Here is a 72,089-nt window from a genome sequence, read left to right on the forward strand (position 1 = left end):
ATTGCAAATGAGGTGCAAAGAACTCCAACCTATATGAGAAGAAATAGAAAGAAGGATAAAAATGTGAGTCTAACTTCAAATTAATGATGGAAAAAGTATATACATACATCTTCAATGAAGAATGACAAATCCCTTGTCCTGTCCATGTAGTATATCTTGAATACTTTGGATATTCCCAGACATGTGGTGGATCTATATGATTCGAGTAACCCTTATTTGCCACATAAGCCTTGATCCAAGATAGGCAACCCATGAACATAATTGAATTCTATAACGATTATTTCCCGGCCATGAACGCGATCCAAGATACGCAGCCATGTGAGGGATCTATATGACTCAAGTAACCCTTATTTGCCACATGGGATGCAGGTAATATGAGTCACAATCCAAGATAGGAAACCCATGAACGTAAATAAATTCTATAACAATTATTACCCACATAGGATGCAAGGTAACATGTTTCAAGAGATATTGCATGCATCAGAATACATAGGTACCAAGAACTACAACATGCCACAAATTGCTAGTGCACTCTTTTGAGCCCTTTTTAAAACCTTCAAGAGATCAAACAAGACAACAATAGTAAGGAAACAATAATAATTCCTAGATGCAAAGACACACATCAGGTTACGTATGTACCAAGGATATTGCATGCATCAGGCTCATATGTATGATAGGACTACGTCATGCTTGGAAAGGTTAGTACATTCTATGGAGCCTTTGTAAGGCTTCTAGAATCATACAAGAGAAAGACGGTCAGGAGCAATAATAATTTCTAGATGCAATGGAAATTTTAGTTGATGAATCATGAGCATCATCAATATTTGACATAGAAGAACGGGTAAATAGCTATCACATTGTATCATCTACGTACGAGCTAAGATGAAAAGCTTTCTGCACATAGCACACATTGACAAAACAGATGAGGGAAAAGGGTGATGATGTAAATTACTGAGTCTGATGTTCAACCCTACTAATTAATAAACATTACTATAATTATAGAATAGCACAATTATATTCTGATTGCAACACCTACATAAGAGCCAAAATAGGATGAACTTATCCTGAAATCATTAAAAAAGAAGCAATCATACCTTCCCAAGGGCTGTCTTCTGGGCCAAAAACCGTGGCACTCCACACAAACAGGTTTTCATCACCATATGGACTCGCACTGCATCCCTGGAGTAGAGAGATGAAGGATCCAAAATGAAAGACAAGGTGTGCAATTAGCTAGAGTGGGAATGAAACAAAGGATTTGTGAAAATCTAGTTATGAAATAAGCCTTGACCTAAAAGATCAATCAACAACTGACAAAATACCTATAAAAGGACGAATAGTTGACAAAGGTTGCCTTTTAGAGAGGAAAGAGGAAAAAAGAAACAAGGTATCCTCACATAGATGAAAAAGGTAGCAATAAAATAGATGAAATACAAAGAGAGTCTGAGGAAAACGAAATGAAACAAAATATTCATGACAATCTAGATATCCCTGAACAAACAGGTGGCAACAGACAAGAAGATTGGTTTATAATGCGACAAATGATCAAAATCAATGACAAACTTGCAGTTTCAATGAGAAAGCGGATAAAAGGGATTCATGAAAAACTAGCTATGAAATAGCCCCAAAGGAAACAAGTAGTTCAAAATTAGACAACAAGAGCTGAAATATGGAGCGAATGTTGAAATGAAACAAAATGGAAACCAGTGAAATGAGCCAAGTATCAGCGAAAAAGTAGTGAAATAGCTGCCAATCAAAAAGGTTGCACAAATATGGAAGAAAATATCCATAAATAGATGTAAGGATCTAGAACGATGGCAAAGCTTGCAGTTTGCAAAGGGAAAATAGGGAAGAGAGGGAATATAAGCACAGGATCATAAAAACTAGCTGATAAATAGCTACGTTAAAATGAAAAAGGTGATGCAAAAGTACCAGTGATATGGAAAGAGAAACTATAGACATTCTATAGTTTACGAAGAAACAAAGAAATAGTGAAAATCTACATGTGTTATAGATTTTGAATGAAACAAAGCAAGGCAGAATCAGAAGAAAGCACTGTGGGAATGAAGCTGTGAGACAATATAAACGGGTGAATTGCCAAAAACAAAAACAAGGTTTGCATTTTTCAAAGCAGAAAGCGGAGGATTCACAAAAATCTATCAGCCAAATAGCCTGAAATGGAAAAAACAGAATAAAATAACAAATATAGGAATAAAAGATCACAAACAATGACAATGAATGCAGTTTGCGGAACAATGGTACCACAGCTGTGAAATAAACCTAAAAGAAAAAGGTACAGCAATAACAGAAGAAAAAGACATATCATAAAATGAATAGTCGGCTTCAAAGAGAAAGACATGTAAACAGGCAAATAATTTATCCATTAAAAATTTATGAAACAGAAAAGAAAAAGGAATAAAATCTCTATGAAGAAGTTCATGGCCAAAAACGGCCGATAAAGGAACAGAAAAGACAGAATAAACCTAATACAAACCGATGTGTGAAGGAAAAGATCAAAGAGCAAGGGATCCATCGAAAACTAATTCTAAAAATATAGAGCTACACGAAACAAACAGAGTAGAAAAATAGAAGAAAACCCGATAGATAGATCATAGAACAGGGAGAGAGGGGGAGAGAGGTGCGTGTGCGTGTGGGTGGGTGGGAACGATATGAAATTGTGGTGGCGTTTGATACCTCGGGAGGTTCATTTCGGATGACCTTGAGATCGGACATGAGCCGGAGCTGTGCAGAGGACGCCATAGCGTCAGATGGAAAAGCTTCAGAGCTTCTCTGCAGAAGCTTCGTCTCTCTCGCCGATCAGAACGACGAAGGATGAAGAAAGACGAAGGATGAAGACGAAGGTGATATATTCTTAATCTACCCAAATACCCCTTTTGCGTATTTTCGAAAGAATTCCCAAAATGCCCCTCCTATTTTCCACAAATAGAGAGAGAGAGAGAGATACCAAAATATCCCTTGGGTATGTATCTTCGAAGAATTCTCAAAATACCCCTCCTGTCTTCTCGGAGATGAATATGACTCTCCTTCTCCTTCATTTCGCGAGCGTATGAGAAATCATGATGGTCTTTGGTTGGAAAGGATCGCACAACTTATGGACAAACTTCGAATTGTATGCATGGTCCATGTGACTTGGTACTACAATACGTTAATAGGTCTTGGGGGGATTTGTCTTCACTAATAGGCCATTATCCTACATGTGATATATATGCAACTTTGTCTTCACTAATAGGCCATTATCCTACATGTGATATATATGCAACGTTTCATGTCTAAGATTCCATACATAAATCAGGCATCGTAACACCGTATTGTATATAGTTACTACACCATCTCCTATTTATGCATGATCGTCAATTGTGATCCTATATACCAGGGTCGTGATGTATTATATATAGCGAAGGTTATGTTTCAAAACCATTATTGCTCAACGTCAACCTTTGGCACGTTTGGCAAATTCCTTGTTTTCCTTTCCTTCTTACTCTCTTTTCCAATTCAAATTTGTTTTTGGCTTTCACCCCTACCAAATTTTACCAAAATCCCCTTCTTTATTCTTTTGTTAGAACTTCGGGAAACACTTTAATAGCCATTGAGTATGTAAGCAAGCCAAAATACATGCATGTCTTATCTAAGCTCACGTGCCTTATATTACAACCAATCTTGTGGCACTAGAGTAAGACAATCATCAAAAACTTAAAAGTTAAAACAATTGAGTGCCAAGAATGGACAACAACATGAGGGGTTACCTTGTTGTCTATTGCTTATAACGCGTCGAAAGAGACTTGCAGTTCCAAACCCTTGGATTCAATAATTATTTGATAGCTTGAATGACATAATGAAGGCGTTCTCTGCTATGGTGATATGCTTCAAAAAACAATGTTTAGTTTTCCCAAAAACACCTCCCAAAGTAATATGAGGATTTCTAACTTGGTGTGTCTCATGATTCAAATGCACCTTGCTTCATGTCCAACCACTGTTGTTCTAGTTGGATTTTGGTCAAAACATTATTAACATTGTTGGAAAATACTAATGTGGTTGCGCCCTTGGAAGAGTAAAAGTCACCATGTTTACTAAAACAATTTGTATGGTTTTATTGATGTGTTCCAAAAATATAGACAAGGTTAAAATGGCAATCAACGATATGTGAATATTGTGGCAAGGAGATCATTGTGCCTCAACTTATGCTACAAATTTATCCTTCTTGTATATGATATAATATGGGACGAGGAAGTGTTGATTGATCAATTTCAACATGGTCATTTAACTGACATAAATCATTTGTTGCTCAAGTTTTCATGAAGAACCCCCAATCACTCATAGCGGTGATTAGTTGCAATTAGGGGAAGATCTACCATGGAGGTCAATATGTAAGCAACCACCATTAGAGCTTAAGATTATTTGAGAGTATATCGATGGAATCTTGCAATCCTAGGAACCTTGTCAATGCACCCATGTTTTTTTGTCAAGAAGAAAGATAGTTCTCTTCATTTGGTTGTGGATAATTGATAAATCAACAAGGTCGTGGTTTGAATTAAGGCATGCTTTCAAGCCATTTAGAATGTCCTAATGGAGCGAAATACTTCATGAAGCTCGATGGAATCTTTTAGAGTGTCTCAATGGAATGAAATGCTTTGTAATGCGTACAACCTTGTGTTTTGTTTTTTAGGAAATGCATTTCGCACTCAATACAGAGATTTCGAGTACAGAACTATGTCATTTCACTCCCATTAATGCATTGTCTAATTCTCAAGACTATGGCGAGTAATTATTTCTACAATTTCTTAGACATATCCATCGTAGTTATTTAAACATCTCAATTTATTCAAGAGGAACATGATGCCCATGTTTAAAAAGATGAAGTTCGTAAATGATTGTGAGGATACATATTTGAACCATTTGAACTTACGAAAGTCCAACATAATCCGACAACATTGAGTTGGAAATCCCACAACATATAGGGGAATTACGGGCATGTTTTTTAGTGTCTTCCACAAGAATCCCTCTTTTAGAAAGAAATTTGATATTTTCTTCCTCTTCATCATTGTCATAATCAATCTTGACCCTTCTTGTAGTGTTGCTTGTAGTCATCTTCCATTGTGCTCTAAGTTGACTTGAGCATCAAACTCTTAGATAATTCTTTTTTGATAACAAATCTTCATCAAAGTCCTCTTTTCTAGTTGTACATTGTCTTCTCTTTTGAACCTTGCCCTAAAACAACATGACAACGACATGTTTGTTTGAACAAGATCAGAGAAAAGGCATAGGATACTCAGGCGTGACAATAGTCTTAACCACCAACATAACAATCATTTTAACAGCAACAAGTGATACATTTCATTGGTATTTTAAGGAGCACATCATCAAATGTTATTTAGCTCTTCATATTGTCGCTAAACGTAGCCATTTGAATACCTTCCTATTCAAATTTAGCAGAATTCAACATAACCCTTAATTAAATGACAGATCATTCCTTCTATGAGTTTTGAAGCATGAATAACAATCAAATTTCTCACATACAATGACACCACACAATAAGACTTTGTCTTGCCCTTGAGAGTAACCCTCAACAATATTGGCTTCATCCACATATGTTGCCTTCGGTGGTCATGGGACATGTCTGCCAAAAAGTAATAAAGAATTTGCATTAGAAATTAATAAATACTCAAGTTTTTCTTGAAGTAAATAAAATAATATTATATATGTATGTATGTATATGTGGCTTGCATTTGGGGGCAACTCAAACTCATCTCTAGTATACCCAAAGTTCATGTTTTCATGTGATGGCAACCTTGAAGGGAGACTCATAAATTTTCATGGAAGTTGGCCTAAAATATTCTATTTCAGGTAAAAAAGAGAAGAGCTATTCTTCTCTTTTCTTCCTGTCCGCTAAGATGGATGATAATCCTTTGGCCTTGCCTTTCCTTTCACGGTTGTCTTGTCGCTAGTTGTCCTGGCAGAACTTTGCCATTCCACTCGTGATATGCGGTGAAATCTCTGTCTAAATCATCGAAGAGGAAAATGTTTGGGCATTAGGGATAACGCATCATGCAAATATTTATAAATTATAAGTTATGCACAAAATTAAAGCTAACGTAGTGCAAAATGCAAATAAATCAGTCGCATTTCTATGCGATCAATCTCCATGAAATAAATAAAGTAATATTAGAAATTCATATATGTATGTTTGTACGTACATATCTACATACATGGCTTGGATTTGGGGCCAACTTTAGCTCATCTCAAGTATACCAATCTGAGACGAAAAATGTTTGGACATTAAGGATAATGCATCATGCATATCTTTATAAGTCATACACGAAATTTTAGTGGATTTAAGTCAACAAGTACAAAGTTAAAGCTAATGTAATGCAAAACCTATATATAATAATTCTCCTACATTTCTATGTGATCAATCTCCATAAATCGATCATTTCTTTAATGAAGAAATTAGTTTCAAGTTACAAAGTATTCAATTGCTAATTAAATTTCTTTTGATATTCAAAGAATTAAAGATGACAAAATTTGATAAGTTATTGTCTCGTACGAAGCCTAGTTTGAACTTTGAATAATGCATTTGGTAATTAATTTATCTCTACTCAAAGTATAACACTTACTTCTTCTTCTTTTCAAAATGAAGCTACTTTCCCATTAGTTAGGAAGGATTATTACATAGAGAGTCTACATGGAGACTTATACACACATCGGGGAGTCTTCCTCCGATCAAGTAAAAGAAGATGAGCCTACTTACAATGCCTTGCGGCCTAACTTAATGTAAGAAGCTACCTATATCCAAGGCGATGCCCTTTAATGTTGCCTAGTACGAGTCGGCTATTGGGGCCTACAACGAAGAGAGGGTGGCAGGTGAGTAGGAAACAACCAACGTGGGGGCTGGTAGTTCCACCTCGGGCCACTCCCGCCTTGCATCACCATAGGTGTGTTCCGCCATTTTTGCCAATAGCGCAAACGGGCAGTGACCACGTCGTTGGAGTGGTTGCAAACCTCTTCCAGTTGCCCTCGTAGGCAGTTGATAAAGCGCGGACCATATGTCCATGATCACTTCCTCCGGGGGCCGTACCGTACCGTACCTTGGAAAACCTTGAGGCAACGCGCTTTCCATATATACCACAAGGTAAAACTTGCGATCAACATCCAGATTTCCAGAAACCTAGGGGATGCGGGTTGCAAGCCTCTTTCAAAACGGATCTTGACGATTTTGCCTCTCATGCATACATAGCACCAACTATCTGCATTGACTACGTTCGTCCACCCTTCGACTGAGTGATCAATCCATGCCGCAGCGCTCCACGTGCCTTCAACTTCACATGCCGCAAGGAGGCGAGTCACTCTATCCCATACCTTTTGAGCTTGAGGGCAATCCCACAGACAATGTCTCAGAGTCTCAATAGGTCGAGAGCACAATGGGCAGCCTAACGGGCCGCCACGTTTATCTAGCCATTCGCCAACTGGCACCACATTATGACCGATCTGCCACCAAAAGAGCTTGATCTTTTTAGGCATGTGGAGATGCCAAAGACCCTTCCAAAAGGTAATGAGCGCCTCATCAGGGATGCCCAATGTTTGCCATCCATTGTGAAGGGGGGCGCCTAGTTGCAACTGCAAAGTCCGACCCAATTTAGTGGTGTAATCGAAGAAGTGGTGGAGTTTATCGTCATGTTTCCATCTAAAATCCCCTGGGTCCCAATCTAGATCAACAAGGGGGCGACAACCGTATACCTTTAACCTCCAATGGGGTTCCACCTTAGCAACATCCGGGTCTATCTTCCAGATGTTATCAACCTGTGCCACCACTCGGATTGGGTGCTAAGAGCCCTTGCTCTTACTGTCCCCAAAAACTGTATCTCTCCCTGATCCGCTCACACCCTTTAGTGACTTGACCATTCCAGCCTCGTCAAAGAGACTGAACCATGCATGTTCTCTCGCCTCCCCCATCGGAACCCTGTCAACTGCCTCAGCTATCAGTCTCTGCATTTTCGTAGCTCCCTTGAGGGGAGGAAAAAGGTCCTCTTGGGCTCTTCCTAAAACAACATTGCGTCTCCAATCATCTATAGATAGGAGGCATGTTGTGCCAACTTTCCCCATGCTAGGCCCTTAAGTTGCCCTACCATCGTGTCATCACTTGTTCGCACGTGAGGATTCCAGAATAGTGGTTGTCTAGTCCATTAAGTCAATGTCTCCAGGGTGTGCTTGACCGAATGCTGTTGTAGATGGCACCATGCCCGCAAGATGGAGTTCGCGACCTTGTCCTCCGGATGGCAAGCCAGCTTGGGTGGGACTCCGCTCATGCATCACCAATTCAAGGAGTCGGGCCAAGGCCTACCATACTTGGGAGTCCCTGCTTGCAACCTGTTGTGAAGTAGTACCTTCTAGCACCCCTTACTTGGCAGGAGGCAGCGAACCACCATTTTAGCCAACAATGCACGACTCTGCATTAAGGGGTCTATGAGGCCAAGCCCCCCTTTGGCCCGCGGTTGCGTTAACCAACACCATGACACTCTGGCGGAAGCCCTTGGGTTGTCCTTACCTGACCATATAAACCCCCTGATGGCAACCTTAATCGTGTGCAGACCTGTAGGGTCCATAATCTAGCATGAGACTGAGTGCCACATGGTAGCGAGTAGCCCTTGGTTCGCAACAAGGACCCTACCAGTGAAGGATAATTTAGATCTACTCCATTGGGTCAACTTCCTATTTATTTTGGCTTGTACGTGGGCCAATTGCGCTCCCTTGGGGATTGACCTCCCCATCGTAAATCCAAGGTACTTGAACGTCGTCCCATCAGGGACCCACATAAAATCGGCATGGGGTTTTGCCATCTTGGTTTCTCTTGTTCATTGAACCATAGGCCTTGGGTTTTATTCCAATTGATCTTGGCACCATCCACCTGACAAAAGTCGTCGACAAGATGTTTAGCCCACTGCAAATTCTCCTCATCACCTTGCAAGAAAAGAACCGTATCGTCGGCATATTCAGATAACAACAAATCTTCAGTCGCATTGGGGATGGGCAATCCCCGCAGCCCGTTGGTTGGTGCTTGTAAGTAGGCGGAGAAAGCCTCGGTTACAAAGAGATAGAGATATGGGGCTAGGGGACAACCTTGCCTCACTGAGCGTTGTAGTTGGAAGGCGGGTCCCCTAGAACCAGCCATCAGCACGCTACTTGTAGCTGTCCGATAGAGTGCAGAAGTGCAATTCCTCCATTTTTGAGGTAGGCCCAAAGCTCTCATCACATTTTCCAAAAAGGGCCATAGCACCTTGTCGTAGGCCTTCTCGAAGTCTAACATCAGAATAGCTGAGCTCGATACGGAGTGACCGGCCAATGCCATAACTTCCCAAAGAAGCAACACATTATCAAAGATACACTTGTTCTTGACAAATCCAATTTGATTGTCATGTATGATGTCCGGTAAGAAGCTTGCTAACCACCGAGCTAGGACTTTAGCGAGTATCTTGTATGTCGTGTTAAGGATCGTGATTGGACGTCACTGGCGCAACTCTAGGCTTCGCTCTAACGCTTTGGGGATGAGATATATCATCCCCTCAGCCAGACCAATCAACATCTTTCCTAAGGACCAAATCTCTTGAACTCCGGCTTCCAAAGATGGGATAACACATTCCCAATGAATCTCGAAGAAATCTCGTGAGAGACCATCAGGGCCGGGGCATGCACCCCTTCGCAATCCCCTAAGTGCCTCTGAGAGTTCTAAATGAGAGATGGGGCTATCGAGCACAACCTTGGGGTGAATGCAAGAAATCACTCGATCAATCAGCTCCGTGTTTTGCCTCACATGCATAGGTGCGAGGAGGTCACGATAGTATTGTGTTGCCATTTCTAGAATCTCAGTCTTGTCCTCCGTTATTGAGCCGTCTAGTTTGCGCAACCCTTGTATACGTCCACCACCACCCTTGGGTGCCTTATAGTGAAAGAAATGTCGGTTGACCTTGTTGTCTTTTCTAGCCCACCATGTTGCGTTTCTTTGAAACAACATTTGGTTCTTCTCCAAAGTCTTTTCTTGTACCTTCATCTTTGCTTCCTCCAGCTTAGCTCTAGACCAATTGCAACCAGGGTCTACTTATAACAGTCGTTGCGCTGCTGCAACGACCTTCCTTAATTTTGTTTCAATGGCTCTAACCTGTTGGAGGGCGCACTTGGTCTCCTGTTGTAAAAAGGAGGAGGAGAGGGCCAATTTTTTCTGCAAATCTTAGCTGGCTGATTCACTGCCCATGGTGTCCTACCATATACTCTGTAAACCGGCATTCACCTCTTCACTCTTCATGATCTTTGTGGGGATCTTCACATTGAAACTGCCCTTGCTATCGTTGGGTGGGTTAAGGTCTAGTCTCACCGACTGATGATCTAAAAATGTAAGACCTTCCAAGATAGCAAAGGAGCCCCCAAGCTCTTCGAGGGATGAGCTGATGTATATGCGATCTAGCCGTGCAAGACTACCGTCCCTAGCATTCCCGACGGCTTTGGAAAAGTGCAGCGAATGTGAGCTTCTCCTAAGGGAAGAGCCCCATGTATCCTTCACCCCGATTTTGCCAATTAGGAAAGCCCATGAAACCAGCTCCGCACCATAAATAGGCCTCTAGGTCCCTCCTTTCCTATCTCCCAGGTGTTCAGTCATGTTGAAATCACCTGCTATTACCCAAGCCTCGGCATCAGGTAATGTTGTCGCTAACATCCTCCAAAAGATTGCTCTCTCGGGGGCTGAGTTAGGGGCATAAATGTTTAGCACCCCAATCTGTAGGCGATTCCATTTCAGAAGCACGTATAAGGCCCGACCCTCCACCAGCGTGCCAGATGATGTTACTTCGTATCGGGCCTTATTACTTTTGTTTTTCGATAAAATTATACATAATTGCTATATTCCGTGAATGTATTTGATCATCTTTCTTGTTCACAATGCAATTATCTTCCACATGCCATTTGTAATTAAATTGGTTGCCTCAATTCTACCAATTCGACAAACATAACAAAGGTCTTGTGCTTCACATGATGTTTTGCACATAATGTCTCGTTAGAATATCCAAGGGTAGATTTAGACTACATCCCAACTAAAAGAATAAAACTCTTGATATTGATTGACCTTTATCCAATAAGCATCTTTTCCAAACAAAAGCAGAATTTTCTCATTCCATCAATTGGATGTGGTTGGGTTTAGAATTAGTTTCTTTTACATTGTATGAGAAACTATTGTTGTGGAGTGACGTGAACGCGAGGAGAAAAAGTGATATTTCTCAACAACTCGTCAAGATGCATATGAAACCTATGTTTCATGCAAAGTCAACTCTCAGCAAATTAGCCTGACTACGAAGCCTACAAATTCATTGTGATTGCAAGACCTACAAATAATACATACCTACAATGCAAGCAAATGAAGGTTTAGCATGAAACATGTGAATAGGATTATGTGTGAAGCTCCCGAACAATGGTTAAGTGAAAAGCATGTGATCAAAGGTTTTAAAACAAAAAGAATGTGAATTAAGCGATGTGTGTGTACCAATGAAGTGTTGAATGTTGTTGACAATGAGATTTGTTAATTACAAAATAAGGACCACATTCCTATGAACAAAGACAAACGTTAACATCTACCTACAATCAAGGATGAATGAAGCATCGAGAGTTGATGACAGTGGGATCACTAGTTGAGAAACCTCTGTTTACGAAGGAACCAATGAAGAAGTGAGTAATGTAAAGTGCCATTGACACTTGCATAAGTCTCGAGCCATTGTTTCTTCCTCTCTCTCCAAACCATACAAGTCTCTCACGCCCAATCAAGCCATCAAATCAATATACACTAGCTCCCTCACAAATATCCACATTTGCTATAATTCCAACCTCCTCAATTCCATATTCCACAAAGTCATTAGATTGCACCCACACACAATACTTGCCCACCACAAATTCCTCTTCCCTCAAGTAGTCGTCAATGAAATTTTCGGGAACTCATGCAACCTCCATGAGATAGACTAGCCTAGTCCAAGATCCTTGTGGCCCCACACTTTGTTTTCACACGCGCACGTGGTTATCTACAACACCGACCAACTTCATGCAACAAGACAAGTTTCTATGTGCCAATCTAGTAGGCATGACACTTACACTGTACCACGTCGTGGTGGCAAAAACAATTGGACCATGACCAAACATTTGCTGACGCCACATTGGCACGGGGTGCGGTTTCTTCTTCACGCCCAACATGAACAACCAATGAGGTTGCGCCACATCACCTTGTGGCGGCACGGGGTGCAGCTTCGTCTTCACGACCAACATCCACAACCAATGAGGTTGCGCCACATCACCATGGTGTGTGTGTGTGTGTGTGGGGACCTAGGGTTTTTAGAGAACCGGACTTGCCAAGCCTTCATCACCGTGTGTTCTCATTATTGTTATTTATTTTGATGCGTTAATCAGGGGGGGACAGACAACTAATCATTGTTTGTTTGGCTCATCTCTGTTGTTCAGCTAAATTTTGCACAGGTAAGTCGTGCGAGCTTTTTCGTTCTTCTCTGTCTGCTTGTATGATCTTATGCGTCATCCAATCTTTATAGATCCTATTCAAAAATTACATGTGTTTTTTGCCTCATCAAGGCCTCTCTAAATCAACCGCTCTCTTCATTGCTGATATACAGTTTTTTTTAAAATGAAACAGGATATAGCTATGTGCCTATCTATCTATCTATATTTTTGCACGACTTGGCATTTGTTAAATATTCATTTTTGCAACTTTTGAAACAAAAAATCATCATTATTATTTTTTCGAACTTTGGGCATTTCTGTAAATTTTCCTTTTTAAGCTTCTTTTGAATCTCAAATTAGACCCTTGAAGCCATACAATTGTTTTTCAATTGAAGCACTAATATGGACCCTCCAATAGATTATAATTACTCTATAAATGATATTTTATATGCACGATTTTTTTATCATTCCCTGCTATACAAATGTTTTCAATTAAATCACTAATATGGACCCTCCAATATATTTTAATTACTCTATACATTATCTTTTATATGCATGGTTTTTAATCATTCCTTTGTGCTACGTTTTTGCAAAATTTGAAAATTTTATAGCTTCTTTTGAATACCAAAATGGTTAAAAAATGATGTCTTATACAGCTAGTTTTTTAGGCATTTCTAGGAGTTTCAAAATCATGCATTCAAATTATTCTAAATTACTAGTATATACTTATTGCATTTCTTTGAGTTTCAAAATTGCATCTTTTGGGAGAATTTAGGCTTCCTTTCAAGGCCAAAATCCCCTGCATACGGGTTTCAAATGTAAGCTCTGTTCTAGAAAGTCAACTAGCTTTTTAGGACTTAACTTGTAGTGGATTGTTTGTGTCTTTGCAAATTAAATTTAAGAGCTTCTTGTATAATATTAATGAGGTTTTTGTCGAGTTTTATTATGTCTTTACATGTGGTTAAATGATTTCATTCATTATTTGAAAAAAATGGATGCCAATTCAGTCTTTTGCATGATAGTATACTGCCAGATGGATTGCCAATTGAAGATGATAAGTGAAATATCTCTAGGTAGAGTTAAATATTCTTTTCATGATAGAGAAGCATATTTGTTGTGAATATTTCAAATGATTATACATTCTGAATGACATTTCTCTTGGTAGAGTCAGAACTCAGTGTTCTTTAAGGTTTTTATCTCATAGAAAAATAACCATAAATGCAACAAATCCTGTTAAATAATAAGCTTTACGTATGCATTATTGCAATCCTATGGATATTCTTTTCATGATATCCTCGTAGAATTGAGTCTTCTTGGTGGGGTCATGGCATGAGTGCTTTTATGATGAAAAGGAAGGCTTTGGCTTGGGACAATGTCATTGACACGGACAAATCCAAAATGCAAAAATGAAAAACTTTGCATAATTGCCCCTTAGACATTGTTTGTCCAAACGATCATAGCTTGCTTGCTATTCCTAGCTTGGTCAACTTCTCTGTCATGTTTTGTGTTTTTGACATGCTCGACTTGAATGGAGTCTTCAGTGTGCTCACATTTTTGGCATCTTCAAGCTGGATGGGATTGGCTTTTGTAGTGGCTTGGGCATCATAGCTGGGGTCTGGCTTGGGTGAAATTTCTCGCTGGAGCTTGGTGCATGGTGATTTCATGCAGATCAAGAAAGTACACTTTTTTGCCTTCTTTTGTGGGGCTCTAGCCTACACGGAGTAGATGAAGGTTTTTGGTCTTGATGGTCCATACCTTTCTATGAGCGGATACTGATTCCAACAATTTGGTATGCATCAATCAACTAAAGCTGGTCAAAACCAACATGCCCCTGTGGTGGGTCATTTTTGAGGTGTATTATGCGAAGATCAACTACATTGTGAGGCTGCCAATCTAGCTGTTGCTTTCAAAAGCTGGGTTTGAAGGTCACAAGCTTGTTTGTGGGCCTTTTGTTTGAGGTAGAAAGAGGACAAGGATTAGCATTTGTTGGCTGGGTGTTGAGCCCAATCTCAGATACTCAGATAGACTTGGACCTAAAGCATACGGACACCTGAATTCTAGATGGTAGATGTGGTAGTGCACTTAAGGAGAATAATGTAGACTGATTAAGATATGCACAGACGCACCTCACTCGACATTCACCTACATTGCGAGAAGCAGGTATCAAGTACTTAGGAAGAAGCTTAGCAAAGCGTAGAGCACACGACAATAAGGTACTAAATTTTTTTTACTTCATTAACACATAAAAAATGATAAGAGAAGATACATGGTTCTAGCAACAAGGGTATATTGGAATATTTATAGGCTTTACAATCAGGTCTAATGTACAGTGGAGAAGGGCAGGCTACGTTGACTTCCCGTCATAAAGCCAACTCCTTTTCTCACTCGACACCAAACTTCAAAATTACCCATGAATGTGTCTAACACTAATCTATCTTTCATTAAAAGTGCATGATTGATACCTAAGAGGGCTTAACTTTCCGATTCTGAAATGCCCTCCCTTCTATTTATGTTTCATAGTCATGTGAAATTATAATCTTGGATTTGCATATCCCATTGAGCTAGAATTACATGTCCCGCATTGAATGAATAACAACATGATTTCGTGGGTCATGAGGTACATGTTCACAGATATATGATACACCAACGAGGTTTTTGAATTCCTTTCTTTGATGGTTCATGAGAAGCTTTAGAACTTTCTTTAACACCACTCTCAAATAAGGAAAAATAATGATAATCCTTCCATGTTACAACTGTCTACTCTTTGTAATAGTGTTCCATGCACATCTGGTTTATTATGTTGTCAGCTTTTGAGTTGGATTGCCTAAACATGGTCAAAAATGAATTTTAGATGTAGGTGCATGGGTTTCAGCATCCAGCTACACTTGATTTATGCAATTAAGTTAAGAGTTGGATCATCCTTCCATGCTACAATTGTCAACTCTTTGTAATAGTGTTCCATGCACATCTCGTTTATTATGTTGTCAACTTTTGAGTTGGATTGCCTAAACATGTTCAAAAATGAATTTAGATGTAGGTGCATGGGTTTCAGCATCCAGCTACACTTGATTTTTGCAATTAAGTTAAAGAGTTGGATTATCAAAGAATATGGCACGTTATTTGGACAAGTTTAAGACTATGAAGAGATTCATAGAAATAGCCATACTAATGGTATTCTTTGCAACTTAACACACTAAAGAGATTAAAACAAGCTGGAACATCAGCATATGGAGCTGTGTTTCGTAGAGGGCATTTTCAGAGTGATAGTACTTAATAAGCTAGGATGATGCTGTGAAAAATTCTGAAGAATAGCTCTTACTGCATTTCCAAAACAAAATTTCCATATATTTTATTAGGTTGGTGGCCATCAACATGGGAAGGAATGGCGGAACCTCTAGAAGGAAAGGGAAACCATCTGCAAAAGACAATGTATCCTGGTGTGTAATGTGCAAGCATTTCTCTCTTCCTCAGTATTATTTGTTAAAAAGCAGAGGGCAACTGCATTTCTGTGATCTGGGAAGCTTCAACAGATGAACATCTGGACTTGATAATTGTGGAACGAATAATTATTATTAAAGCATTTTGCTAGATCTGCAAGAAGAGCATCTATTTTGGTTATACATTTTACAAATGACCTTAAATTCACTTATTCAGCTTCCTAACATGTATGGTGTGCCAATATTCCTAATGTATCATGGAATATGGTCTGTAATGTATTGTGGGAAATACACTCTATAATGATGTTGAACTCCTTGTCTTTATTAAATAGGTCTAAAAAATACATGAACAAAAAGAAAAGAAACTACTCACAATGTCAGCTCGCTAGTTTTTTTTGCAATACAATTAGTTAATTCTGTAGTACATTTCGTAATGAGTCGGTCATACCTAGTAATAATTTCCAGTGGGTTGCAGATGTTAAGTTGAATAGATCTAAAATACATACACAAGAAATAAACCCTTAACCCTAAACCCTAAATTGACAATGAGTCAACAGTACTAGTTTTGTTGAAGTATAGTTAGTGACATATGGATCTGATTCTTAATTTATGAATGCATATCCTTGCAAAGAGTTGACAGTGATCAGCTACTCTGGATGAGATCTTAAAACTACACTTTTATGTGTGGAGAAATTGGTGAAGATGAGACTTATTATTTCATTCTAACTGTTTTGAATGCATGTTTCTTGGTTTGTAGATCTTTCCAAAATTGAGTGGATGTATCTCTGCATATTTTGCTAGAAATTTAAGAGTCAGTTAGTGATCTGAGCGGTCTGAATCTAATTTGTTTTGCTTGCAGGCAAGAGCTGGAGCAAAATGAAATTGGAGCATCCATATCTAGTGGTAAAATCTATCACGAAATTGCACACATTGTATATTTAAATATATATATCTTCCTATGATAAATATATTAGTGTATATACATATATACATACGTACATACATACATACATACATACATACATACATACATACATACATACATACATACATACGTACGCACATACATACATACATACGTACATACGTACATACGTACATACATACATACATACATACATACATACATACATACATACATACATACATGCATGCATTTGTGTATATATATATATCTTCTCATGATAAATTCAAGCATTTTCTTGATTTCTTCTAGAGGATCCAGAAGAGGCTAGACCTGAAAGATTTGATTACAAATTGGCAATGTGGGTAAGATGAATAGACGAATTTTCTTAATGGTCTAATTTAATTAGAAGATCTTTAGCCTCATGCATTTTAACTATGGATTATACAATTATATAAATCTGATTTGATTATTTTATTTATGATGGATTTCATGATATAATAATATCAATCATACTAAAATCTAAAACTTTTGGTAAATGTTGTGAAAATGTGGGAGAACAACAATGGGAGAAAAAGTTGCATGTCTTCTTATTTGTGTATAAATTGCCTTACCTTTTTTGACTGTCTAGTTGTCAGCATTTTAGTTGTTGGGAGGAGCTACCGGAGAGTGTCAGCATTTTAGTTGTTGAGAGAAAATGGAAGTAGTTGCTGAGGAAAAAGAATGAAATATTAACTTCTTTTAAGAGGTCAAAATGGTCTATAAGACCAAACAAGAGATTACATCTGAAGTGTTGTCTCGTCTTTGAGAACAACAAATCAAAATAAAATAAATGTTACTAACTAAACATAAAAGTAAATAAGATACTAAAGAATCTTGTTATTGGCACATGTAAGTTAATCAAGTTAGATATATTGCAACTTTTGTCTTTGAAATATCTCTAGCATAGGTTGATCCAGAATGGAGAGATCTCCGAAGCAAGGGAAGCACCTGCGATGGCGGGAGATGATGGCCTATATCTGTTGATGACAAGGGTGGTGAGATCGTGGTCCATGGGGCTGGGTTCTACGACAAATTGCTATTGCCCGATCTATTGTAACCCCTTGTTATGTCTTGGTCTAGAGCCCATTTGTGTAGCCCTTGATTGACTTATAGCATTAGTGGGAGTGATGGGGCTAAAGAAAGTTGTGATTGTTCTTTGTGGATGAGCTTGTGTGGCTGTACTGTTGTCCTTCAACAACTTTTCCCTGTGTCTTTTGAGTTCTATCAAGAGAAGTCCTAGGCACTGTTGGTCCTCATATTCCATTACCTTGTGAGGTGGGCCAAAGCCTTGTTTAAAGAGGCAATGGTATCTCCGTCTTATTTCATAAAAGACACTACAGTGACAGATATAGTGCTCTTCGAATTCCACTTCTTGATGATGCAGTTGGCAAATTCTTTCTTCTAGAGTTATTTATGTATATCTGCCTACCTCAATATCTAACTGATCCAATGAAGTTCGCAGCTGCCCTATCACACTACACAACACATAGTATAGATGTATGTCCATATAAGATGACTTGATGATGAATCCATCCTCTGATGCATGTAAAAAGTGTCTTGTAGTGGGCCACTTCGTACCAAGTGATATTTTGGGGCTGATCCATGTTATCTTGTTTTGGAGAGGAAAGCCAAAGTAGAACAGCAGATGCCAAAAATAGTAACACATACCAAAAAAAGGCTAAATCATGAGAAATGTGGAAAACTTTGTTGAAAGAGATACAAAATGCAAGGTTTTGTTTTTCGTAAAGTACTGGCTATGAATGGCCCAGGGCCCAGGAAATGTTCAACATGTCTAGACCACCTTAAGTTCACGAGAGAAAATGATGTCCTGGATATTAGATGCTTTGCTTGCTCCTTGAACGTGTCCAAAGTTGACTTCCTTTCTTTTAAGGAATTTAAATCTAACATCTGGTAATGTTAATAAGCGTGAGGTGAAAGATATTTGGGAATGATTGAAGATAGTGAGTGACATTTGGATATTAGGCATGCTAAGATCTGGCAATGTTTTCCTGGATGTGTTGCCTGCTCCATGAATGGGCCAAACTTTACTGTAAATGGTTGGATGATCAAATTAATTTGAATTCAAATCTAACATCTGGTAATGTTAGTTTCTTGTGAAATCAATGTGGTGTGAAAGATCTTTGGAAATGATTAATGATGGTGATGTTTGAAAATTAGGCATGATATAATATTATTTCTTATGTTGTGAGGATTTTTCTACCAGAAATCAAAATCATCCTTTAATAGTTCGCAAAAGGGTTACATAACTCTGGCATACATATGGGGGTCATGATGACATGTAAACAGAAATATCATATTTTCTTTTACTGCATCTGTAAACATGTTTATCAAATTTTTTTCACCCATGCTAACATGCTAATACTTCATTGTTTTCTTAATTTGAAAACGGAATTTTTAAACTCAGAAGTGTTTGCTGTTTTGCAGGATTTTGGCCAATGTGATATAAAACGATGTACGGGACGCAAATTAGCTCGGCTTGGATTTTTGAAGGTATGACTCATTCTAAATGTTTATATTTGATAGTCCTTGTTCTGCAATATTCTTACATATGTAAGATCAGTGAACCTGGATTACAGGAGCTACGAGTTCAACAACGCTTTGGCGGTGTGGTACTGAGGTAAACTATAACCATGGTTTATTTTTAATGTTAGTATTGTAGTTCAAATGTATGCCTGAGTTTATTTTGTGGTTTTTTGGGAGCAAAATGAATTCCTTTTGTTTGTTATTGAATTTGAATAATATCCATCTGTTAAAGAAAAGAATTATGCTTTGCAGTCCTATGGGAAAAAGATGCATCTCGAAAGAGGACCAGAAAATAGTGAAAGAGAAAGGTCTAGCTGTTATAGACTGCTCTTGGGCTCGGCTTGATGATGTTCCTTTTGCAACATTGAAGTGTGGATCACCTCGCTTAAGTATATGCTCAGTTTGTACCTTCCAAGTCAATAAAGCAAATGGACACTAGTATATAACATTTCAAACTTGTGTTTCTTTTATGCTGAAACGATGCATTGAAAGCTGAAAATCATTAAAATGAAGAACCTCTAAGGCTTTGAGTTTTTCTTTGGTTAGTGCCATGGCTTGTGGCAGCCAATCCAGTTAATTATGGCAGGCCTTGTGAACTCTCTTGTGTTGAAGCTCTAGCTGGTGCTCTGTATATTTGGTAATTTTTGTCATTGAATTACCGTGCAATATTTGAAGACTTAAACTGTTGAAGGCGGTGTTCTTATTGTGTCAATGTGAAGCTTCCAGTGGTGAAGATAGGGCTTGTGGTATCCTTTTGGACAAGTTCAAGTGGGGCCATGGATTTATCTCACTAAACAGGTAGATTGGCTTAAGTTGCTTTTTTACCTTTATTTATAGGGATATTGTTTGCCCGTTAAATCACTTCTCATTAGATTATACTAGTAAACAAAGACATACACATGACACACTTATGTTTCCATGGAATTAAAAAGAGTAGATACTATATGCCTAAATACTCATGACATTTCCAAGTGGTGGTGAATTCAGTGGGGATGACTACACAATCAGTTATAGCCTTCTCTCTAGTCACAAATATTAAAGATCTGGCTGGGTTTAATATAAATTATTTTCTAATGGGTTTTGTCAACATCAAATTACAGATTGGCCAAGCTTATGCTTGTCTTTGAGTAAGATCTAGTGCTGTTAGAGGCTTCATCAGTTGAGCTTTCTTTAACGCAACCATAATTTCTCTTATATGATAGGTTATTTCTGAAGTATTGCCCTTGTATTTTTTTTTCTTGCTAATACATTGAGTTATTTTGTGCAATCTAGTAACATCTTTTTCACATAGACCATAGTTAGGCAGCAGCAAATTGGTTTGCGTGTTTGAATCCATTGGCTATTAATGAGAGCTTGTGGATAAAATAGAAAACTTGTGAGATAGTTCACAAAAGATAGAATCCTTAGGATTTGAGAATATAATTTATATTGTCCATGAGGAGGCCAAATTTAACTATGGGACCAAATAAACATACCATCTTGTATGTGACACTTTCCTAACTTGAGAATCTCACATGTGCCGAAAACCAGATTCCCGCATCTCTTTTTATTTTATTCACTTTTATATTTACCGAGTAATATTTATTTTATTTTGATTTGTTGTTCTCAAAGACGAGACAATGTTTAAGATGTCTTAAAAGCCACTTTGGCCTCTTAAAAGACGTTAATATATCTTTCTTTCTTTCTTTCTTTCCAAGCAAGGGGGTTACTACTCTGTAGTAGAAACTTCCATGTTAAAATAGTGCATACATGTAAACATACCATATTGTATATGATGCCTTCCTAAGAAAGGGGGTTACTACTCTGTAGTAAAAAAACGTCCATGTGAAAATAGTGCATGCATGCATGTGCTCACCCTTCTTGGTGAGGGTTTGACTATGTGTTTAATAAGCCATCATACTTCGCGAGAATTTACCTTATACGGCGAGCATGCAATTTGAGAGAGAATGAAAGAAAATACTCTCGGGACGTTACCAAAGATAGGTTCAAGCATATGTTCACCTGAAACTGCTGTTGATGGAGCCTCCCTCTTGTGACCTTCATGTTTTGTTGCAGGCTACAAAGTAGTAAACAATGTTTTTTCTTAAAAGCTCTTCAGCATTAGCATATGGGATTACCATCTTGTCTAGAAGTCTTGTTGAACTTTAAATATCAAAGGCTTTCAGATTGTGACTATTAAAGACATGGATACACACTTTAGGGAAGCATACGAAACTAACGTAGTTAGTGTAAATATTTGCTTATTTATTCTATTTCATGTAGAGAGCTGCTGGATGCTTACAAAGACTGTAGCACAGGGGCAGAAGTAATTCAGGCACAAAATCTGTGGCTTGCAACTCAATCAGATATGAAGAGAACTCCAAACATTCTTGGTATTGTATCTTTTTGTGCATTCTTACCTCTTGTGAGTTGCGTGACTATCAAATTACTAGGATTTGAAGGAATAATTATTGGAGTAAAAATCAACTGGAGTTTGTAAAATAAAGAAATGAAAAGACTATTAGTAAGGTTGAATTTTTGTATGTGTATATTAAATATAACACCTACTTAATCTATGTGGTTGCTATGCTATATGATTATTTACATAAGTGGGTGTGTGCTTGTACATAGTTCTATAATGTGTGGGTGTTTTATAATTATGAGTGGGATTGCCGAAATTGGCTTGAAACATCAGCTATTACAAAGTTTCTGTTTCTACTGCAGATTTGCAAGCAAAGAGCCTTTCTATGTTAAGAATTGGAAAGACAAAACATGAAGGAAATGGTATGTGTATTTGTATGTGTAGGATAGACAACGTGACAGAAAAGAATGATACATAAGTATGGGAGTGTCTAATATTTCCTAAATTTATGGCGTGTTCATTTAATATATTTTTTCTTACAGATTCTGAAGATATATCAAGTGAGGATGATGACTTACCGCCATTGGAACGGAATCCTAATCATGTGGAATCAGAAGATAGCAATGGAAATGAAAGTGAAGATGATGTGCCACCATTAGAACAAAATCCTAATCATATATACCATGAAGAAGGTAGTGATGGTGTCGATATTGAAGAAGCTTAATTTAAGAAATGTTTTTTCTACATGTTTATGTGAACCAAAGCTTCAAATGATCTAAGCTTTAAAGACGTGTTTCTATTTTTAACGAGCACGGTATTGGATTGATCATTACAATTAAAACAAAATCCTAAATCCTATATGCCATTGAAACGATAGTGATGGTGTCTATTTTAAAGTATAATTCTACATGTTTATGTGAACCAGAGCTTCAAATGCAATGATTAGGATGTGTTTCTATTTTTAATGAGCATGGTATTGGATTGATCATTATTATTAGAGTAACACAAAGATTGTGGTGTGAGATTTTCACAAAGGTTTATTGATGGGGGAAAAACGTGGGCAAATCTTACTCAAACCATTTTAAATGCCAGGGATAACATCATTGTTTTTTATCATGAAGGAATGAAAGGAAACGAAAAGTATAATAATATGTGAGCAAAATATTACAAGCCAAAGCTCAATCCGACAACATTGATCCCCTATCTGTTATGAAATATACTTCATGTCTAGTCAAAAGTGGATACCTCAATGAAATTCCTAAATTCCATAGAGACATAAATCTTGAGTACTGCCTGATTTTTCAAATTGAGTGATGTGTTTCTTTGTGATTATAAACGGTATTTTGTGAACAATTTGCTCTTGAGAAATGCAAGATTAAGAGATTCAACAAGAAGGTAACGTGTTCTTGAAGGAAAATTAGAAAAATATATCCATTGTAATTAGCTTACCCTAGTGGTAAGTCCTTTACACTACTAGCACTGCAACTTTTCTATTTTTATTTTATTTTTATTTTATTTTATTTTATAGTTTTGATGATTGGATAAATACCCATTTTGTTGTATACCAATTGTCTCATGGGCCAAATTTGGCCTTAGAAGATGTTAATATATCTTTCTTTCTTTCTTCTTTCTGAGCTCCACCATACCATGGTTGCATAAACGAAGTTTTGTTGGGATGTGGGGAAAAAATTATGCACAAATAGATGACTTTTTGCCTCTAATATTCCCAGTGGTCTCAGTTATGAGTGTGAATCAAATAAATGATTTTGGAGACAAAAGGTCTCACTTGATTTGACTATCCTTATTTTAATATGTCTGAGCATCCACAATGGTGAATTGAACCAAAGATTTCTGCAAGAAGTTGTGTGACACACATCATTTCTCTTGTAATTGAATGTGATTTGCAATAAAATCTCTCCTAACTTTGTAAGCACATAGTGTGACGAGGTTCTTGGGTGCATGTGAATCCTAATGTCATTGTGAAGGTTACATGAAGAAGGAAATAAAGCCTAAGGGCGGTAACTAATAGAAAAGGAATTTCAATATGCACGAGTTTATTTCATCTAGTTCACCATACTTGCTTAGTTTCCTTCTTTAACTTGTTGATGGGGAATTTTGAAATGTTGAACCAACTAAAGACCTCTTGTATTTGTATGCTTTATCACCAAATGTGTATAACATGTGCACCACAAATAGGGGAGGGGAGTTAGGACATGCAATGGGTTGTTTAAGTCTCTAATTATATATCATTATCATTTGTGGTAGGACATAGGTTGGATGTATACTTATGATTCATGAAGGTGACAATTTGTAACAAACTTTGAATTATTCCCAACATAGTATGAACCATACGTACCATACGTGCATTCGCATTCGCGAATGATTAAATCATTCGCGAAAGAAAAACACCCTCAAAGAATGATAAATATCATACTTTTGGATTAACTATTTATTATGAGGTAGATAAGCGTAAAAATGAAAAAAAAACAAAAAAAAACATTAAAAAAATGGGAAAAAAACAAAAAAAAAAACACAAGAATGTTAGGATAACATTCGCATTCGTTTTCCAACGTAGGAAAACGAATGTTATACTAGACGAACACGAATTTTACGTACTATGATTCCCAATATATCTTTGAAGTTATGAAACTAGTATGTAATTTTTTTTATAACTTAGAACCTTACCAAGTATATAAAACCATTTATTGAACAACTGTGATGTACTAAGGTTGACATTTTCTTGTCTTTTATGTCCAAAAGGTCTTACACAACAAAGTAACAAGGTTGTTGACAAACCAAATATAAGCCAACATTATGATTACATTGAGGAGCTTTTCATTTTTTAAAATAATTTTGTTAGACTAATAGTAGAGTTGGAAAAAGCAAATCTCATATTCGTCAAGTACAATGTACACTCCTGATGTATGTTTGCAACATTTGTTAATCCATTGTCTTTGAACGAGCTCACTTAGATTATTCTTTTGTTTGTTGATGCAACACACTTTTTAATAATAACCACCAATGCAAAACCATTTGTGTGCCATCTTATAACTTTCAAAATTATATGTTCATCATTGGATAAAGTAAGTTAAGGATGCAACACATTGAGAAAAATAAAACAACCCATGGGAGTTATGCATTCTTATGTTTTTAGTTTTATTATCCAACTTTAGTGATTAGAGTATCAAGTGGCATCATTGCCTATCATATTATATGGTTAAGAATAGAGTCATGGATGTGAGGAAACCTTTTTCATTTTATATTGTAGCTTGTCAATTTGGCTTGCTCATGACCATTTGATAGAAAAATAATCTTGCCATGTTCTGTATTCCATGAATTGTCATGCGTTAGTTGGATGTGCGATGCTAGATTCTTATTGAATCCTTCCAAGAATATTTTTTTAACATTTTGACGATGGGCTATCCATTATTGGGAACATTTTAGCATAGTTCATCATACACTTCACATAAAGTTACAAAACACCTCTAAAGACTAAAACATAACACCATAACATATTTAAAAAAAAACCAACACGTGAATAAATAGTTAATTTTGTCAAATTTGGGTTTTTTTCTTACATTAAAGCGCACATTATACTATATAAATACCAAGACATGTTAACATATGTTAGAGTTGATTGGTGTATGGATGTGTTACATAAGAAACAAATTTATGCTTTGCATATGACCAAAATATAGTGGAAGCCAAACACCATGCAAGTGTGCACCAATCAATCAACCCAAATAAGGGTAAAATGAAAAACTTTGAATCTTGCATCAACAAGTTGGACAAGAACCTGTATGTCTCACATTTATTTTTGTGAACGATGTTTTGTGCTACAAAAGCATGCACTTCCATCGATGTAACAAGTTCTTTAACATAGTCTAAATTGGGGTATGTTGTTTGATAAGAAGGTGACTACTTGAAACTATGATTTGGTGACCAATGGTTTCATCCCAAACCAATATAAGTTTCCTTCACCACACCACATTGCACCAATCTTCGACCTTGGACTAATGCGAGCATGAGAGGAGTAATTCATGCCACATTGATAATAATTTGCATCCCTACCCTCCTCAATTAGCCCATAACAAAAAAGATAGGTTGCATGGATATGTAGGGTAGGAGGCACATAAACTAGTGAAAAAAGATGGTTATTTGGAATTGCAAGGCAAGAGTTACATAGACTAGTGAAAAAAGACTAGTTTCTCCAAAAATGTGTGAGGCAAACATATACTCCCCCAGAATCTCCTCTTCCTACATTTGATGAAGGTGAAATAATAATACCACCACCACATGTCATGCATTCACTCATTAGAGAAGTCCCCTTGATACAACAATTTTGCATGACAAGCATCCATCCATTTGTAGGAGAGGATTTGACAGACGCTCTAAGGAAGATACATGCTTCACAAAACAAATAAGAGACCCTTGAACAAAATCACATAAACTAGTGAAAAAGGCGGGTTTCTGGAAATGTGAGACATGAGTTACATAGATTAGTGAAGAAGGAGACGTTTTCGAAAATGTGAGGCAAACTAATACAGCCTTACCAATGCCTTTGACATTTTTTTGCTAAAAAATGCACATACACATACACATACACATACATAGCTCTATGGTAAGAAGCATACACATACACATACACATACACATACACATACACATACACATACACATACACATACACATACACATACACATACACATACACATACACATACATATACACATATACACATACACATACACATACATACATACATAGCTCTGTGGTAAGAAGCAGAGTCCATGGCGGCAGCAGCTCTGCAGAGATCGAGGGAGGCAGCGAGGAAGGCTCTAACCTCCATGGGACCATCTGCGACAGTTCTTCACAACTCTTCTCAAAAGCATGGAGAGCTCTACCTCGTCGGAGTCAGCCACGTCTCCCCCACCAGTGCAAATCTGGTCCAGAAAGTAAAGTTGCTCTCCATCTCTGCTCTTCCATCTTTGGGATAAAACCACAGTATAAATCATCATCGTCACCACCGTCATCACCACCATCCTCATCATCCTCGTTATCATCCTTTCTGCAGGTCATCAGGGATGTCCAGCCAGATGTAGTTGCGGTACGCTTTTTGGATGTGTTTTGAGTCACTTCATTTTTAGTTCTGTTCCCTTTTTTCAGTTTTCCTTTCCAAATGCTATTAGTATTTCTTCACGTACAGGGTAGTATTTTCGTAGCACATCTCATGGAAGGTAATTTAGGTAGGCAAAGCTTGTATTTGTCAACATATTTTTTAGATTGTTTCCTTAGAAGAGCAGGGAAAAAATTGGATGATTCAAGAAAGCAAATAAAATGGTGACACACATATAATTTATTTAGATGGAATTCTTAACACAGTTTACACTTTAGCAAATTTCAAGAAGGTAGAGAGGGACACAATGGGCAGAGATTGCAGTGAGTTATAGGGCCCTTTTGTCACCCAGAATACCATGTTCACATGAATGTTTATCACTGGAAATCTGTAGAATTGAGAATGCATGTGAATATACACTGTGGGTGGGAGTTCAATTAGAAGAATGGAAATTTGGTGCCACATCATGACCTCGCTGCCAATGTCAGCTGAACTGGCTCTTATCTTCCAAAGTTAAAAAGGATGTGATAGATTTTTAGTCTGGTTCAAAACTACTCCCTGGATAAAAAAGAGAGTTGATGTGCCAATGGTATAGGGTTTAGGAGGAGAAAACTATCTAATGAGGCTCAAACAACATTTTTTTGAAGCAGACAGGCTACAGGAAATTGTGCTATGTTTAAATTGAAATCAGGTGAGCCACATGCATACTAATGTGTGCAGACATATACTTTCTCCCCTTTTCGATCTGGGCGGTAGTTTTGACTCGGGTTTAAATGATATAATGAAAGCTGCATCTGCTCATAACAATTGGGGTAAAGTCCTCGTACTAAAACTTGTCTAGACACAAAGTAATCAATGTTGGATGGCATGGTCACCACTTTACAAAGCATTCAACAACAAACCAAGATGCTACTTTCCAATGTAAAATTCCAAGGTCTCTAAGCTATGCTTGTATCCATTGTGAACAAAGAAGGTCTCAAATCCTTTTGTTTTTTGTGCTAGTGATTGTTCCTTAATTGAGAAGCCTCATATGAGTAATAGTCATCATTGCTTTACCTGAGAATTCATTCCAATGCTGTCATCTTAGTCTCAATACTAATATTTGGGCGTTTTTGACAGCTTGAGTTATGCAAGACTCGAAGCAAATCTGCCATCCTCACGGAAGTGAATTGTGAAAAGTACAAACCATGGGAGTTCTTTTCTATTCCAGGAACGCTCACACAGAAGCTTGTCACATACATCGGAACCAATGCCTATGCTGCTTTTGAAGCCAAGGGTCTCAAACCAGGTGCAGAATTGAGAGTAAGCATATCTTATCATTTGTTTTGAAATACATATTACCTTTTCACATTATAAATCTCAACATCTAGCTAGCACTTGCATGTTTTCTAGACTGCTGTCGAAGAGGCTCGGACAATTGGAGCGAGAATAACATTTGTGGATCGCGATATTAATGTATTTTTATAATTTTGAAATTTTTTTGCATGTTTCTACTCATGTACATTGGCCCTTATTTTCTTACAAATGCCATTTCAGGTCACATTGGAGAGGGTTGCAGAACATTTATCATTGAAAGATGCATTCTATTTCCTATACGACAACAAACGGATTCGCATTGAGTATCGTGAGCTCCTATTATCCCTCCGGGAAGCACGACTTGGCAATGTTGATGCGATTAAGATGTTGCATCTTTCTTGGGAGGTGGTGGAGTTATTGAGAGTATATTTTCCTCAACTGGTATGCACTGTCATCATGAAACTTCGATGCTAGAGTAATGTCCCACTGAGTTTCAATAACATCATGGAAGAAAAATATGTATATATTTAAAATCTAGTCTCACACATAATGGAAATTAGGTTATAAAAGAGAAATTGAATTAAAATAGAAAGTTTCACCTTTTATGCATAGAAATGTTTTATATTATATGTAAATGGTTGAGATATGCTTGATGCTGATTGTTTTATGCTACAGATGAATGCAGTTATTGATGAGAGGAATGAGTTCATGGTAAAGAAACTTCGAGAGATTGAGGGAACTGTAGTTGGTGTTGTTGGTGCTCTTCATATTCCTGGGATGCAAAAGATTTGGCAAGAAGCTGAAAGCACTTAAAGTCTCTTGTATTTGGATTGCATAAAATTTTGTAGTACAATTGATGGCAGAAAGTCTTGCCAGATAAATTGATATTGCATCTGTAGATCATCACCTGCAAATACATATTGAAATCTGCCATCAATAATCTAGGCCTAACTTCTTGGACAATTTGAGCCAATGTAAGACAAGTACTTGTTCAACATGCTTGGATTTTTAATCAGAGTTGAGATTTTGAAAGATGAATGTCTGGGTCAAAGTTTGATTTTTATTGCGGTTAATGATGCTTTGGAGCTTAACATATATATGAGCATGGCTAGGGCTAGGGTTAGGGCTAGAGTAACTCGCTTTGAACTATTTATCCTGTGGTGTTTTATCAACATGGTACTCAAATACAAGAAGATGAATGTATTTGAGAGGCATAAGAACAACTAAGACCCTCCACTCCTGTGAAGAATTTGATTATGTGGCTTAGCTTCAAAGACTACATGGTGGATTTATGCTGAAAGTAATGGTCATCCATAAGCTAAAAAGCTTCATAGAAGCAACCAACATTCGTCTTTGGTTGAAAGAGATGCACAAAGAGATGAAAGTGGGAGATTGAGATGTGGGACCTCATGTGCTCTCTGCTATAGGTTGTCAATGGATATACAAGGTAAAGTACAGGTTTGATGACTCCATGAAATCCATACAAAACTCAGCACATTGCTAAAGGCTACAAATCCACACCATCAACTATGATGAGACCTTTGCGCACATGGCAAAGATGACGGTTTTGCAGATTGAACAACAATCACTACAATGGAGGGTTGGTGGTGACAACTCCCTCTACATGCAATTTGACTCTCATAGTGCCATATTCATCTTCCCATATGTTGATAACCTAGTGATCAAAGGAGAGCATTTGGTTTCCATCAAGAAAGTGATATCTACTCATTTCAAATGTAGGATAAGATGAGTTTCATTGCATTGGGATTATCCACACGTCCGTAGGGGATCCTATTTTTCCAATATTATTGCATCTTAAATTTTTTGGTTTGTTCAATTTTGGCCTAAAAATTTTGCAAGTCAATTGTGACATTGATAAACCATAAATTAAGAACAAAGTAAACTCCACCTCTAACGTTAGTGATCTGACAAGCTATGAGAAAATAATATGAAGCCTTCTCTAATTGACAATCATTTGCATTGACCTCAACTACTTGATTGGCCTCTTTAGCCAATTCATGCAAGCATCATGCAATGGGCACCTTAGATTACGCCAGGGGTTGTTGTGTGATATATGAGTGGCACCGGGATGCAACATAATGTGGCACAAGATTTGTTATGACTTGAAGGCTATACAAAGGTGATTGGGTTGCTAGCTCAGTGGATCGACATTAAATATGGAGCTTTGCATTCTCATTGAGAAGGGCTTCACTCCTAGAGTAGCGACAAGCATCTGTATGTGGTTGGTTCTAGTGGACACCTTTTGGTCCTTATTCTCTCTCCCTTATGTCCATTAAGAGTCTTGATTCCACGTAGCTTTTCCACACTAGTTAATTGAGATATACATGTTTTGTATGTAACAATTATCTATTCAACTGAGATGCCTCATATGTTGCTTATATGGTAATTATCAATTTACTTAAGATAAAAATATTATTTAAGTCATGTAGTAATTACATGCATATCAATGTTAGCTTCACTTAAGAAGCCTTCTAGATTTCCATTGTTACACGGAGTCAAGATGTAAGTACTTTTATGTGTTGAAGTATGATATGGTCTTTGCCATTAAGAAGTGACCCCCCAATCCTTGATTAGCTCACCCAAGAAAGGATGCCTCGTGAGACGCAATAATGATCCTTGGAAGTGCAACATTCCTTGATCATGAACAAAAATGGTGACCTTGTATCATGCCCTTGTTTTTCTGTCAACTTCTAGATTTGATAATTATCTTCATTTTTTGTCGAGGACACAATTTTGATTATTTGATATAGCTAGACATTTAATGAATATCTCCTCCAATACTCTATGAGTGGCCATGAGTTTTAGAGGCAATAGTGAAATTTGCATTATTTGCTTTTATGAGCCATCCATGAAAATATTCAAACTTGGATTTATTTTTCGTATCTAAAACCAAATCGGATATTTCATATCTTACTTTGTAACTTGTTATTGGTGCTTTTTAATGAAATTTACCTTTTGCTATGCTAATCTATCAATGTGAAGAGAGATAACTTAATGCATGAAAAGACTAGTCCAACATTATTATGTTGGCTCTACGATTTAATTGAACTTCCATTCCTTCCTAGATATTTGCACAACCTTTCTGAATGTATGGGTTGCTATTCTACAGTGGTATCTTGTAAATCTATAACCGTTACTAATCATGTGATGTATGTGTTTGAACTAACATTTCTTCTAGCTTTTTGCCTTTACCTAAATTTTTGTCAAATAGACACACCTAAAATTTTCTATTCTCTCGAGGAATTTTTGTTTTAGTGATTTGAAACATAATCCAATTACTCTTACTTGTTGAACATGCACATCTAACCCTCTCACATGGTCCAACTCAACCCTTCAAATGCTTGAAATATTGTAATGACATTGACTACCCAACAATTACCAATAGATAGGTTGTATTTTCACCTGGTCTTCCTGAGATCAAGAGAACAATTAAATCCCTCACATATAATTCAAAGATGTTCTCTAAACAAAGTTCTAAAAAGCAACAAGGGCAATTTTCTGGCAATCACATGTTTTGATCAAATATAATTCAATATACATAACACATCAATTTTCATTTTTATTAGATCTTAGACTCTTTTCAAATGCAATATATATAATATTGGTCAATTGAGATGATGTTAGTGCTTGATTTTAACATTGGTCCCATTTTTTGAGATTTCCATTGAATATTGAACAAGTCACCCATAGAATAAGTGGTATATCGCAATCAATCACAAAGTTTTGAAATGTGTTGGCTCTTCTTATGTATGCATGGATCATGACATTATCAATATTAAAAAACTTGTAGGTCATCAATCATTGCGTAGCAAGAGCATCTCCAACTAATGCAAGTAAAGGGAGAAGCTAATATTGACAAAGAAGCAAATGGAATTCTTTTGATTGTTCATTGAATAGTCTTTATACATGTGCAGAATACCACACACACACACACACACACACACACTTTTCTATGCTTTGTGATGTACTACTACTAGTAAATTTTCCACAATCATTTTTCTGTTGCCACCTTCCAATCATTGTATATTATCCTCGCCTTTTGTAGGGGCAATGTTGTCACCTTCACTCCTTGTATTGTGGATAAGACGAGAATGATTTTTTTGGAGCAAATTGGCGTTGCACGCCATCTCAAACTAAAAGTATCTAGAGTTAATAGAATGGACATTCCATCAAGATTATTGCTTGAGAATGGAGACACCAAACTTTACATCTTTTAACATCCGTGTTTACAAATTCCAATATATCAAAATCTCAGCATGGAATCTATAAAGCATTAATTTGAGGGGATTTCTAGTATCTCTTATACAATGTGCAAAGACTTGCACATCCCACTATTTTTAGATAGCAATCTATAGACATCAATATGAGGGGTGTCCCAATTCTATTTATTTTATGTGCAAAGGATTGCACATTGTGCTTTAACATGCAATGTCGTATTGGTTTATACACAGGGAAACATATAATGGACATGTCAATATATGCTCACGTGTCACTTAACAATAATTCATATGTACACACTAGACCGTGTCATTTATATCCCCCCTCCCCCCCCCCCCCCCCAACCATTGAATATATAACCAACCACTCACCAATGCTCATGCTCAATTGGTGGGAACCTCCATGGGGACACTCTATGTAATCCTATGTGTTCCTAGACAATACATTGACCTCTTAAACTTCTCATACACACGGCACCGATCATGCATGATGTCCAATTGACTGCTAGAACTATCGAATTGGATCTCAACCTTCAAAGTCCAACGACTTTGCCAATTGTCTTGGACCTTTATCCCATCTCGGATCCACACGCGTGATATATCTTTGACCTCATCAAAACACAATCATAGGATGACAATCTTGCAACACAAAATGAGGCAATGCGATAAATAAAAATGGGGGAAAGCTATTGAACTTATGCTCAACAAGTTTGTGCATTGTTGGAATGGGCTATATGGCCATTGGGCACAATGCTCATCATTTGGAATGTGGGAGCTTCTTTTTTTTTGTTGGAGCCATGATTATTTTTTTTGGGGGGGGTGTTTGATCTATCTAGAAGTGGGTATGATCAAGTCTCTAAGGCCATAAACTCTCCATCTCGAAAGGCGAAATATGGGTGTGTGCGTGTGTGTGAGTGAGAGAGCTTTTTATCAAATAAACTAATGGAATGGCTGAACTCACGAGGGAACAAACTTCCTGCGAGCCCCCATTATGGCAAGGTGGGGAATGAAAAGGTTGTGAGTAGTGGTATCTATCGGTCGGTGATGATGTATGTATCAATTTCGAGAGAAAAGAAGGAAAGATATAGTAACGTCTTGTAAGACCAAAATTGGGCCATGAGACAATTGGTTTACAACAAAAATGGGGTGTTTATCCAATCAAACGATCTTCCTCTTGTTGTTAATGATAAATCCCTCGAGGAAAAGAGGAGCACATACATGTGGGCAAGGTCCCCCCATCCCACTTCTTCTAGTGAAAAGGAAGAACACATTGTGTATAGGAATAGGATTGGAGCTCAATTGGCAAGAGAAAGAACACATTGTGTACGTATAAGGATTGGAGCAAGTGGATTTTCTCTTTGCTTTTATTATTTTTTTCTTTCTTATGTTTTAAATTTTCCTTTTTTATTTGGTTGTCATTTTTTTTCAATTGACTGATTGAGTGGCAACGGTCCACAAACCCAAAAAAATAAAAACAAGAATTAAAAGACGAAGAAATAAAAACATAAATAAATAAAAAGAAATAGGTACACAGATATGTAAATTGTTGTTGTTTTGTTTTGGAAAGACCAAAAATAAAATTATTTATATGAATATAAGTAGAAACAAAATAACTGAAAAAGATGGAGATGTTTTTTTATTTTTTTCATTTATGTTTTTTTCTATTCCTTCTGGATTACATAAAAAAGGTAAAATATAAAATGGGAAAAAACAATTTGGAAAAGAGAAAGAAAATTAAAAAAAGAAGGGAAAACAGAGACCAGAAAGGGAAGGAAAAGATAAATATAAAATGGGGAAAAAAGAATTTGGAAAAAGAAAAACAGAGAGACCAGGAAATGAGAGAAGAAAAAAAAAACAAAAGAGAGAGGTAAAGAAAGAAAAGCAGAAAGCAAAAAAAGCAAAAGAGAAAAAAGAAAGGAGGAAAGCAAAGAAGAAGAGAAGAGAACAGAGGAGAAAGAAATCAATAAGAAAAAGAAGAAAGAAGAAAGAATATGTAATATGTAAGAAAAAAAAAGGAAAAATTAGAGAAAGCAAACAAAAAATCTGAGAGAGAGACAGGAAGCTTGCCTCTCTGGAAACAGAGCAATCAAAAAACAGAACAGAAAGAAGAAGAAGAAGAAGAAGAAGAAGAAGAAGAAGAAGAAGAACAGGAACAGTCTTTGTCTTTGTCTCTGCTCTGTCTCTCTAAATCACACACACATTCACAGACACACAAAGAAGGCTTTCCTGCTTCTTCCTTTCCTTCCTTGTTTTTTTTTTTTTTGGTTAGTTTTTTAAATTTTGTTTTGGCGATTTTGAGCGCAATGGAGGAGATTCAGATGAATTTGATAGATCGATACCCTAATTCTAGACAAGTTATGCTCTGTTTCTCTCTCATCTCTGCATTCCTGGGCCTCACCGTAACCCTAACATTATGGTCCACCTCCATCCTCTTCTCGGGTGCCAATGATCTCCTGGGTCGGAACTGCATCCCACTCACCAAACCATCATCACCATCATTGCGCTGTGCATTTGCAGGCAATACTTCCTCCACATCTACCACAAGTAGCGATTCCCTGGCGACATGGCCGTGTGAAACATTTGCCATTGTTACATGCAGCGATGGCGGGACGCGCATCCCAGGCCGCTCCTTTGATGGCCTATTGGACCTTGTTGAGCCGAACAAGAGGGATTATGTCCATCGCCATGGCTATGAATACATCGATGCAAGTGATTTGGTGGACCCCTCTCGGCCCCCGAGTTGGAGCAAGATCATTGCAGTCCGCAAACACCTCCCCAGTTTCGATTGGGTCTTCTGGAACGATGTGGTTAGTTCTCTTTCCTTTCCCTTTTTCTTTTTTCTTCAGATTAGGGCATCTCGAATGATGCAGTTATTCAGTAATTGTTGCCCCTCTTCTATTTTCAGTTTGAATTCTTGAGTTTTCCTTTTTTTTGTTTTGGTTTTACTCTGGCTTCTCATCAATCAAGTGTATGTTTTCTCTGTGGTTTATGCTGTCTGCTCTTTCATACTAGAGCTTTGTCTCAATGCTTCTTTTTATACCTGTTTTCCTGAGAATATGTATTTTTGTCTTCTGAAATGTAGAGCACGATTTATGTCACACAGATGTGTGTATGTATGTCTTGGATTCACGCGTATGGGCGTCCAATATAATTTGTTGCAGTCTATTTGCTAGAATGATTGCAATCTCAAGCAAGTCCATTCAATAAAATTAGTTCATGTTGTAATGGTTTTTTCACGAAGAAGTGTCACTCAATATTGATTTTTTTCCATGTGTTTTTATTCTGCAAATGTTCTATGCAGGATTCTCTTGTGACGAATCCGGACGTTTCTTTGGTGAGTGCCGATTTTGTTCTAGCAACAGCTTTAGATTCTGTATAACAGGAAATGCGTAGATCGTGTTATTGATGAACTGCTGGCTCTTGTAGAGTGACATTGTACAATCTGTTGTGGGAAGTGAGGAGAACAATATGAATAAATCTCCAGATTTCATTGTGACTAGAGATATAACAGGAGTAAATGCCGGTAAGAAATCACTTGTTGTTTTATTCTTTTATGAATCATATGCCCAAGGTCCTGACTGGCTTAGTGTTTGTTTTGTTCGGATTGTATTGCAGGTATGTTTTTCTTTCGGAATTCAGAGTGGAGCCTTCGGTTTCTGGAGAAATGGTGGAACCAAACCTCATTTGTTCGACCCTTTGGTCAAATGAAGAGCGGAGATAATGATGCATTGAAGTACTTGATCCAAACGATGCCAGAAGACGAACTGAAACAACACGTGCGAATCACTGAGATGCAATGTGCCTTCAATTCATACCTATGGAGACCGTCGTTGAAGAATGGCCATCGCCTAATGGTCTTGCCCCGAACTATATGGCAAGGTTAAACATTTTGGTCTTTGTTTTCAGTCCATTTTGTCATGGTTCTTTTAAAAGGTCACGAAAAATGTCGAAAACGAACACTAACTTGTTGGATATCTAACAGGTAAGCTTTCTGAAAGTATTGGATAACCCCTCTGTAGTAGTAATACACAACTTCTCTGTTACATAAGGGTAGTTTAGTAAATTTTGAAAACTCTGGGGGTGTTTTGGTAAATGGCTTGCCAACAAATGAAGTTAGAGAGCTATATTTGATATTTCTGCCATAAGGAATGAAGTAACGAATATGTCTCATTGTGAAAGGAACGTTCTTGCCGTTTAGGTGTTTATGCTCGTGGTGACTTTATGGTGCATCTTGCTGGAGTGAATGATAAGAAAACATGGATAAGGAGAATCCTACAGGATCTTGATGGAGGTGATACGCTTCGAGAATCTTCTCTCATCGGAGACGGATAACTTATAAAAGGAGCAGCTGAGCTATTGGAATCTACTATTCATTTTCCGGAAGACACATTTAAAATTCTTTGATTCTTTTGATTCTTTTCCACGAGAGCGTGCACACCGCCGCGCTCATTCGTGAGATGATACTACCAAGTAAGTTTTTATCGATGGTAGTGGTAAACAAGAACAAACAATGTGCTCAAAAGGACGGATTATTCTTGATACTTAATCTTGCATAGAAGCACACCATTCTAGAAGCACTTGTCGGAGGTGGTTCTTTTTATACTCTCTCTCTCGCCATATTGCGATTAATTCATTTTTAGGTATTGTTTATGAAGATATTCGCTTGTATCTTCTTCTCTGTAACCATTGTAAACGAGTGAGGAAGGGGGGTCCTCTTAGGTCCTCTTTCTCCATCTTTCTTTATCTCTCTTTGACACTAGCGTTTACTTCTATGTCGAGATTGTATCTTTCTTTTCTTTGTTCATTATTATTATTGAGAAAAGACACTTGTGTTGTACTACTGTATGTACATCTGTGGTATGTCTCATGGATATTTTTGAAGTAAGGCAAGAAAAAACATGCAAGAAAGAAAGCAGGTTGTATTCTTTGCAATGATTCCCATTCACTTATACAAATATATGAAGTAAAATTGTATGCAAAGTCTTAAAATGTGATAGGTGAAATCTGCAATGTTTCAAGTCCGTGATTTTCATTGCCTCACTCGACCAATGTTGATCAACTACATATGGAACCAGTTTCTCTATGTTTTTCTCCCTCATGATCACAATGTTCACTCTAATTGCATCCTCCGTTAGTAAAGTTCTTGAACATTGAGAGTTGCTACACAACTTCAGACATGTATTGGGAAAATATTTGACCTTAAGGACATGGTAAAAGCTCATTATCAATATTATATATTCATTCCATAAAGATGATATTGCCATGCAATCATTGATTATACTTGATACCATTGACAGTACTATCTTGCTTTTTTTTGGCTTAGTTTGGTTGTAGACATGTGGAAGATTAAAAAACATGGGTTTTTTGACTTTTGACGTAAGCCCTTATATGTACATCAATTTCTTATTATGATGGCAACATTATATCTAAGGATGTTAGTTAAAATATAATGGCGGTTTCTTTTTACTTTTTGTTCGTAAATGGTAGGTTGTATTAGATGAAATTCTTAGAGAAGAGCTTGTCAACCTCTACAAACAAACCTCCAATTTTCTTTAAAGTAGGCACGATCGAAAATCGCGAATCTTTAATGACACATCCCCTTTAATGCATCTTTGTGCCATTGTGTGGGTGTTGGCCGAGGATTTTAGTTTCATTCAAATCTTGTTTGCTTATTTGGGCAAATTGTTAGTTAGCAAAGGAGTAACCTATGGGAAGATATTCCATATAAAGAAAGATACATATCATTTTCCTACATAAGCGTTTCTTTTAACTTTTGGGTTGACAAACATAATAAGGTTAAGTACTAATCATCAAGTCTTAATGTTGCTAAAATAGAGGAGTTGCATGATGGTTGTAGATTACATTTGGTAATTGGCCCACATTTCTCGATTTCATGATAAGAGAAGAACATACCTAAGGCCAAAAATAAAGACTGTTTTTTTTTTCTTCCAAGAAAGATATTGCATTATCATTAAGAAACGTAGTAAGGATGTAGGTGAAGTATGTACATATGGGTAATGATCCCCATGCTAAGTTCTAACTGGTGGATTAAATGAATATTTCAGTGTACAGTAGAACCATTCAACCTTGTCAAAAATCTGTTTATAAAATATTCCTTTGTCCAATATGGCATGAATCTCCAATGGTTGTAACTATGCTTGTTGTAACTATTCCTTGTGCCAACAATAACGATCATGCACATCAAAAGTCATAAAAATTTCTTCTCCAATAGAGGCATTTACTCCAATCAAAACATCCAATGGAGTAAATAAACATATCCTCATTTGTGTAGAAGGTCCAAATTGCATATGAATATTTGAAAGGCCAGCTTGTATTGCATAATACATTGTCTTTCTACTCCTTATGTTATTAAGCATTCACACTCTTTGATCTATGGATGTGGAAAAAAATGTTGTCCAAGCACCTATAGATTGTGGTGCCCCCTTATCTAATTCTGCCCATACACATCGGGTACACCTTCCCAAATCAAAGGTTGTCCTCAAAATTTAGCTTTTGTTTTGGGGGATCTCTTAACTAAATCTAGAGAGACATCTTTCCATGAATTAAGAATAGATCGAGCAAATTTGTCTTCCCATTTTGTGGAAATAGCCAATTTGTTGCCTTCCGTAAAACTCCATCGAAAATTGGGCTTCCAATCTTCACCCATTTTGGGACAAAACCTTTCCAATTTGTATAGCAACAACTGTTTCCATGGTTTTGGTTCTTGTATCAATCCCCTAATCGCCACTTTCACAAGCAAAGCTTTTGGCTATTGTAATGGATCAACAATGCCTAATCCTCCATGATATTAATAATTGTGGACCAAGAAACCTTGGCCCTTGCATGACTTACTTCATTACTAGTCCCCAAATAAATCCCGACCAGTCTTTGTAGTTGTCCCATACATTTTGTTTAACCTTGTCACTAGAAATGGTAATGGGATAATGTGATTGGTTGTTAAATTGATAAAATCTAAATGATTCTGAGGACATTAAGCATATCCATACAAATTCAGCCAATGGTAGGTTAGCCATGCATATGGGTCTTTGCTTCACCAGACATACAATGGAAGCCTTCCTTTCACTCACAAATTCTTGTTGCGTGCTTTGATCAATATCAACAAGTAATTATGCTGGTACAAAGCATTATATATTCACCATTTTTGGATCTATGTAAGGTTTGCCATGCTCATTTTCGATGAATTTGTCACAAGTAGCCCTCCCTCGTATGGATAACTTTACCCTAGCATAATTTTTTTCTTTTTTCATCTCTATTAAGGGTGTACTTTAGTTGTAAGCTATGAATTTACAAATCCATGCATGTGTTTGAAACCTCATTATTTGAGCTATTTACTAGATGCCATTGTGGAATGTTCAAAATGGTGAGGGTTGGGAATAATATGGCATTGCCAATATTTTCCAAACAACCTAATGCAAGTAATGGTCGGACGCAAAATGATCGTAGTATGGTTCTCTGCCGAACAACACAATCCCTCGGAAACACAGCGCACGACCACATGCTCGACGAGAGGTTTCTCGGTGTTGGTGTTCCAAGAACCCAAATGTGAACTGAATATTTGTCCGTTGTCACCGATCAGCCTAATGTGAGAGTAGCAGTAGTAGTAGTGGTAGTAGGCCCTGGACACATGCGATGGAACAACCTCAACCATTGAGCTAAGGGCCCAAGGGGAAGAGGAACATCTCTCTCTCTCTCTCTCTCACACACACACACACACACACACACACACACACACACACACACACACACACACACACAACACACACACTTTGTGTATGTATACAGTATAAGTTATAAGTAAAGGGTGCAGCAAAAAATCTCTGTTTCCCTACTTTGCATGGTGTGTGTGTCTGTGTGTGTGTGTGGTCTTGCATAACAGAAGCCAGAGCCACACACACACACACACACACACACACACACACATGATGTGACCCTGCCATATCTGATCACCACCCAACAACCCATAGTCATCATTTGCTTAGCCATGATGATCTTGCCCACATCTCATCATCATCATCATCATCACCATCATCATCACCTCCTCTCTGTTACCCCATCACTGATTTTCCCTAATCCTCTTCAAGGTAGGTCGGCTAACTTGGCATCACTACGATTCCGCAGACATTCTTCTTCTTCCTCTTCGTCACGATCGACGTTACCGCATTTCGGTGTTGTTGCGGACGCCAAAGCTCCTCGTCCTCGTCCTCCTCGTCCTGTCGTCATTCTTCCAGTAAGTCTCCAATTCTCATGGAAAAGAAAAATGCAGGCCGGAAATAACTTTTATAATTTTGTAAGGGTTTCTTTTTAAGCTTTTCGGTTGTTTTTTATGTTGATTGATCGGAAAAAAAATAGGTATTCGTGTCAAATTGTTAGTCGTTTTTTGTAAGGATTCTGGAGATTTCTGGCAATTTTCTTATGATCATCAACAAACGCAGTGCAATATCTTAGCATCTGTTTATTTTGGTTTCTCTTTTTATGATCAAGGGTTTTCAAAATGTTTATTGAATTCTTACATAAACTAAGCAATTACAAAGCAATAATTGCGGATAAGATTCTTCTGGTACAGCCTTGATCCATGGACTGAGAAATATAGGGGTTATTTATTGCCGAATGACTAGGTAGTTCTCAAGGACATTTCTAATTCTTGGCTATTTTATGACAAGTATTTTGAAAAGATTCATTGAATTTTACTTTTAAAATAAGAAATTACCCATAATATTCATAGAGAAAGCTGAAATATTGTGATAATTTGAAATATTAGATATTGAGCAAATCCATGAGGTTCTGTAATTTGTTTTTTGCGTCTTATTCAAATCTTGATTTCGAACATTGGAAATGCATTTCAGTATACACATGGTTCAACAAAGGAAATGGCTCAAGCTCTCCTTTTGTCGTAACTTTTGATATGCAAAGATGTTGGGAGGCTGATTTCCTTATGTGGTAACTTTTGTGAAGAGATATAGGAGATTGATTTTCTTATGTAGTAACTTTTGTGAGGACGTTTTGAAGAATTCTTTCTTTATGTGGTAAGTTTTGTGAAGCGATGTTGAGAATGATCTCCTTATGTGACAAGATGTTGAATATGTGTGAAGTTATTATTTTCGAGAGATCTGAAGAGTCTAAATTTGGCAAGCTTCTTGAAGATGTCTTATCGTGGAAGCGAATCTCTCTAAAAAGATATCGAGGCTCCTTCCCTTGTGTGTAATGGTGGGTTTTTGAATCTCTCAGATGCACATAAAGATAAATTTTTGGCCTCAAGCATGATAGATTGACGACTCATAATTTAAATATGAGAGAGTAGAGAGAAAGACTTTAATTTCCACATTAGATTTTCACATTTAGAAGTAGAGATGTTGAACCTCTTCAATAGAAATGTTATAAGAATTCAATATTTTGAGAGGGTTGAATGTATTAAAATTTTTGGTAATCATTTGTTATTAATTAGTACTGGATTTTGTTTAGATTCTGCACATCTTTCTGAGTTAAGATCAAATGGACAAAATTTAATACGAAGAGAGATATTTGCAATTAGTAAGTGTATCCCAAGGGATCCATATCCATTTGTTTGTTTGCAGGGTCTTGGCAACAATCAAAATGATTATCAAGAACTGAAGTCTTCGCTTGAAGAGAGAGGATTGAGGGCAACAATTTTAGAAGTGTCACGGCCGGACTGGCTGAGAAATGCCCTTGGCTTACTCGATAGAAATTATTGGGCTGGAAAACTCACGCCGAGGCCGATATTGGATTGGTATGTGAGAAGGATTGAACTATTTTCTGATACTTTTAACAACTGATTTCTCAGCAACGTACTAAGCGTATTTACCATCCTTAACATAAGGATTTGATAATTGTTTCTATTAATTGTACTATGCTCTAATGATTTTAACAACTGATTGCTCAGTAACCCACTATGCTTGTATTTAATATTCTTATAGAAGGATTTGACAACTGTTTTTCAGCAATTTTACTATGCTCTAATGATTCTAACAAATGACTTCTCAGCAACCTATTATGCATGCATTTAACAGAAGGATTTGCAACAGATTTTTTAGCAAATGTTAACTATGGTTTTAGTACATCCTAAGCACGAAATTTCCATTATTATCATTTGACAAACTGATTTCTAAACTTGATGAAAGGTATTTTAAGAAGATGAGTAAAGCGATCACTGATGCCAAAGGGGCAGGTATAAGCATGAAAATCATCATACATCTGTTTGCTCATCCAATTTCTCATGTATGTTGCAGATACTCAAGTTACATTCTCTCTCTCTCTCACAGGTGATATGAAAGTGTCATTGCTTGGGCATTCTGCAGGAGGTTGGCTGGCTAGAGTGTATATGTCTGAATATGGAATTGATGACATTGCAATGCTCTTATCTCTTGGAACCCCGCATCTGTAAGATCTCTAAATTTCTCTGTTTGACTTCCTTCTCTCTTTCCCATCTAGAGGGAGTATGTGCGTGCTTAATTCTATTACAACATTTTTTATGAAATGCAAAGCTTTCAAACATTTTCAGAGCATTGTGTACACAGGCCACCACCGAAGGGTGTTCCGGGTGTGATAGACCAAACCAGAGGATTGCTTGATTATGTAAATTCAGTCTGCCCTCACAGCTTCTTCCAACCAGAGGTCAAATATGTTTGTGTTGCAGGCAGGTACGTTGTTAAAAATTACAAAAGAACATAGATCATAGATCTTATGAGGAAATGTTAGATGTTTTATGCCAACTTAATGTGTGTGTTTTTCTTTTATACGTATGTCATAGGTTCGTAAAAGGTGAACGTTTTTTCCCAGCTGAGGTTCCGATGGTTAACACAGCAGGAATAGGTCCTGTCGTTCCTGCTGATGATGAACAGAAAATGAATGGCATAACTCAAAGAAGAAACCTAGAGGGCAATGAAAAATTGGTAGAAAACGCTCCGACATTTCAAGCTCGCATTGTTGGACAAGGTTACAAACAGGTGTACACTCTGAATCACCCATTTTATGTTGAATCACATAATGTACATACACACACACATACATACATGAATATATATAATTTTATTTTATTTATTTGTTTGCTAGGTATGTGGGCAAGCAGATGTGTGGGGAGACGGGGTGGTCCCTGAGGTATCTGCTCATTTGGATGGTGCAAATAATATTACTTTGGATGGTGTGTATCATTCACCAGTAGGAGCAAGATCTCCAGATAGGCCGTGGTATGGCTCGACAGGTATACTGGAGCAGTGGGTTCATCATCTTCACTGAGACTCTTTCAATATAGATGCACATGTCAATAAATATACTATTTGTTTCATTAGTTTTCTGAAGTTCACATCCCATGACAAGTATCATATACATTGCTTCTTCCAAATACATTCCCATTTTTCTCAACAATGAAAGTCAGTTAAATCACCCATTATTTTATGGCTCTTAAAATGAAGCCTCTTCTTAAGAAAATTGATCAAGTGCTTCTTGTAAGAAAACTTTACATGTGAATAGAGTAGTTCTACATGCCATTGAGATATTCATGGCAACCAGATGTTCATGACCCAAGTTCACTATCTTATGCATCTTCCTTTTGTGGTTCGTGTAGATCACTTGGCTTTGGTTTATGCTTCTCCTCTTACATTGTAATCTCCTCTTCTTGTTTGGGGCTTTGGTTTGGAAAATTGGATGCATTATATTTGCTTCTGGACACATTTGATTAATTCTGAAGTGAATGAGGGTTAATTGCAATATTAATTTATCGTGGTGTGAAAAGTCGGGAGGCTCACACATCATACAATTACACCACACATGACAACTGCAAAACTATATTCTCTAGCATGCTTGAACCCATTCTCTTGTTGACAATCGAAATCATGTCGCTTCCATTCAGCTTAGCATGTGTTGGGGACATTGACCAGGATTAAAAGTCATTATGCCCCGAGGAAGTCTGATTTGACATTCAGCTTAGCGTGTGTTGGGGACATTGACCAGGATTAAAAGTCATTATGCCCCAAGGAAGTCTGAATTTGACTGTTTGTTTTTGTGATCATAATAGAGCTTGTCTCCACGTATTTCTAGTGATGCTCTAGCTAAACGTGGGCATTAGTTACAACAATAAAATTAAATCGCAAGCCAACTAATAGCCAACGGAACTCATGCTATTAGTTGTAGTTAATAAAATGTAATAGACGAACTCATGCTTTGAGGCTTGAGCTTAGACATGTTTAACAGTCGGCAATGGTTCGGTGTGAACAGTTAGAAATTGCGGTTTAAACGGTTTATTAAAAAAAATTTAAATTAATTTAAAAAAAAGAATTAGATTATTTTTTTAAAACAATCTTTTCATTTTCAAGCCTTATTCTCACATTGTAGGAAAATCTTTAAAATTTTCAAAAATTAAAATTTAAAATAATGAAAAATTTAAAATTTTAAAATTAGACCTAAGTGTAAAACCGAACCACGAAATCGTGGTTTTAATGATTTAATGGTTTAACAGTTTCAAATTTTTTAAACGGTTTAGTTTAATGGTTTTGTGGTTCAGTTCGGTTTAAGTTTCAAAATTTTTAAACGATTCGGTTTTGACACTCTCAAACCGAACCAAACCATTGCTGATTGTTAGACATGTTTTCATTCATGTCTAAATCTCGAAGTCTTTGTGGTTGTTGTTCATGCCCATGTCTAGGTGATAATTTTGTTCTTCCCATTGAACAAAAAAATGGTATATATGTTCAATGATGGTAAGATCTCAATTATTGTAATAATTTATATAACTATTGGTCATAAGACTTTCAACACTCAAAATCATGAAGGAAACATATGGCCTCGGGAACTTTCCATGAGCTATTCAATAGTTGTACTCAAATCTAGACTGTTTTACTTCATTAAGATAAATTATTGGCAAGCAACGAGTTGTCAAGAGTTTTACTCAAATCTACACTATTTAATTGTCACATAAATGATTGGCAAGCAACAAGTAGAAGTCAGTGAATATTTGATAGGATAAAATCTAAAGATGTGAGATAAAGAATTTGGCACTAGAGTTTGTCCAAATTGAGTATGGGTACAAGTTGAGGTATGCCCACGTCACAAGCTAACCTGGACAACCATATAGCTTCCTTGCATGCTTCACTAGCTGCAACACACTCTGCTTTTGTAGCGGACAGAGCAATACACTCTTGGAGACAAGATCTCCAAGATATGGCACATCCCATAAACTGAAAAATATACCCCAAAGTAGACTTTCTACTGTCAGAACAACCATCATAGTCAAAGTTTGTATATCCAATAATGGATACATTTCCGCCACCTAAACATAAATACTTATTCTTGGTGCCACTCATATATCTCAATATCATTTTAATTGCCTCCCAATGTTTCTTACTAGGGTTTGACAAAAATATGCTCACAGCTCCCATTGCAAATGCAATGTTTGGCCTATTTCGCTATCATAGTGTACGTAAGACTACCACCACCACACTGGTAAGGAATTTTACTCATGAAGTTCTTTTCATTATTAGATTGGGGGCATTCATCTTTGCTCAATTTAACATACATAGATAATGGAGTGCTCAAAGGCTTTGCACTCTCCATATTAAACCTCTTGTGTATTTTACATACATACTCAAATTGAGACAAATAAATATGTCCATTACTCCTATCCCGAGTAATATACATTCCAAGGATGTGTTTAACATTTCCCAAATTTTTCATATCGAAGGTTTGACTTAGATTTTTCTTTAATTTGGACAGCTCATCCTTGTTTTTATTGGCGATGAGCATGCCATCTACATCGAGTATCAAAATTCACATATGAATCATCTATACATTTCTTCGTATATAAGCATGATTCTTCATTACTCCTAGCATAACTTTGGAACCTCATAATTTTTTATACCATTTTCGAGGTGATTACTTAAGACCATATAAACTTTTCTTAAGTTTACATACAAAAGGCATTTTCCCATAAACGTCAAAACCCTTTGGTTGCTCCATATAGATCTCTTCATCGAGATCTCCATGCAAAAAAGTAGTTTTTACATCCATTTGAAAATAAATCAAGATCATTTTTTGCAACCAATGCAAGGATCACGCGTAATGTAGTCATCTTGACTACTGGAGAGAAGATTTCATCAAAATTGGCTCCTTGTTCTCGTTTAAAACCTTTTGCCACAATGCAAGCTTTATACTGAGGAAGAACACTCTCGTATGTGCATTTGTACTTACACACCCATTTTCATGGCAATGCTTTGGACCTACCTTTTCACAAAGGCACTAAATCCCAAGTTCCATTCTTATGGATACTATCCAACTCATTTTCCATTGCTTGTTTCCACTTAGCATGATCGTGGATAGATATAACTTCATTGTAACATGAAGGCTCATCGACATTTGATAACATTACATAATCAACAAATTTACTGGGTGGTTTGGAGACACGCATGAATCTCCTCAATGATTCCTAAACTTGAATACCATCGTGTTGTGCATGGGAAACATCATTCTAAGCATCATCATTCTGAGTATATTCTTGCGAAAAATCATCATTGTGCACATTATTGTGCTGAGCATCATTATTTTGGGCATCATCATGCTGAACAATAATAGTTTTTCGTGGGTGAACACATGTAGAAGCATCTACATCAATGAGATTTTTCTGTTTTTACATCAACAGAAGGCACAATATCCTTGAACATAACCTTTCTCACTTCTACCTCCTTTACAGTCTGTTTATGCATTTTGTCCTCATAAAAAACATCGCTACTTTTGACCACAATACGTGTGTCAAGGTCCCATAAGTGATATCCAAAAGTGCCCATCAATTCCATAACCAAGGAATACACATTTTCTGCATTTATGGTCCAATTTCTTTCTTAGTTGTTTTGGAACATGTACATTTGTTTCACATCCAAAAATTCTAAGATGAGCATAATGAGGTGTCTTACCTGTCCACAACTCTTGTGGCACTTTTAGACCTATGGCTATGTTTGGTGATAGATTAATCAGACGATTTGCTGTTAAAACAACTTCTACCCAAAAACCTTGCGAGAGGTTTGCATGGTGTAGCATAGAGACAACTCTGTCCTAGATGGTTCTATTCATCCTCTCAGCCACACCATTTTGGACAAGGGTGTAAGGAGAGCTCTGTAAACTCTCTCCGAAAGCCTCTAGGCTTACAAAAGTTACCAAATTCGTGAGAGGTATACTCATCTCCATTGTCCAAACGTAAACCCTTGAGCTTTATGTCCTTTTCGTACTCAACCGAAACAAGACATTTTCTGAAAGTCGGGTAGACATCATCCTTTCCCTTAATCGGATAAACCCAAACTTTCCTAGTGACATCATCGATGAAAGTAACAAAGTACAATGCACCACCCAATGATCTTGTGGGCATAGGTCCACAAACATCAATGTGGACAATATCCAATGGTTTGGAGAATGAGTTAACACTGGTCTTATGTGCACTTCTAGTTTGCTTACCATGTTGGCAATGTTCACATAAGGCAAATTTAGAGAATGACAACTTAGGTAAGTGGCCATAACGAGATAGAATTTCTTTCCATGCCATTTCTTGACATGTGGCCTAAATGACCAATGTGCCAAATGCTCGTCATTGGCTGGATTGTGACAACCAATAGATGTTCTTTTTTATGAACAAGTAGAGGGTAGAGGGAACCAACTTTGTTCCCTTTTGAAACAATCATATTTCCTTTCATTATACAAAAAGATTGGGAAACAAATATCACCTTATATCCGTTTTCATCGAGCTAACCGATGGACATTAGACTACGAGTGTGTCCGAGTTAGTTGAGGAACACTCCCGGAAGGATCTATGGTTTGGCTATTATATGACATGGAGTAAAGTTCAATTGTATGGTTTTACCACGTAATGAGCAAGCTAGATTGCTAAATTTCTATTCAACCACCACTCATGATGTTACAGTGTTTTCTCGTGTTGGATTGATTGATATATCGGAAGTGTGTTCAATTTACTATGAATCAATAGCCACCAAGTAAGTCTACTGAATACCATTACTAATCAAGTGGTTAATCATATGGTTAATTGATCCCAAATCGATTGTTTCAGATCATTGCCTCCCAAGTCTCGTTAATTAAATGTATCAATGGTTTCATGCCAGGATTTTACTGCTTTAATTAAATGACCCAGATCCGTGCGTCCAATCAATTCACACTATCATTAATCCGTAGAAATTACTCTACATAACGAAACCTATAAATTAAAGTCAAATTCGTTATTTAATTTTTCGGATTAATCTCTCTAGGTTACTTACCCTTTGGCTAATCAAAAAGCTTGAAATATTAAAGAAGTAAACACGGAATCGATCATTTCCCTATAATCGTTAATCCATCTTGGCGAACTCTACGTAAGCAAACATATTGGATTCAATCGTTTTTCCCTGATGAATCCCGCCAAATCATTACCTCTAATTTGAATGTCCAAACCTTTTTTTACCACTTTGACAAAGAAGAGGTGAGCGGGAGTTTTCAAGATCGTTTATAAGCAAAAGGGCATTTAGAAAAGGCAAAAAAATCAAATTACACAGTGTAGGCCAAAAATGCGGGGTATATAGCTTAATGGCGAGAACAGCCCAAATTTTGATGCTGCCGTGGGTGTTTCCAAAGATTGGGGCGATGCCTATCAGATATTCTTTGATTGATTGATTGATTGATTGATTGATTGATGGATCGATCAATCCATCGCGGGGGGGGGGGGGTGGGTAAGGTATAATAATTTTGCTGTATGAATATGGTGTAATTTAGGGCAACCCAGTTGAGTTTGTTATTGAATTGAATTGAAGATTCAGCTATGTAGGAATATTAAGCAGATTGATGGCCTTCTTTAAATTCAGAGTTGTGAGAGATAGTATGTATTAGCACACATTATATATATATATACAGACACACATATGCTTCTTGTATGATTTTTAAAATGAAGAGGGAAGGTTTTAGCAGAATCCGAACTCGAGGGGGAAAGGGAAAGGGGGGGGCAGCGGGGCGGGGCGGCCGGAAACAGGTATATAAAGAAATAATGATAAGGTTCAAGGGGGATTCAGAATTAAAGGGAAGTGTATAGGGTATTATGAAAGAATCAGATGGGGATGATCCTGGATTGGGCCTCGGCCTCGGCATCACGCTTCGCCTCACGGCTCCATTTCCAGCGCAAGAAGACGAATGCTGCGACCACGAAGAGCCAGTAGCAGATGTAGGCGGCAAGCGTCCCCTGCGTGGCCTCGTCCCGCCAGCCGACCAACGTATTCAACAATGCCCAAATGTTGTTGCCGCTTTGGTGACAACAATCCAGCTTCCACACGAATGTCTCATTCTCCGTGTACTCCTCGAACTCGTGCACCGAGCCGACGAACAGTCCGGCCGCTATGACCAGCAAGAGTAGGGTCGCGGCATTGAGGAAGTACTTGAAGGCCGCGCGGTTGCCCCCCTTGTAGAGGAGGTAGCCGATGAGAATCCCACAAATGGCCCCGACTACGGCCGGGATGGGGTATGCGGTCCCCGACCCCTCCAGCCCGATCCCGCCCAAGAAGATCACCGCCTCCACGCCTTCGCGCAACACCATTGTGAAAGGGATGAGGAAGAGCGCATACTTCCCCCTCTTGCTCTTCGCCAGGCTCTCCGCAGTACCCTCGTCGACCACCGCACCGTCCGATCCCCCGGCCGCCTTTTGGGACGATAGCGCGTCCACCGTGACCTTGGTCAACTTCTTCTCCCATTTCTCCCTCCATGTGTCCACCCGGATCATGGAGAAGGCCATGAGTGTGATGAGCACCACTGCGATGAGGCCCAGGATGCCCTCCCACAGCGCCTCCGACTGCTCCCACGCCTCCTTTGCCACGGTGTAGTACAGGGAGAGGAAGACGGCGGCCGTAATGAGGCAGACGGCGAGCGCGAGGCCCACCCCAAGCCACACCTGGCGCTTCATGCGCTTGCGGCCCAGCCCGTCCGGGACCAGCTTGTTAATGAGGGCCAACATGACCGAGAGGATGATGGATGCCTCAAATGTCTCACGGAAGAGGATGAAGAATGCCGGGACACTGAAGAGCTCGACCATCGTGGCGGTGGTGTTCGGGTACCGGCGATACTACTAGTTGCTCGGGAAGAATTGGGATCGGGAGAGTTGTTAGTTATTAAGTGAATTAGGACCCCTCTTTTATAGAGAGGGTTGGGATAGTTGTTGTTGGTAGCTTGCCTTAACCAATGTCAAGTGTTGGCTAGCTATTATATACTACTAGTGGGTAGGGTTGGGTTGGGTGGGGGGGGGATGGCCACTTTGACTTTAGCTTCCCAACTTTACACTCGCGGACAACGGGAATGGTACTCTCGTGTGTGTGTGTGTGTGTGTGTGTGTGTGTGTGTTTGTGAGCTTGGCTCAGAGCTCGAGCATGGCACACGCTTGCATGTGTTCCTCTTTCGGCTTGTGAGTGGATTCGGCCCCTCCCACTTAAACAAAACGAAGTTTTCTCATTACTTTATTTGTATGGTTTCCTTCATTGAATGTATTAACTATGGATTCATACCTATACTAAAAGTCTTACCCTCACTATGTCCATGTTCCCCTTAGGGGTCACCACGAAGGGACCCACCCACAGTTGTGGTAACCTTTTCGTTTCAAGTGTCCGTATCAAATCATCATCGATATATATATATATATATATATTTGTCCTGCCTTGTGCCCTCCTTTCATCAATCCAATAGTTATGAAGTAACTTCTCATCTTTTCCAACTACCTACATTGAACCCCATAACTTATGATCCTCACAATTCATCAGTAATTCACCCCATTCATTGTAATACATGCCCATTTTGTGCTCTTTACATCAATAGGAGTTGTGCATGCTTGTCCTTTACGGATAGACTTGTACCCAACCACGATTTTATGGGACGTGTAACTTCCAAGCTTGCATGTTAATCCTATTGGGATGACATACAATATAATTATTTTTGTCTACGTGATAGCCACATCTCACGAGTTATGACACTTTATACACAATGTCTTAAAATCTTTTAAAATGTCATCTCACACATGTTCTATGTTTTAATAAACTATCCATCAAACAAGGGGGTAATATTAGAAAAAAGTATATACCTCTAGACAAAAATGGGATCGGAAGAGTCCTAAATTTCATAAAAAGATGCCAATATTTGAGAATGGGAAATCTTCCAATATTGCTAATTGGGATGTCTTGTAAGCTACATTATTTGCAATTATGGAAGTGTTCCCATTCATAATACTTAGATGACGACTATGGAATCTCTCTAAGGTGTTGTGGGACTAAGAGACATAAAGCTTTACTTTGTCCCTCTCTCTCTGTCTCATGTTCAATCCTCGGCATGAGCTAGGTGGCCCACTCTCATAAATCTCAATGAGTCTCCCATAGACATAAAAAAGATATGCCTCTCACGCACGCGCGCGCGCACGCACGCACACACACTTAGAGGTAGTCATTCAAACCTCGAGCAATATGTCATTATGTGCTTAGTTGGAGTTCTAGAATCTCTTCATATATCTAGGTACACTTATGTTTAGAATTATATCATTTATTTGTGTAATATCTAGTGTAATTATATCTACATTTGGTTTGGTAAGGAAGATCATACAACTTGGGCCAAGGTGGCGTGACATATACTCACATCACCTAAGTCTAGAGGAGGATTGGGTCTTATTGATCCCCTCTCACAATCAAAAGCCCTACGCGTCAAATTTGTGGTGCGAGGACTCCAACCAGGGAATGACTACTGGAAAATGTTATTGCGGTTACACTTCGCTTACTTTAGGCCACGAAAGGGACCAATTGCCCCCCCCCAAACTAGATGGATTCTAAACATGGATCTCAAACCTAGTTTCTCCCGCCAACTGGAGGATAGATTTAGTGCATCCATGTGGAAGGCGTGGTGTGACATTAGACGAGGACTCAAGTGCGATCAACCCAATTCCGAACATGCCTGGCTCGGTCAACGTATCCTATGGAACCCATGTATTAGGGATGAATCTAATCAACTAATTGGATCAAGTAAGGGGCTGTCATGGGGATACATGTTGGAAGGTCCAGGAAAAAGTATAGAATGTTGGAGACGGTTTATGTCATTGCCAATACAAGACCAAGCCAGCATCCTCCATGGAATCATGGGCGGATGGGCTATGAGATCTGAAATCATTAACGCTCTACTGATTAGTGAAGTTGCTCATCAAAGGACGACAACGGAGAAATGGATAAGCTACAATCAGGAGGGCTCTTTGATCCCAAGAGGTAGGGACACACCGGACAGGATCGAAGGCTTTGAATTGTAGGACAACGAGACATCAACACAACGTAAGGCAATTCGAGTACTAGCATATACTGGGCATAAATGGATTGTAGATCTTGATATGATTAAACTACAACCAGATTGGCACATATGTACTCATGATAACACATGGCTACGTAAGGTCAGTTGGGACCCGTTGCAATGGACATGGTGTGATCCTTGCACGGGGCAAGGACGCAAACCTATCCCTCTCTTTCAATATTCACAACTAGATTGGGTCACCATATTATAGCCGCTCCATCCAACCGAGAGCCGCCTGTTGCAAAGGTCTGGTACACATATCATGTTCCTTACACAATTATCACCAAGTTTTGGCAGAAACTCTGGAAACAATAACACGCGACGCGAATCACCACTTTCTAATGGCTATTACTACATAAGTCACTACCAGTTGGTGCATGGCAGTGTGGGAACCTCAACTCTCCTAATTGTGTAGCGTGTCCAACTATATTAAAATCCATACGACACGCTCTATGGGACTGCCTAGAGTCCCATCGAATATGCTGGGGGTTGGCCACTTATTGCAATTATGCTAGGTGCAAGGCTCAATCAAGTGGGGGAATGTATGTTGGCTATCATGGCAAGCCCCAATTGACAGTTATGAGCATCAGGAAGAGGGGATGACTTTGGTTATAAAAGCACAAGAGACATTTTCTCCACGGTCATCGACAATATCCACTCAACTCCTATTAGTGCCAACTCTTAAGTTGTGTTGGACTTGGTCAGCCCAATAACTCTTTGGATTCTATGGAAACAACGGTGTAGACGGGTCTTCTCCAACCAAAGCGCACAATCAATAATGTTAATGCAAGAGATATGGAGTGAAGTTGTAGCCACTCTAAAGAGCCAATATGATGGCCTCAAGGGCAACTTTGATAGAGTTGAAAGACAACGACTAGCCTTTATCCAACAATGGTCGTCCTCTCCCTTTCTTGAGGCAGTGGGCATCCACATAAGATGGACCTATTGTTGAGAAATCGTTGCGGAATTTAAATCACAATGAACAGACAATGCTGAAATACGAATCACAGAAAGACAAGATAGACAACTATGCACAGAGATTTATGTGGAAACCCTAAAACGGGAAAAACCGTGGGAACAGAACTTCACTATAGACAGTGGATATACAATTATCATCAACTCGGCTCCTCTCTCTTCCCCTCCGGAGAGACCTGTTTCCTAACATCATCATCATTATTACCATAATAATAATAATCGAATTCTCAAACAGTTGACTCACTGTTTTCGACTCTTCGACTGTCGGTTTTCCGAACAATTGGCTCTTCCTTCCATTGGAGGGATATATTCTTAGCACCTATTGTGTCCCTATAGGGATTTGTATATAATAATCTCATCTATAAAATCTTTATAACTAATGGAAGGAGTTGTTTTTTGGAAAAAAAAAAACCTTCTTATTTCGAAGTTGAGATCATGCAAACCCTTCAAACCAAATATACTATATATCACAAAAACAAGCCTTTGAATATATATAAGTTTTTTAGTAACACTTTTATTACTAGTGGGAAACCTCAAATGAGGTGAAAACCTACAAAGAATAAAGAGAAATATACAATTGTTGATTAGACACTAAAGATCTTAGAAGCACTCAAAGTAAAGAGTGTAAATTTGCAGTGTGATGTCTCTAAGTTGCAAAGAATCAAATAGAGATGCTTGAGGGTTTGCTTAAAGAAGCTAACTTCATGTACTTCAAAGTTGGTTCCATGCTTCAAAGATATATGACACGTTCAATGAGACTCGGTGAGAAAACCCCATAGCTTCTCTATCACCAACATTCCACCAACTTGTTTGAACCACTACACAAGTAGTTAACTTTCTACGAGGGTAAATCCAAGGCTAATAGTAAAGAAAACAATGTTAAACATAATCACAAAAAAGAGGTCTTAATATGTTTTAAATTTCAGAAAATAGTGTTTATCCTTGAGGATGAGAATTTTTCCGATTGTGCTAATTGAAACTTCGTGATCCATATGATCCACATTACGTAAACATTAGCATTAGTATCATTGGAGTAGATAAAGTCTCTAAGGTGTTATGAAACTAAAATCTTGACTTTATATACAAGGATTAAGTTTAAAATAAAAGGTACGAGCAAATATGGCATGTGTTAGGTTCGAACTCGCGCATGGCACACGATTGCATGTGTTTCTCCTTCTTCTTCTCAGTGGATATGCCCCCACATAGAAAAAATGAACTTATTAGTTTAATGTATGGTTTCTTTCATTGAATGTATTAATTATCATTACTACATATGATAAAAATCCTATCCTTGCTATCATCTTCTCCTTAGGGTTCGCGGGGACCACATGCATGGCCATTCACACAAGTCATAACTTTTTTGTTTCAATATGCATTTGTATCAAATCATCACTATATACTTTTCCTCCTTGTGCCCTCTTTATTTATCCAAAATTCATGGGAACTTCTCATCTTTTCCAACAACTTACATCAAACTTCACAAATTAAGGGCATGGTAATTCATCGCCAAGTTCCTTGACACATTATACATGCCCATTATGTATTCTTTATGTCAATATCAGTTGTTTATGCTTACCTATTACGGATTGGACTCATACCCTAAGATTTCATTGTTTATTAATCCTATTGGGATAACAAATTTGGGCCTTGAATGTTAGAATATCATGCTTCAATTGGTTTGGCTTCTCAAAATTCTCAAGTTTTGAAACATGTCATGGATTAATGTCCAAGAAATAACATATTTAATGAAATACAATTATTAACCTAGTGTATCTAAATTAGATCCAACTCTCACGATACTTGACATGCACCAGTAGAACAAGCCAAAAACTAACTTTTGAAATATATTAAAATGTCATCTCTCACATGTTCTATTTTTTAAAACTTTACCAAAGGATAGCATTAGAAAATCCTTATATACCTCTAAACCAAAAGTAATAGAGTAGTAAGACACAACTTTTCCCTTCCATGAAAATCATTGCTAGACTATAAATATTAGCATTTACTTTTTGCAAGAAGAGATATAAGAATTTCAATACTAGTAATATGTAAAAATAAGTTGAACCAACAATTCCGTTAGATAGATCTTGATATGAACAATTATTGAATGAGACTACAATGTTGTTGGAACGAGGGATCCTTGTAGTGATATTCAATTTAAATAGAGAAAAATTTGAAAAAAACAAGGATCTATCAAAGTTCTCCAAGGGGAAATTATTAAGTTTTATCAAAGGTCATTTCCAAGAAGGTGAGAACACATCACGTTCGTGCCATAAGGACTTCATTGCAAAATTTATTTCAAAATGGGTTTTGTCGAAACAATGGGCTTGGGCAATGGGTTGTGTAAAGGAAAATTAATTAAACAACGCATGGACCAATAGTGAGTATTGTAAGGCAATTGTGTCCTTATCTCACTTTCTATATAAGACATCTAAAAGCTATACGTCCCATGGAGTAAAACGACCCCAAGCTTTAGCTTCTTGCAAATCAAGGCCATATTAGGTCATATGTCATTAATTGGCCTTCATGTACCTACACCATCCTTTTAGATAGAAGATTCTTTCAAGAATCAAATTGAGGGTTTGGATTAAATTCATATAGGTCTTGAGCTTTTTTACTATGATGATCCCCTTGTACTTAGCATATGTTTGTATCTTTGTGGAGGTGTGGAAAGAGTTCTCATAATGCATTGGAAATGGGAACTTCCAACCCTACATGTGCAAGATGTGGATCATTGGAATTTCCTTTGAGAACATCTTTCTATTATTTGTAAGAGCCAATATTATTGTCAAAATATGGATCTTGAAAAAGTTGATGAAGTTCATTGTGAGGTTTCCCAAGTGTCATAGTGCTGCAAGCTCATTGGATGCTAATTGCCTCAAGACATGATCAATATAGACCTTATGGATGTCTAAACAATATTAGCTTGTTAAAAAACCTTGGGTGCTTTTCTCTAGGTTTTTTTGCATGATAGTTTTAATTTGAACGATAAAGCAAAAGATCATTGAGCTCCTTATGCCATGCTCTTTACTTTTCTCTTAAAATTTAACTAATATTTAGGGCCTACACACACTCAGGAATCGGGATAACTTTAGGTCATAAAAAATATTCAATGATATGTAATCCAATTCATGAAGTCAAGATGGTGCCACGGGCGGTCCAAAACAAATGAACTATTAATAGATGCTTAAGATTCTAGGTTGTAAGGTAGTAAGACTTGGTCTAGATTTGAGTTTTGACATTGCAATGAATTCAGGCTACATATCAATTTATTAGATACTTTTATTTTAGTGTTGTCCCAAGCTCAGTGCATGTGGACCACATTATTTTCGACTCTATTGACATGTTTGTTAAATAGGTTGTCATAAATGTTGTTCTCGTTGTGAGATTATGATGAAGTTCAACTTATAACCTCGTTTACAATTTTGCAATACAGTTTCAAGCGGTATTTCTATAAATGTGTTATAACTTCAACATTGTTCATTGCCCATCTATTCTTATTTCCATTTTACGTGTTTGGGAACAATACACAATGGTCAATGAAATGGAGTAGAGTTTAAAATGTGACATAAGATTCTAAAGTGCCTGATTTGCATCTTCTCTCTATGTTTGACATTCACAAGTGTCAAACACACACACACACACACACACAAACATTTACATGTATGAGTAACCAAAGTCCTAGTTAAGATGGTTATGTTCATTATCATATGGCATGTATATGCCCTAGCCAACTCAAAGACACAAAAGTAGAGTTAAAAATGTGACATAAGATTCTAAAGTGTCTGATTTGCATCTTCTCTCTATGTTTGACATTCACAAGTGTCAAACACACACACACAAACACAAACATTTACATGTATACCAAAGTCCTAGTTAAGATGGTTATGTTCATTATCATACGGCATGTATATGCCCTAGCCAACTCAAAGACACAAAAAGTCAAGCACTACGCTTGAAATATAAATGATTGGACGAGTTGTGTATCTATCAATGCATGCATTTATATATTGAATCCATTGTAGGAGTTATGAAAGAATATTCTAGAACATCAAAAGATTAGGATCCACAAACAAACTTCTAAAGAATGAATGTTGTACATGACATGCAAATCTTTCACAAATTGAATTTCCATTCCAAGGAATATGACTCACTAATACTTAATTTTGTTTGAGATCATATGTTGTTCAAGGAAAAGCTATTGAATGAAACATATGTATAACAAAAAACACTATCTATTGAATATATTCTACCACAATGAGGTTTGAATAACTATTGCTAAATTTCATAAATAAATACCACAATCTATGAGGATGGGAATTCGTCCAATCTAGTTGGCTACGATAGTCATAAGCCACATTATCCAAAATTCGGTAAGTTAGTGTCATGAGTATTATTAGAGTAGGTAAAGTCTGTAAGGTGTTTTGAGACTAGGGGAACCCACACTCTCCTCTCTCTCTCTCTCTCTCTCTCTCCCTCTCACTCATACATACACACCCCAACACTATCACTCATTAGGCTGGCTAGCCATTCAAAACTTCATGCGACAAAACCGGCTTTAAACCTCCCGCAAAAAGCTTTGTACGAGATTTTTATTTATTTTTATACTTCTTATTGGAAATCCATCTTATTTCAAAAGTTGGAGAATCATGCACACAAATAGTTTGGTCCTCCCAAAGGCTTCAACCCAAATGCATATAACACCATATCTACCATACCAATTCACAAAACAAGCCTCCAACTTAGTATATGTGTGTCGCCAAGATTTATGCCGGTCTCAATGTTGTCCACAACAGACTCATTGGATGGTAACGCATCCACCATGACATGACATTGGTGAGCTCCTAATGAAATTGTTGGATATGTGTGGGCTTGGATGAAAGATGGAAGAGCACAAACAATAAAGGGGTGGGGGTTGACTTTAGTTGCTGAAATGAAGATATGGTGGCTAAGATATCATCACATATTCTACTTTGTAGCAATTTGGAAGTATAGTCGCAAGCTTCTCTATGGGTCCCTTTTAAGCATGTGTATAAGCCAATATTGTCTCTAGTGATGTGTCACCATCTTTCATATCGGATTCGAGGTCATTTTGGTGTACTTATGTTTAGTCAGAACTTTGGATTTCCGAGCGTAGTTCTACACACACACACACATGTGGGCCCAACTACTGAATCTCTTGCACACTTTCAAATTACCACGTCGTCGGAGACAACAAATACAATTGATGCAAAGATTTACAAATACAATTACAACAAATACAATTGATGCAAGGATTTACAAAAACTAGAGCCACTTTCATTGGGTGGGTAAGTTGTTTTAGCCGAACAACGTAGTTTGTGGACTAGGTTAAATTGGCACGATTTGTGTGTCTGCTCAAGGGCTCGACATCCATGGCCAAGGGCTCCGTGTCCATGGCTCCACCCCCCCTACTTAGGACATGATCTAGCATTTAGGGGAGGGTTGGACCAATGAGTAACTGAACATGTTGCCCTTTAACACAAATGCTAACAAAATACAAGATCCTATATTTGTATGATACTCTCTCTTTTTGAGTTTTTAAAAGGAAATTCGAACAATCTATTAGATCTTAGATTTGCGTTGGCAAGAAATGGCAATTAATCATAACTTCCTACAAATTTTCTTTTGCAACTGCAGGATTGTTATTCACAACACAATGAGCGATGTGTTGGGAATATGGAGCGGAATCGGGATAATTAAAACTTCAAACACAATTAACACTTGATAACCAATAGATGAAACCACAAGACGAAAATGAGAGTACACCAAGATTTTTAACGTGGAAAACCCAAAATAGGGAAAAACCACGGGAACCGTAGGTTCCAAACAACTTCACTATAATTTGGATTACAATGAAATACAACCTCACTAGAGGAATGTATCTACTTCAAGGCAACAACCTCGGCTAGACAATAGTGGGTACAAATGAGTACGGACTCTCTAGGTTTTGACTAGAAATATGTCCTAGCCGCAAGACAACAACCTTAGCTACAATCTTCACCCGATTGGGTGGATACAACAATGACCCAAATATAATTCCTCACCCAATTGGGTGGATAGAAAACCAAAGAAAACAGAAACTAGAAAAACATAAAACGAAGAAACCTGAAACAAGTAGACAGGACAGGTGTTGTTCAATCGTGGTTCTTCGATAGCACGAACAGCCCCTCGTAGGTCTTTGTATTTGTAACCGTAGTTCACTCTTCCTCTTGCTCACTCTTTCGATTTTTGTTTCTCTCTCTCTGTTTTCTGTTTTCGCTCTCTGCACTCTCAGAAAAAACTATTTTCGCTCTTTGTTTTTCTCTCTGAAAAACTGTTTTCGCTCTCTATTTTCTCTCAGAAAATCACACTGTCTCCCCTTCTCTTTTTTGTCTGTTTTTCTACTTTTGTCTTCTTGTAGTCCAACGTCTCTATCTATGTTCACACGCACACACACAAAAAGACACACACCCAAAAAACATACAAAAAGAAAAAAGGCATATATATATATATAAATACAACTAATTATAAATTGCCTTAAGCCTATTCGGCGTTCAGCCGACTCAATGTTGTGGGCTCCACTTGAGTGGACAAGCCCCAACACGATGTATTAGCCTTTTCAAGGATTATTGCAAATTACATATTGTAATTTGGCCAAAAAGGCAATGATCACTAAAGGTGGAAGTTACGGATGGCCTAGCCCTTTAAGATCTTTATGGCTCACGGTTATATCTCCAAAACAACCCAATTATTATGGATATAAAAGATTATATATAGATATATACATACACACATATGTATAGGATAGAAGTTTATTAATTAAGACAATTTGGTGCTGGATCAAACTCTCTCTCTCTCTCTCTCTCTCTCTCTCCCCCCCCCCCCCCCCCCATTAGACATTAATTAAGGTTTTTAACTAGGCAAGCATTAGGTGATTGACAAAAGTGGGAGGAGAAAGAGTTGATCATTTGGTAACCATTGATCAACCAAGCTAGTGTCTTCTATAATTTCTACCTTTGTGCCTAAACTATTTTTAGGACCTAATATAACAATCTACGTGTCCAACAGCAACTAGATGAGGCAGCTCCCACCCTCTCCATTCAGTTTGTAATGAACTCTCCCTCTATTTATCGATGTAGAGTCCTATAACCAACATCGTCAATTATAACGCACAATAACACTTGATGATCATGTTGAACCACTTGTACTATGGCCAACATTAGTAATGATGTTCAAAAGCAGTTATTAGCACTAAAACAACTGAAAATTAGCACTAAATGTGCCATGCTCTTTTGCCCAATGCTCCCAAAGACCATGGCTCACTACTGAACCGACCTTCCACCATATGTACTTTGTCAAGCGAGTGACCACACCATGAATCGACATGTGTATAATGCACTTGCCACCTAGTAGATGTCTGATCAAAGTGAGTGCCATGACCTTACAGCCTTTTCACAATGACACCTATGGTAACCTACACCTTGCCTACAATAGTGACTACTACAATCGAGACATGTTTACATAAACACAAAGAATAGATTTTAAACCCTGACATAAGGTGGACTACAGTGATTAATGCCCCGTTTATGCCACAATTGATTCATTTGTTGGTTCAGAGCAACATCCGTGGAGAAATAGAGCTCAAGCATTATGGCAACAATGGAAGAAGACCCCCCGAGTATGTTATAGACTACTAAAAATATATGGATGAAGGGGTTTGCAGCATTCATCGAAGGAATGCCAAAGCAAGCAGAATATGATCGCAAAAAAAGACTTGGAGATGACAAGAGTTGTAAGTGAGCACATTGGCAAAAAAGAAGATCAAGAAACCTTCAAGCTAGCTATGTCTTTTAATGATATGAAAGATGAGAGTAGAGGCTTGAAGATTACAAGGTTCATAGCTGAAGATGCAAAAGATGTCTTCTAGTGATGCAAAAGAGGCAAGACGAGACTACAAGATGAAAAGAGCCGTACGTGTACGTATAATTTGGCAGACAGGAAGACAAACTGAAGGGAAAAATACAAAAGAATGAAAGAAGAAAAGAATAATAAAGACAAAGACGAGAAGGACAAAGAGCAAGAGAGTCTCAAGGAAGCAAAGGAAGACAGGGAAAGTGCAATGGATGTATGATGAGAGTGTCAATATATACATATAGAAAGAGCACATTCAACAACATGAAACAGGTGCCATAATGATCAACAAAAGAGGAAATAAAAAATCAGCGAATGAAGATGGTAATCATCTGATTTATGTTTTATGTTTTATGAAGATGGTAATCATCTGATTTATAATGAAACATCTACCACATCGAGAGAACAAGGGCTTATGCTTTATGTTACAAATGGCAGCGCTGATTCGTGAGGCTGCAAACAGAAGCATAAGCGTTAAATTGGTTATACATCCCATTTTGAACCAAATCGTATAACTCACTATTCCAGCAACGTAATTTGGTGCGGAGATTCATAACAAGCTGAGGCACGTTCAAAGTAGTGATCTTTGTGAAGAGCAGAAACATGAAAAATGACGGGCAAAATAGGGAAGAAAAAACAAAACTTGAGCAACCGTTACTACCTTTTCATTACATATCATTGATATACATATTTTCTTTTAATGTTCTTCCATATCATAAAAGTTACTAATTACATGATACCAAATACTAGGTAGAAACTGATAAGTTGACCTTAAATCTGAACATTCCCTCTTAAGCTCAAAATGTACATCATTCCACTAACTATCAACAACCGTTTCTGCTAGTCCCATCTTTTTCTTTTTTAGCCCAAACTTTTTCACAATTCATGCTTATCAACACTTGATGCCTTTGTAACTAAGCTAAAATCAGTTCGTCACGTATACGTATCCTCTTACAAATCACAATGTAACAACGTATTTTTACATTCATATGATGTAAAAATCAATTTCCTTTTCATGCAATTGCAAATAAAGTTTTAACAATTACCATTTTTGCAACAGGTGCAACCATTTCATCATAGCCAAAGCCTTGGATTTGCGCATACCCTTCTGAAACTAATCTTGCTTTGTATCCACTTACGCTACCATCCAAATTATGTTCTGTTTCATAAAACCCTTTACAACCAAAAGACATTTTTACTTTCAGGTAATCTTACCAGTTTCTTTGTATCATTTTCTTTGAGATCATCTATTTCTTCAACCATTGCGTTGATCCATTTTGGTTCTATCCTTGCTTCTTCCAAGCATGTAGGCTCAAGTGCATTTACAACATTAGCCGTATAAGCAGGATATTGGACCATGCACCACCCATCAGCACAATACCTCTGAACAATGTTTTTCACTCGTGTCCAGATCCTCATTTTCTCTATGGCTGCTTCGATAGCTTCCTGTACACCAGGCCTTTTTCTATGTCCTGAACCAAAGTTCCCATCTAGTCAGGTATCTGAATCGTCATCATCTATATTCCTGGAGCATTTTTCAGTCCGATTTTCTGATACATCATATTCATGAATTTTTGTTCTCACCTTTATCCGTTGCATTCAAATGAGTTTGATGCTGCAATTTCCCACTCCATGAATTGGTTTACAGCTGGCTGCTTGATGCACCAGTATTGTCTTTGTATTTTGGTAAGGTAGTCCATCGAATTTCCAAGCCTGGTTTTGGGCTGTACCATGTGCTTATTCCATCAATTTTTACATTTCTACTTACCACAATTTATTTACAAATAGGGTTATAGCATCTTGCCTCTTTTGGTACATGTACATATTCCAAATCTAAATCTTTTAATACGTGAAATATCACGTTTCTTACCATAAAACCTTTCATGTGGAATCACTTCAAGCAATCCTTCTGATATGCATCGTGAGAATGTATACAGTCGCATTTACAGCCTCTGCCCATTAACATTATGGCGCTTGCAATGCCTGAAATGGGTTCTATGCTTTCTCTGTAACTCTATTTTGTTCTGGAGTACACTAAGTGTAAATTTTCGTCTCATACTGTATCTGCATCCAAAATCAGAAAACTCTTTGGAGATGTATTCTCCTCCATCATCCTCTGCATTTTATACAGTTGCCTGACTATTATACTACTAAGCCTTTCAATTTTCTAAAACAGTCAAACTTCATTTTTTTCTTTCATAAGATGAATACATGTCTTTCTTCAGCAATCATCAATAACAGTTACATACAATCCACATCCACTTATTGAAGCATTCTTTGCCATACCCTATACATTGGCAGATCTCTACTTACATATCTCTCATGTGGAAATGACAGCCTGCTTTGCTTACCAAACTGACATCATTCATAAACTTTAGATATCTCACATACCTTTAGGCGTGGTAATCCAGATATACAAACCTTCATCGATGTATTTTTGTTTTTTGCATACTTATAAGCCTTATCCTTTTGTGCCGTGATTTAATATCTGAAATTACATCAGATCTGCTAGCAAACATAGCAACAGTTATTTGTGCCATGTCAACATCCAATACAAACATGCTACCTTGCCTGTTACCTCTTGCAATGAGTTTGCCATGTTTTTCTATAAAGCCTCCCCCTTGATTAAACTGCAGTCGCATTCCTTGTTCTACCATCTGCCCAACTGAAACTAGATTTTTTACAATGTTAGGGACATGCAATACATTCTTCATATATTTAGCTTCACCTTATTCTTTCCATATTGGTACTTCACCAACATGCTCAATTGAGTGGGCTGTATTATCTCCTGTCTCCACATAACCAGGTGCGTCTGATTTCTGCATTTCCTCAACCATTAACTGTGCTCTATCATGTGCTTACAGGCACCTGAATCTACACACCATTTATTATCTTTACCTCTACTTACATTTTTTGTCGTGCATGTTAATTGCATGTCGCATAACAAATGCTCCACTACTTTTCTTCTTTCACAACTTGTAGATGCATAATTTTTCTGTTGTCCTCTTACTTAGTTTTCATTATACTATCTCTTCTAGAATTCTGTTTGTGCATGACCTGTTTTTCGCAGTACCCAGAACCATCATCATTAGAAAAAAATATTATCATTCCTGCCTCTAGCTCGGTTGCTCTGTTGGCAACTTGAATTGTTCCTCCAGTATTCATCTGCATACTTTGACCTCTGCCTTGTTGGCTATATCTGCCACTCGAGGCGAATCTCCCATGGCCTTTACTTCTTCCTTTACCTGTATTAATATATAAATCATGATTAAAGCATGATTGTCTCCATCTGACTTCCCTTTATTAGTTTTTTTTTTAAATTTCTTTGTTCCACAATTTGCATAGAAACCAAATCAGCAAAATTTGGGAGGGTTTCCCAATATTAAAATAGATATTTTGAAACTTTTATATTGAATCCCTAAACCCCTTACACATGCTTCCATTTAATATTCTCTAAATTGCTTTGATTTGAACAGGGGTCTCTTCGATAGCTTTGATTTGAGCTACGGTTGGTTTGCTCTCAGACAACTCTGGAGCCTCTTAATATTCTCCTCAGATGTATTCGCAATATCATTTTCCTTTTGTGCTACGTTTGGGTTGCTCCCAGACAACTCTGGAGCCTCTTAATATTCTCTTCCGATGTACTCACAATATCCTTTTCCCATAAGGAAGCCTATCATTCTTAACTTCCTGACCCCCGGAAAATAGCTTTTATCCAGCTTCTCTGAGATCATTTGATTTTCATTGTCACTAGCCATCTCTTTCCTTTTCTTCTGCTAAGAAAACACTGGAATAGCTCTGCTATTCCTGTCTGTCTCTTGCACCACTTCTATCAAGCATTTTCTTAATTCAATGTAACCAAGAAAGACTTCCAAATACCTGTTGGAGTTGCCAGAATCCTTTAGAAGACTTGATGGAATCTGACAAAACCTTTACGGGCTTTCATATCATGTTATGAATGGCAGAGCCAATTCATGAAACCATAAAACTCCTGAAATCTATATATACATATGTTCCATGTCCCTAAAATCAAATAGGACATGGAAGTATATATATATATGTACATGGAACATATATGTTCCATATACGTACAATCTATGTATGCATATACGTTCCATGTATGTATTCTCTATGGATCCATGAACGTATGTCAATCCTAAAACCCTAAAACGAGAGTGTGTATATGTTCCATAAACCCTAAAATCAGAGGAAAATTTACCCTAAGCACAGGGAGGCACCCGAATTATGTATCTTTTCCTGAATCACCCAAATCCCCGACGTCACTAGCGACATCAGTATGTTCTGTAATGTGTCGGATTTTGAGCACTATAGACGATGGGAAATATCCAAATTCATGTTGTGTCTGTCCAACATTTCTACAATTTTAAGTGTACCATGTATTAAGGCAGGCTAAGAGAGCCCTACTACAAGGGTGAAGTCGAAAGCATTAGTTTCCATAGTTGAAGGCTTGGACAGATTGCGATATTGTACTGGAGTTGGGGTACTTGTTGAGGGCTTGAAATATGGCTTTGTCTTGTGGGGGTTCATTTGAGCAAGTGGACCTTTCATTTTGAGGTGTTAAGAAAGGTAACTATCAACTTAGATAATTACTTGGGTGTCGAGTAAAACCACTCTACCTAGTCAAAAATCTGCCTATAAAATATTCCTTTGCCCCATATGGCATGAAACTCCAATCATTGTAACTTTGCCCATTGAGTATTACCTTTTATATTTGCCACAAAAAACCTCTGAGATTATGCACAATCTTTGTCCAAGTCCCAGGAATTAACTAAAAAGGTCTTTCAGTTGCATTTTGGAATATACCTTCAAGCACTTGTATTTCCAAAGGTCTATACCAAATTGTGATACTACTTATCAAATTGGCATGTTCCGGGTTTAGATTATTTGCATCAAACCATGTTTCATAGAAAGAGCATCTACAACATCCTCCTTTTCATATATTTTTGTCTTGATGTAGTTCTTTGTGAGTGATATGATTTTGATTTTCTTGAAATGGCTCCTCTAGACTTGTCTCCATTGAGCATGTTGATGTGATCTCGTTCGTTTTTGTATGCACTTATGGAAAACAAAAAAACCCAACTCACTGCCCATTTTACCAAAAAGGGGTTTGAATAAGGCCTACTTTTTTCAGATAGATGTTCATCCTTCACCTTAGATAATTTATCTCATCAATCAAACCTGATGTCTCCAACAGTCGTGAGCCACGTTATTGGCAATGATGGAGATTATAATATCATTAGTATTATCAGAGAATAGGTAAAGTCTCGAAGGTATTTATGCGACTAGGGGAGAACAACAATATAACATACTTAGACCTATCCATTCAAACCATGAGCAATAAGTTTATTTGATTGGTTCAACCTATAGAATTTTTCTTCATATATACAAGTCCATTTCTGTTTATGATTTTATAGCATTTCTTCAAGGTTCTATTTTCCATGAAAATCCTTCTTATTTCATCATTGAGATCACCTCCACAAATAGTTTGCTTCCCTCATAGGCTTGAAAACAACTATACTTTGACAATGGTGTCCCCACTATGTGTTAGATATAATCAATGATCAACCCCAAGTTGTAAATCTACCCCCATATGTGCTCTTAGAGTGCACATTTTGTGATAGCGCCGCAAATGAGGAGCGACTAGTGTGCAACTCGACCATATGGGTCAATAAGGTGTTAATCTAGGAAACCGTAGATGTGTAGGACATAATGGATTTAGGAAAGAACGAAATAGGTAATAGGATTGGCTAATCAAGTTAACTAGAATATTTTGTGGGCAAGTTACAATGTACTTAGTCTTGAAGTATGTGTCATTGACTTCAAGATAAGTACTATCTAGCACTAGCGTATATCTAGGGAGTTGGGTCATATTAAATGACAAGTCAGTTGATAGAAAAGGAATATCTCCACTACTATCAACTGACATGCACATTTAATGTTACACTCAAGCCAAACAGAGAATATAATCCACTCTCTTACACATTGGTGTATTGATCATCAATCCCCACTAATTTTGTAGTGAGTTGGTCCAGATCCAATCTAAGCTCTAAGGTGTGAGTGCATGGGTGAACTACTATTGTGAGCTAGTCTCACATGTAAAAGAAGTTTTGTTTTTTCATATATCTATCTTTGTGGTTGTAACTCTATATACCTATCTAATCGATTCTCAATATTTCTAACACTATGCACACAAAATAAGGTCATGCCGATCAAGATCAATCAACTGACACATACACATTGATCACTCAACTGACTCACACACTCTTACAAGTAGTAAGACTTTTTTTATCTTGGATTAATATTGGTTGGGAATATCCTTAACTAGACCCTTGCCCAAGAGAGCTAGAATTCATCATTTTCAAATGAGCATTCTTATATAACTTATGTAGCATGCCAAGCAAAATCATATGTAGGTCCTTAAACAATCATCATGGCCAGTGAGTTATTTTGTGCTTTGGCGGCCTCACATTGCGTTTCGCGATGCCATTTCCATCGCAGGAAGATGAAGGCAATGACCACAAACAACCAATACGAGATGTATGCTCCCAAAGTCCCCTGGGTGGCTTCGTTACGCCATCCCACCAATGTATTCAACAATGCCCATATGTTGTTGCCGCGTTCGTTACAACAATCAAGCTTCCACACAAATGTCTCCTTCTCCGTGAACTCCTCAAACTTGTGCACCGAGCCGACAAACAACCCCGCCGCAATCACAAGCAAAAGCACCGTCGCCACATTGAGAAAGTACTTGAATGCTGTCCGATTTGCTCCCTTGTAGAGGAAGTAGCCCACGGCGATTCCACAGAAGGCTCCGACAACCACGGGGACGGGGTACTCAGTGCCTGAACCGTCGAGCCCGATCCCTCCCAAGAAGATCACCGCCTCCACGCCTTCTCGCAACACCACAGTGAATGGGATGAAGAAGAGTGTGTACTTCCTTTTCTTGATCGATGCGAGACCCTCAGCAGCATCCTCATCCACCACGGCTCGCAACGCGTGTTCGGACGAGAGCGCGTCCACGGTGACCTTGGTGAGCTTCTTCTCCCATTTCTCCCTCCATGTGTCCACCCGGATCATGGAGAGGGCCATGAGGGTGCTGAGCCCGGAGGAGATGAGGCCGAGGATGCCTTCCCAGATGGCTTCGGCCTCGTCCCATGCCTCCTTAGCGATGGTGTAGTAGAGCGTGAGAAAGACGGTGGCGACTATGAGGCAGAGGGCGAGGCCGAGGCCGACCCCGAGCCAGACCTGGCGCTTCATGCGGTTGCAGGAGGCGCCTTCGGGGACCAGCTTGTTGATGAGGGCCAACATGACTGAGAGGATGATGGATGCCTCGAGGGTCTCGCGGAAGACGATGAAGAAGGCTGGGACACTGAAGATCTCCACCATCTTTGATAGGGAGGAAAGAAGCTCCTTGGAGTTGGAGGGATGGATGAATTATGAGTAGGGAGCTGACTTTTATATTTGAGCCTACGTTGACTATTAAGGCACTAAAGAAAGTGACATGAGGTAGGGTCAAGGGGGAGGCGTGTTGCAAATGGTTTCCTACAAACAACAACTAACTTCCCAAGTCAAGTCTATATAATTTTGGAGCATGGGTCTAAGCTAGGTCTCAATATTAGGATTTTGATAACACTAACCAAATGAGTCATTCATGTTTGAGTGAATCTTTGATTCTACGATGAAGTTCTATGTGTATAGAATCTGGATAGATAGATAGATAGATAGGCTCGTTCACACACATACTTTGACATATGTACACTCAACCACTTCTCTACCTCACCCTACCATACATGCATGCTCACTTGTATCTATAGATCTCGCCTTGTGGATGACAATGAATGTAGTCGATGCAAAGATTGGCATAAACTAGAGTCTATTGGGAGGATGCGTTTGTAGACTTGGTTAATCTAACATGATTTGTGTGTGCACCAAGAGCTAGGTAGAAATTCTCAAATTGATTCATTGATTTTCTTATGAGGACTAGAGAGCAACCAACGATGTTGTCATTTAAAAGAATGCTAACAAAATACAAGTAGTTATGCTCATATAATGCCCTTTATTGTGTTTTCAAGGAAATTATATCTTAAATTAATGTTAACATTTTTTTAAGCACCACAAGAAATGAAAATGGTACCCTTTGATGGATACATCAATGCCCAATAATAGAAGATATAATTATGCAAGGTTTGTCCAAGGGCCAAGTAAAAAGTTTAAGGAAGAATAGAGGTACATGAAAGGTTTTGGAGGCATGACCTCTCGAGTCTCCTCCATAACCGTCACTAATATAAACATCATGTGTAACTAATTTAGAGGAGGGATGAGGGGGGAAGATTATCAAGCTATATATTAATTAAGGAATTACTTAAGTTTTAGGGGATTAACTAAGTCAAGTGATATTGTTCAGCACGTGATCAACCGATTCGATGTGTTCACTCATTTGTGCTTAAGTTATCCTCATGGCCTAAAAAGCTCGTCTACATGTTCACACCAACAATATGGGGTAGCTTGCACCCTCCAATCAATTCATAATCAACTCTCCCTCAACTATTAAGGGTAGTGGGCCACTTACTAAAGGCTTGATGCCTCCACTTTGCATAAAGAGGTCATAGCATGTACATTTGCGACAACTTTTCTAAACCCCTTATGCCTATGTCATTTTAGTATTTTAGCGATGCTTTAAAAATCAAATTGTCCCTTGCATTTCATTTCATTAAGAAAACTTTATGATTGCTATCTTCGAATATGTATGTATTACATTTTGCATCATATTCTAGATTCGCTAATCCAATAATCGACTCAATGTCAGCTGTATTTAGGTCAGTCAAATCATATGCAAATAATATCTTAATGTCTATCCATTAAGTCAACTAGAATATTAATGTCAACTTACCCTATACCACCAAGTTATAATTAATGTCAAGTCTATCCATTAAGTCAATTCATCTTTTGTACTTCGCAATTTTATTTCCAATCTTCCATTGTACACTTTGTACTTGCACTAAGCTCCAAGCAACATTTGCATGTTTAGATCTTGTTGATCAATAAGATCTTCGTCAAAATTAGATAATATATAGCACAATCCAAATCAATCCCTGTTAGGCTCCCATTTACATTTAAGAAATTGGTATCATTCTTAAATGAAGAGAAGACTAGACTCTCACATGTGCAAATCTATCCATTGATATTGTTGGCTTATCATGTAGATGTCTTGTATTTTCGATTTAAAAATAATCTTATCATCTAGTTAACAATTCAAGAAACTTTAGAGTTCACATTGTTGACATTAAATCTTTCATCCAATTCATAACAGATTTCACTTATACCAATCTCGTCATCATATTTCACTTATAATAACTACATGCATTCTTAAATTTATGTTGTGCACATCATGTTCTTCATTGACGTTTAATCCATCATATATAGCACAAGGATTATCTTATCTCAATCAAAGCTAGCTTCCATTGGCAGTTATGATTAGGCTTCATAATTAACGACACATGTAAAATTTGAGCTTCTTTAAGTACATAATCAATCAAGTCAACACTCCATATATCATTGCAATCTTGCAAGTTTATCAGGTTTTCAATCCAGGAACATGTCTCTTGGAATGCATTGATTGTAGGATATGTTGAGAATGGGAAATTTGAGGAACTGCTCAATCAATTTCCTCAAACGAAGGATCCATGGCTAGCCATTGTCTTACACAAAATGGGCTTGGGAAGGATAGTCGCGTCCTTTCCAACTATTTTGTTTTTTGTAGCCGATATGCCTTTTTAAAACTAATGGAAAGATACTTTGTTTAGAAAAAAAAATCGCGTGAGTTTGCAAGAAGCTTCCCAAGCATGAAATTGAGTTTAGACAATATTGATTCTTTTTTTCTTTTCTTTTTTGTCCAAAAAAAAACACTACTTCGCATTAGCTAGCAAACAATTACATCATAGACCACCAAAAATTCAGCAACCCTCACTCTGGCCTTCTCACCAAAGTGGACATAGTTCCCACCTCATTTACAACAAAAGTATCCACAACTCCTATAACCTAGTAATTTGTACCATATCTATACATAGTTACAGCACCTAGGCACTGATGGAAGCCATTGGGGGAAACAGCCATCGGGGTGCTTGGTAGTTCCATTCAGGCCCTTATGATGATCTGCCTACCATACGAGAACTACCCCATTTTAGCAGGAACTTTGATTGAGATCTTTCAGTTGCATCAAATTCCCCCTGAATGGAGTCGTACCATCCCCGCAGCCAAGATACCAGCTTGAACCAGATATTTAACAACACCTCACCGCTAGAGATCTTTTGCTGTTGAAAAACAAACTTACAACGCCTGGTCCAAATGTGCCAGACTGATAAACAAGCCATCGTCATCCATATCTCTTAAAAAAATTCTGAGTTAGTGCCAGGTCGAACT

The 72,089-nt window shown here is 37.8% G+C and overlaps 6 protein-coding genes, 1 long non-coding RNA gene and 1 pseudogene across 8 annotated transcripts in view; 4 read left to right on the plus strand and 4 right to left on the minus strand.

Moving 5' to 3' along the window:
- LOC147865642 (ubiquitin-conjugating enzyme E2 2-like) overlaps nt 1–2,854 on the minus strand; it is a 6,275-nt gene extending 3,421 nt beyond the window's left edge. Inside the window, exons 1-2 of the mRNA XM_087318510.1 lie at nt 2,692–2,854; nt 1,095–1,179 (exon numbers count right to left, since the gene is read on the minus strand). Of these exons, the coding sequence (XP_087174636.1) occupies nt 1,095–1,179; nt 2,692–2,757 (151 nt within the window). The 5' untranslated portion in view covers nt 2,758–2,854. The remainder of the gene's footprint in view (nt 1–1,094; nt 1,180–2,691) is intronic.
- A 9,558-nt stretch (nt 2,855–12,412) lies between these two features.
- Nucleotides 12,413–22,561, plus strand: LOC147865643 (RNase L inhibitor protein-like protein). 2 transcript variants are annotated; one of them, XM_087318511.1, is made up of 12 exons: nt 12,413–12,513; nt 15,849–15,929; nt 16,789–16,832; nt 17,146–17,198; nt 19,321–19,386; nt 19,473–19,513; nt 19,672–19,808; nt 19,966–20,056; nt 20,146–20,217; nt 21,682–21,791; nt 22,123–22,182; nt 22,303–22,561. In XM_087318511.1, the coding sequence occupies exons 2-12, from the start codon at nt 15,865–15,867 to the stop codon at nt 22,482–22,484; spliced, it is 921 nt and encodes a 306-aa protein (XP_087174637.1). In that variant the 5' UTR covers nt 12,413–12,513; nt 15,849–15,864; the 3' UTR covers nt 22,485–22,561. The 2 variants fall into 2 exon arrangements, with proteins under 2 accessions (XP_087174637.1, XP_087174639.1); XM_087318513.1 differs by having other exon boundaries at nt 17,155–17,198.
- Nucleotides 22,562–26,502: 3,941 nt separating this feature from the next.
- Nucleotides 26,503–29,211, plus strand: LOC147865644 (uncharacterized). Its single transcript, XM_087318514.1, has 6 exons — nt 26,503–26,716; nt 26,836–26,868; nt 27,997–28,179; nt 28,270–28,332; nt 28,414–28,614; nt 28,849–29,211. The coding sequence occupies exons 1-6, from the start codon at nt 26,552–26,554 to the stop codon at nt 28,984–28,986; spliced, it is 783 nt and encodes a 260-aa protein (XP_087174640.1). The 5' UTR covers nt 26,503–26,551; the 3' UTR covers nt 28,987–29,211.
- A 5,461-nt stretch (nt 29,212–34,672) lies between these two features.
- LOC147865645 (alpha-1,2-galactosyltransferase-like) lies at nt 34,673–37,251 on the plus strand. Its single transcript, XM_087318515.1, has 5 exons — nt 34,673–35,218; nt 35,713–35,745; nt 35,838–35,934; nt 36,027–36,290; nt 36,610–37,251. The coding sequence occupies exons 1-5, from the start codon at nt 34,715–34,717 to the stop codon at nt 36,741–36,743; spliced, it is 1,032 nt and encodes a 343-aa protein (XP_087174641.1). The 5' UTR covers nt 34,673–34,714; the 3' UTR covers nt 36,744–37,251.
- Nucleotides 37,252–40,247: 2,996 nt separating this feature from the next.
- On the plus strand, nt 40,248–43,937 carry LOC147865646 (alpha/beta-Hydrolases superfamily protein). The gene is made up of 7 exons (XM_087318516.1): nt 40,248–40,659; nt 42,005–42,177; nt 42,569–42,615; nt 42,710–42,827; nt 42,965–43,087; nt 43,198–43,393; nt 43,500–43,937. The coding sequence occupies exons 1-7, from the start codon at nt 40,414–40,416 to the stop codon at nt 43,680–43,682; spliced, it is 1,086 nt and encodes a 361-aa protein (XP_087174642.1). The 5' UTR covers nt 40,248–40,413; the 3' UTR covers nt 43,683–43,937.
- Nucleotides 43,938–48,917: 4,980 nt separating this feature from the next.
- LOC147865647 (high affinity iron permease 1-like) lies at nt 48,918–50,550 on the minus strand. Its single transcript, XM_087318517.1, has one exon. The coding sequence runs from the start codon at nt 50,485–50,487 to the stop codon at nt 49,513–49,515; it is 975 nt and encodes a 324-aa protein (XP_087174643.1). The 5' UTR covers nt 50,488–50,550; the 3' UTR covers nt 48,918–49,512.
- Nucleotides 50,551–62,391: 11,841 nt separating this feature from the next.
- LOC147865648 (uncharacterized) lies at nt 62,392–63,355 on the minus strand. The gene is made up of 3 exons (XR_015529699.1): nt 62,823–63,355; nt 62,605–62,783; nt 62,392–62,470 (listed from the first exon to the last, which is right to left on the minus strand). It is a non-coding gene; the product is annotated as an uncharacterized LOC147865648 (long non-coding RNA).
- A 4,667-nt stretch (nt 63,356–68,022) lies between these two features.
- Nucleotides 68,023–69,078, minus strand: LOC147865649 (high affinity iron permease 1 pseudogene; annotated as a pseudogene).
- Nucleotides 69,079–72,089: the final 3,011 nt, after the last annotated feature.

The sequence above is a fragment of the Azolla caroliniana genome, unplaced genomic scaffold, assembly GCF_043228905.1.
Source record: "Azolla caroliniana isolate FFs.n. ecotype wild unplaced genomic scaffold, voAzoCaro1.0.p SCAF_4, whole genome shotgun sequence".
Classification (NCBI taxonomy): Eukaryota; Viridiplantae; Streptophyta; class Polypodiopsida; order Salviniales; family Salviniaceae; genus Azolla; species Azolla caroliniana.

Bases quoted from the DNA above. Each gene is read 5' to 3' on its own strand.
- LOC147865645 (XM_087318515.1), top strand. From the start codon at position 34,715: ATGGAGGAGATTCAGATGAATTTGATAGATCGATACCCTAATTCTAGA. The intron at 35,746-35,837 runs GTGAGTGCCGAT...TGGCTCTTGTAG, and splicing joins CGAATCCGGACGTTTCTTTG to AGTGACATTGTACAATCTGT. The intron at 35,935-36,026 runs GTAAGAAATCAC...ATTGTATTGCAG, and splicing joins TATAACAGGAGTAAATGCCG to GTATGTTTTTCTTTCGGAAT.
- LOC147865643 (XM_087318511.1), top strand. From the start codon at position 15,865: ATGGGAAGGAATGGCGGAACCTCTAGAAGGAAAGGGAAACCATCTGCA. The intron at 20,218-21,681 runs GTAGATTGGCTT...TATTTCATGTAG, and splicing joins GGATTTATCTCACTAAACAG to AGAGCTGCTGGATGCTTACA. The intron at 22,183-22,302 runs GTATGTGTATTT...TTTTTCTTACAG, and splicing joins GACAAAACATGAAGGAAATG to ATTCTGAAGATATATCAAGT.
- LOC147865646 (XM_087318516.1), top strand. From the start codon at position 40,414: ATGATGATCTTGCCCACATCTCATCATCATCATCATCATCACCATCAT. The intron at 42,178-42,568 runs GTATGTGAGAAG...ACTTGATGAAAG, and splicing joins CCGAGGCCGATATTGGATTG to GTATTTTAAGAAGATGAGTA. The intron at 43,088-43,197 runs GTACGTTGTTAA...CGTATGTCATAG, and splicing joins TATGTTTGTGTTGCAGGCAG to GTTCGTAAAAGGTGAACGTT.
- LOC147865647 (XM_087318517.1), bottom strand. From the start codon at position 50,487: ATGGTCGAGCTCTTCAGTGTCCCGGCATTCTTCATCCTCTTCCGTGAG.
- LOC147865644 (XM_087318514.1), top strand. From the start codon at position 26,552: ATGGCGGCAGCAGCTCTGCAGAGATCGAGGGAGGCAGCGAGGAAGGCT. The intron at 26,869-27,996 runs GTACGCTTTTTG...CGTTTTTGACAG, and splicing joins TCCAGCCAGATGTAGTTGCG to CTTGAGTTATGCAAGACTCG. The intron at 28,333-28,413 runs GTATTTTTATAA...ATGCCATTTCAG, and splicing joins TTGTGGATCGCGATATTAAT to GTCACATTGGAGAGGGTTGC.